At 53.9% G+C, this 70895-nt stretch overlaps 3 long non-coding RNA genes across 9 annotated transcripts; 2 read left to right on the top strand and 1 right to left on the bottom strand.

The window, feature by feature from the left end:
- Positions 1-14477: 14477 nt before the first annotated feature.
- LOC135362966 (uncharacterized) lies at positions 14478-16797 on the bottom strand. Its single transcript, XR_010408532.1, has 3 exons — positions 16676-16797; positions 15521-16268; positions 14478-15222 (listed from the first exon to the last, which is right to left on the bottom strand). It is a non-coding gene; the product is annotated as an uncharacterized LOC135362966 (long non-coding RNA).
- LOC135362965 (uncharacterized) lies at positions 16758-28547 on the top strand. 3 transcript variants are annotated; one of them, XR_010408531.1, is made up of 3 exons: positions 16758-16897; positions 19187-19393; positions 20927-28547. It is a non-coding gene; the product is annotated as an uncharacterized LOC135362965 (long non-coding RNA). The 3 variants fall into 3 exon arrangements; XR_010408530.1 differs by lacking the exon at positions 16758-16897 and adding an exon at positions 16929-18146 and having other exon boundaries at positions 19187-20391; XR_010408529.1 differs by lacking the exon at positions 16758-16897 and adding an exon at positions 17049-18146.
- Positions 28548-39602: 11055 nt separating this feature from the next.
- On the top strand, positions 39603-55854 carry LOC123854650 (uncharacterized). Of its 5 annotated transcripts, none has more exons than XR_010408522.1 (4): positions 39603-40179; positions 40329-50552; positions 52823-52928; positions 53395-55854. It is a non-coding gene; the product is annotated as an uncharacterized LOC123854650 (long non-coding RNA). The 5 variants fall into 5 exon arrangements; XR_010408520.1 differs by having other exon boundaries at positions 39605-40179; positions 40329-48773; positions 49548-50552; positions 52823-55853; XR_006793350.3 differs by having other exon boundaries at positions 39607-40179; positions 40329-40441; positions 42789-50552; positions 52823-55853.
- Positions 55855-70895: the final 15041 nt, after the last annotated feature.

Consider the following 70895-nt stretch of genomic DNA (forward strand, 5'->3'; position numbering starts at 1 on the left):
TGATCGTATCGCCTTGTTTTGACTTAAAAACACATAGTATGGATCATGACGGTCGTCCCTTTCCAGCCGGCCTTCTGTGTCATACTTTTTGCTGCAAACCTAACGATAGCGAAGCTTGGACACCTGCTTTCCTTTTGCCGCGTCTGCCGGGCCTCGCTCCCCACCCCGCTGCTCGTGGCCGCGGCCCCGGGTTCCAGGCGCCCGTCCACGCCGCCCACGGTTTGCCCTTTGCTTTTGGAACAGTTGGGGCGACTCTGCTTTGGAAGGAGCGCTTATCTCATCTACCGGTACCAACAAAAGCATCCTCCTGGCGCCTTTCTTACGTCCTGTTGTACTTTTGTGCTTCTTCTTCTTCTTGTTTCTCTGGTGTTAAAGTATCTGCTTACAGAGCCCGTTTTTTCTCCTTTTTCATTTTCTTCCAAATCTTATCTTCCTGATCATTTCAACGGTTTAGAAGTTGGACTTATTTCTCGGCATGGCTACCGCTTGAGCTGCCGTTCACGTGCTGCCCCAGGCCCGGGTCCTCGTCTGGCTCTTGTCCGGGCGTCCGGACGGCGACGGACCTCACGCAGGCACGGCCTGACGGCGCCGGTCTCCGAGGCCGACGAGGGGACGTGGGGACGCTTGCCCGCATCCACACGCGCGCAGCACGCCCTGCAGGGGTGGGCGCCTCCCCCGCGGCGCACCATGAACCGGGGAGAGGCAGGAGACGGTGGGTCAAGTCCTCGCACTTTCTCTCCCCAGTCGGACGGTCCTGGAGCGGCCGTGAGTGCCCGTGGGACGCCACACAGACCTCAGGCTGGGTTTCAACAGCTGATTCTCCCCCATTCCTGAGGCTGGAGGCCCACGATCAGGGCTCCTCCTGAGGCCTCAGCTTGCAGACGGCTGGCTTCTTGCTGTGCTTCCACGCGGCCGGCCCGTGGTCCGTCGGGTCCACGTTCCCTCTCCTCGTGGGGACTCAGTCCCGGATTCGGGCTCATCCACATGACTTCTTTCTCAGCTGATCACCTCTTGAAAGGCCCTGGCACCAAACACAGTTGGACTCTGGGGCGTGGGGACTGGGACGTCCAGCTCGATTCCAGGGCCATGGAGACAACGCGGCGTGGGACGCTCAGTTTGCGCAGCGTCTCCGAGTGCCGTCCCGGGACACAGACGTGCCACGTGTCCTTGGCGGCAGCCAGCTTGATCGTGCGTCCTACCGGCCTTCCTTCCTCCCCGCGTCGTGCTCTCTGTCCTCACTCCTGCTTCCTGAGACTGAAGCCAGGACAGCGTTTAGACCGGAAGTCTCCGCCATGAGCCGTGACCATGAGTCTGCACCGCGTCCCCATCCCCACGACCCAATCGCCACTGACGCCTTTAGCCACATCTTCGAGGGGGAGCCTACTGAAGTTACGGCCTCTGAGTTACTCCGTGTCTAAGAGAGTCCTCTCCTGCCCGTTCCTGGAGTGACAGCTTAGCAGCGGATAGAACTCCTCCTGGGGACAGCACGTCGGGGTGGCAGCGTTCCCTGCAAGAGGACCGTGCGCCCCACCGCAGGCGGCATGTACCTCCCCCTCCCGAGGCTCACGGGGTTCGCTCAGGCCGGTTGGGCTGGAGCAGAGGCACCACGGGTTGCTGTGTGTCCACCGTGGGTCCCTGGTTCCCGCGTCTCTCCCGCGCGATGGGAATGCAATGACCCAGCTCGGGCGGTCACGTCAGCCAGGACGCCGCGGGGAGGAGAATCCTCAGAAAGCAGAGGCGTGGAGGAGAGCCCTCAGCAAGCCCAGAGCTGCCACGGCCCAGACGGGCTTCGCAGGCTGTCATCGGATCCCCGTGAGCGCCGAGCAAGGGCTGCAAAGCCTGGAACAGCCGACCTTCTCCTGAGTGATTGGGTGTGTTTTTGGCCCGAATTCCCGTCCAGTATCTTTTCCTTATCTTTAAAGTTCAGAAACATTACTGTGATGCATCTTCATTTTAGTTGTTCACCTTTTATTTGCTCTGGGGAGGAGCGCGTCCTTCCCACTTGCCTATTCAAGCCTTTGTTTTGGGGAAGTTCTCTTCCATTTCATTAGCAAATGTCCCTGAGGAAGAAATAAAGAACAAACAGAACAGAAAAATAAGTTGAATCACAATAGACGGTAGATACCCTTGACTCTTCCATAACCCGTTTGCAAAGGTCTCTATTCAGTTTCTTTTCCATTCTGTGCATTTTTCTCCAAGCATCTTAAATATTTCTCGTTTGTTTTATTATATTTGAGTTTCTGCGTCAGAAAGCAAACCAGTTGGGGGTGGGAGGGTGGGCGTCAAACACGGAGCCAACCTGTAGGAGCCCTTAATGGCCAAAGCTGGAACAATGCAAGCCACACAGAAAGTAACATATTGGTTTAAAACCCAAAGTATAAAATCAAGGTACCCAGGTCCATATTGATATAAACAAATGATTTAACCCACAAAGCAGTAAAGGACAAATTTTGTTTATAGCAATTTCCAAATAAATAAATATTCCCCTCTCCACCACCCTCCCCCTGCCCCCATTGAATAAGGGCTGAATTTAGGAACTTGCTTCAAAAAATATGAGCTAGAAAAGGGGAACATAATAGCCTGATAGCAGAGAAATGCAGCAAATGCCACTGTAACCAAGTGACCAGCACTCATACTACCAGAGAAAAGCCATGTGGATGTTGTCACCCTAATAGGAGCAATAGGAAAGGCACCTGATCTCTGTGAGGTTCTTCCCAGCCCCACAACCTCAGTCTTGTGAAAAATACCAGATAAACACAAATTGAGGGACGTTCAACAAAATACTCGACCAGAGATCTTCAAAACTTCACCAAAAAAAAAAAAAAAGAAGAAGTAAGTCTAATAAAATGGCAGAGACGTGAGGAAACATGATGACAAAATGCAGTGTGAGACCCTGGATGGGGTCCTGGGACAGGAAAGGGCATCAGGGGACAGCAGGCCTGGGGGTGGGGGCGTCTGAGCTGAAGCTAGGGTCAGTCACAGCACCAACGTTACTTCCCTTGTTTTGGCAAATGTACTGTGGTCAGGAGAGGTGTGAATATTGAAGGAAATTGGCAAAGGGTATGTGGGAATCCTCTGTAGTATCTTTGGAACTTTTCAGTAAATCTAAAATTATTCCAAAATGAAACGTCGATTAGATGTCGCAATCACCCTCCTGGGTATTCACCCAGCTGATTTTAAAACATAAGCCCACACAAAATCCTGCTCATGAATGCGTACAGCAGGGTCATTCACAGCTGCCCCAAACTGTAAAATGCCAAGGTGCTCCTTAGCAGGTGAGTGACTAGATAAACAAAGTGTGGTCCATCCATGTGATGGGACACTGTTCGTCCCCAGGAAGGAATGTGCCATCAAGCCTCAAAAAAACATGGATGAAACTTAAGGGCAAATTTCTGAGTTGAAAAAGCCAGTCTGGAAAGGCTCCACACTGTGATTCTGATTACCTGACCTTCTGGAAAAGGGCAAACAAGAGACAGTAAACAGATCAGCAGTTGCCAGAGACTCGGGGGCGGAGGGGGAGGCATTGAATTAGCAAAACACAAGGGGACTTTTTAGGCAGTGAAATAATTCTGTAGACTTTAAGGATGAATATAGGACACCAGGTGTCAAACCCACAGAATGTTACAGCAGAAGGAGCAGAGCTTAATGTGCACAAATGCAAACAAAACAGAACATTGAGGGAGTCAGGGGATTCCAGGATGGAACGCAGAGGGTGGCAAAAGGATCCAATCATATTACAAATGTATGAAGCAACCTCAGTAAAAGAGAAGGAGCTGAATCACCCTGGAAATGAGCAGTGTCTGCAAGACCAAGAGCAAAAGGATGTGCCTGTACAGATTCTATTGACAAAGTCGTCTCTTGTGGGAAATTCAGGTGGGATCTCAGTTCTGTACCACGATGCAGGTTGGTTGGAACTGAACAATCACGTGAATGGATGGTGGATGGTGGGAGACAGGTTTTTCACGTCAAGTGAGAAGTCGCAGGTGAGCAAAGGGAGGAGCCTAGAATAATCCGTGTGGCAATGGGCTAGAGCCCTAGGCATCAATATGAGCTCATGTTTGGCTAAATATAGAGACGGAGGTTTATAAATAGACATATTTGTAGATTAGTGTATATACATGGGTCAGTACACATGAAAATAATTTTCCTACTCTGTCAGCCGAGAGGACCTCGAAGCAATTACATCCCAACAGCAACAAACACACCCGGCACGCAGACCTTGGCTTCTACCACCATTTTCCAAACACCGAAATCAGGACTTCTTGGAGAAAATGGTTGATTCCAGGACCAGGGCAGGAAATGTATAAAATGAGCCTGGAGCATCTTGTAGTGCTGGAAAGTAAAGAGGTGGTCAAAGCACACACAAGCAGGCACACGCACATGCACATGCATGTACACATAAGCGTGCACATGCACATGCATGCACACGCATGTGTGCGCATACAGACACATACAAGCACATGTGTGCACATGCACACATACGTGTGTGCACATGCGAACACATGCACACGCAAGCACATGTATGTACACAAGCACACCCGTGCATGCGTGCAAAGATGAGGATACAGCAAAAGGACACAGGAATCTCCTGAAGGAATTTCCGACGGCCAAAGCTGGAACAATTTGAGCCACAAAATCACAAAAAGCATTTGGTTTAACCCAAAGCAAAAAATAAATATCCACGCATCAACACTGATTGAACAAAGAGGTAAATGGTAGAGAAGAGACAAATCCTTCATGCAGAATAATTCCAAATACTTTATGTAGAGATTCTGCCCTCAGGCCCAAAGTCTGGACTTCTTCCAGAGAGTCTGATATTACCACAACGTGCCGGGCGGACGGCAGCAGGGGTCGGTCACACTGATGCCCGTGTCCTGGATGTGATGTGGTAGGAATGACAATTTCCCTCTGTGGCCTTCCTCCTCCAAACCCATAATTCTACTCTAATTAGGAGGGAAACATCAGACGAATCCAAATTGAGGGATAGTCTACAAAACACCTGATCAATACTCTTCAAAAGCGGTAAGGCCATCAAAAACCAGGGAAGTCCGAGAAACTGTAGCCGCCCACAGGAGACGTGACGACCGAATGTAAGGTGGTCACTCAAATGGGACCCTGGAACAGAAAAAGAACATTTGATAAGAAACAAGTACGGTCTGAATAAAGTACAGATTCGGTGAGTGATGATTGGTTCGTGCATCGTGACAAATGAACCATGATAATGTCAGGTGTTAGGCTTAGCAGAAACCGAGGGTGGGACATGCCAGATTCCTCTGTTCTGTCTGCACAATTGTTCTGTAAATCTGGAATGATCCTAAAACGAAAAACTTACTTTAAGAAGTGGAAAACCCCTCAAAAAAGTGTTAGGTGTTGGTGCCCCCGGGTCAGTTGATCTCACCGAACAACAGATGGCTAGAATACGGGGTTGTTTAGGAAAACAAACACAGAGACACTCATGCAAAACAGACAGAGTGAACTCTTGGCGTTTAGCAGTGCGTCCTTGGGGTGAAACGGTAAGGAAAACCGGGGAAGGAGTGACCACAACGTCAAGACAGTGATGAATTCTGATGGGGAGGGAACTGAGGGCAGCTTCTGGAGGCTGTGGGCGCCCGGGGCATTAATTATAGAGCCATGCTTTCCTGCTTGGTGACCTTCTCCGTTCGCGTTAGAGGTCACAACCAAGGTCAGGGGAAAAACAAACATGCACAACAGAGACAATGGGTAAGAATGTTCCATAATTGATGAAATACATCAGTCTTCAGATGGAAGAATCCTGAATCCAAGAAAAATTCTTTAAAAAAAACCACAGTAAATCCACACCTAGACGCATGACACCAAGGATGAGAGAAAAAGCCAATATAATAAAATGTTGACATTCTAGCCACTCTGGGAATTGGAGTCATGGGTATCGTGTTATTTTCTGTGCTTTTCTGATTTTGTTACCTTTTTTAATCTAAAAGCGCTGGTGGGATCATGTAGGAACACCTGCAAAATGCCCTGTTGAAGTTTAGTCACATCGGTGGTCACCTTGGAGGAGAGGTTTTGGAATTGGCCATCACTAACCGGGGCGTGGCACCTCGGGACCTTTGGGGGCGATCGGGTCCGTGGCGGTACATTGGGTCTGTGCAGGGCCCATACTTCGGTGGGCATGTGTTCAACTTCGACAGATGAGTTTAACGGAAGTCCAAAAGCCAACGCTCCGGCACAGAGTGGGGGTTCATATGGTCAACGCACACTCTGTAGGAATCCCACAGGATGTTTCCCTGCAGTAACCAAAGACCCACAGAGCGTGAGGGAAAGGAGCACCTCTCGGAGCCTGAGGGTGAGGGGCGCCTGCTCTCAGGAGCCAAAGGGGGAGACACGCTGCCTGCCCCACTGTCCCCTGTCGTTCCTCTGCACCCCGTCTCTCCACCGGCCCCCTTGCTTCTCCCCCCACACCACAGACGGCATGTGGGTCTCTATAACTCCAGCGATGCATTCTGCCTTTTATAAGGAATAGTCAGAACGAGGATGGAATGTCTTCCGAATTCCCGGGAAAGAGGCCCAAGTGGCCAGCCTCCGTGCCCGACCCCGAGCTGGCCATGTGGCCAGGGCAGGGGACACCGTGGGAAGGACCGAGCTGGTGCAGGTTGAATCCGGAGCTCATCAGCCGTTGCCACGGCAACAGGGTGGCGGTCACGCCAATGGTTGCCATGCACCAGGGGGATTAGAACGGAGCGCAGGCTGACCGCCCAACCCAGGGCCACGGCCCCTCGGTGATGGCGACGGCCCCCGCAATCCTTCCCAGACGTCGGTCCGCACGGCGTTTCTCCTGCAAGCCACCTTCACCCCCATGATCGCATCTCCTCCCTCGTGTATTCTTGGGATTCTGACATCAAGCCCGCTTCCTGGGGAGAAGACAGGCTCACAGGAGATGAGTGAGTGGCTCACGATCATAGTGAGTACGTGGCCAGGCCAGGCTGCGGCCCCAGGTGTGCCCGGCGGCTGGCGATCGGCGCGGGCATCCCAGCCCGCTCCTCGCTGCTTACAAGCCGGAGGTCGCAGCAGTCCTGGGTGGAGTCCCCGGCCCACAAGACGGGTGTGCGCACGCAGTTCCCTCTTCCTCTGGCCGCGGGCTCACAGGGCAGACTGCAAACCCTCGTAGCCACGAACGCAACGAGCTCGGGGCTCCGGGACCCCGGCCCCATCCATCCTGCAGGCCTGCAGCTGGCACGGGGCTGGACACTCGGTCCCGTGATGATGACACATGATGACACATGCCAAGCACGCTCGGAGTGGCCGGGCAGGCCGAGTGGGCGGAGAGTAAGTGCCTTCGTTGTCACCTGTCCCCCCGTCCCACGGAAAACCCCCTTTCTAGGATGACTTCTGAATAAACCACATCCCAATTCGCACACCCTGGCACCTGTTTGTCCACACAACCAACTTGGGGTGTGGGTAGGACACTGGGAACCCCAAGGACTTACCAGCAGAGGCAGGATTCCGGCCCAGTCTCCCAACCTCGAGCCCCACACTCTGCGAACAGCTCCCTGCTCACTGGGGACAGGAGGAGAGAACAGGGCAAACCCGTCCTCGAGGTGAGTGACCAGGATTCCACGTGCCATGGGAGGGCACGGGGACCGTCTCCAAGCCTTACAGAATCAAAGTGAGGCCTTCCAGAGAGCACAAATCACCCCTGTTACTCTCCTCTCCACTGCACCGCAACCCAGAAAGTGGGGCCAGTCCATCTTTCTCTCCTGCTCCTAAAAGAAGCTCCCCGCAAGAAAAAGAGAAGGGGCAGAGTCCAACCTTTTCAGGCTGGAAGTTATAAAATTTTTTTTATTAAAGCGGATTCTGCTTTTATCATTAGCATGTAATGAATTATTCTTAGCTTTCAATGACTTGGTAATTGTGTCTCTGAAGAACCTCATTAAACATCGCTGGACACTTTTGATCATTATTAATAAAAGTGATAACTTGGAATAATCTTGCATTCCTCAGCCGAGGCTGCAGACCTGAAGCATTACGATGGATAATTAATGACGAGTGGAAATCTCCAGGGAAAAACACCAGGGGTGTCTTGTCTTCCTTCTTCTCGGGAGGCCCCCAAGCTGGGGGGAGAGGCTTGCCACCTGGAGTCAGACCGTCCGTCTGACCGTCCGTCTGACCATCCGTCTGACCAGCCCTCGCACTCCCGCCCTGCCCCTCCTGGCAGTGACTCTGTGGACACATTCCCTTCCCGAGCGTCCACTTTCTCATCTGGGTTGTTTCAACAATTCATGAGGGAGTGAAATTCAAAGCTGAAACAGAAAACACTCATAAAACGTCAAGTTCTATTATTATTAGCCAAGAAATACGGACTCTGGCATTTCTATTCAAAACTCAAAATTGTCAAACTTTATTTGGAGGCTCCTACGCTCGCCAACATGAGCTCAGGACAGCCATTCAAATCAGGAGTCCTCTGTGTTATTATATATTATTATCTGTGATTAATACTTGCTATGCTCTTTCTAAAGGCCAGACGCTATGCTAAGACCTTTAATGTGAATGATCTCATCTGATGCTATGGCGATTCCAGGAAGTAGAAACTGTGTTTATTATCCCCGGTTTACGATTGGGGAAAATAAGATCAAAGAGGGTGCTTAATTTGTCCAAAGCCACTCAGCTGGTAAGCAGCAGAGCTGGGATTCAAACCCGTGTGCCTCCCACACCAGCGTGCTCTACCACCTTCTCATACTTATTTCAGTCTTTTGGGGCTCAAAGTGACCTTCACGAGAGCAGAGAACTGATGGTCTTGGAATCCACTCTATCCTAACCCCAAGGAAGATCCCAGTCCAGACACGGTCCTGTCCTCACCAGCCTGCATCTAAGTCTTAAGATCTAGGGCAGATTGTATTTTCTAAAAACAGCCCGTCGATCTATCCCATCCCACATGCTTTCCTGGCAGTCTGATTGTGACCCTCTCCCCGCTCCGCGGTGGGTCCACCTTCCCTCCCCTTGAACCTGGTGGAGTTTGCTATGTGAATTCCAAGAGTGGGTCATAAACATTTCCACGTGATTCTCCTGGGGTCTCGCTCGTGGACCCCGTCGCCATGCTCTGAGGAAGAGACCCCTCTCCTGGCTTACCTGAAATCCAGCTGACGGCAGTGCCCCGCCCCCGCCCCCTCCCCCACCAGCTGGGTGTGTGAATACCTTGCATTGAAACGGGTCCTCCAGCTTCACTTGAGCCAACCCGGCTGATGCTGCATGGAGCATAGACAAGCCCCCTCACAAACCCTGTCTGCACTGCAGATTCTTGAGCTAAATAAGCAGCATTTGGGGCTGCTGTGTTTTGGGGAGGCTTGTTATACAGCAATGGACAAACCGGAATGAGTTCCGACCTTGTTTTTGCTTTCCAGACCCAAATACTTAACTGCCTCCTGCATAAACACGCACGTCACTGTCCCCAAATCACTTCAGACTTAATGTGGGTGGGGGGAGTTCTGCTTCCACTTCGCACATAGAAATCCCCCCAGACATGTCCCTCCCATCGTCGTCACATGAAAAGGCCTGATAATCTATAAAATCATGACTTTTCTGGAGCCCTTCAGAGAGCTGAGCTCACAAGGCAGCCACATGGACTGAGTCCTGATTTGCAGCGAGCCCTTCGAGGGGCAGTGAGATGCTTCATCACCGGGAAGGTGTCACCTTTGGAAAGCATGGGGAGTAGGTGTGGCTGCCATATGTAGGCAAGAGTAAGGCAGGTAAACTTGTAATGAACTCTGGAAGGTTGGGCTGAGGCTGGCACACAAGAAAAGTGGGAAGCAGGGCAGGAAGCATGAGAAGGTTCAGACCAGCGGTGCAGGCAAGAAGATGGTGCTCAGCCGCAGCTGGGTCATAGGCACAAACCCCTCCTACCCCCACAGACCTTTCTTTCCCAAAGCAAAAGCCACAAGCTATTGGGAGAAGTGAAAGGAAAGCCTCCTGCTCCCCAGGCTTGAACAAAAATACTTCACTACTGGGGGAGAAGTGGAAGCCAAGCCACCTGATCACGGGGGAAGGGCAGATGCCAAAGCTTTCTGCCCTTGGGGCAGGGGCAGGGGCAGGAAACGCTCTCGGGCTCAGGATCTTGCTCTGAGACTAAGCACAGGTCTGCTACTCCTGGGGGAGGAAGGGGCCCATGCCAGCCATACACACAAGGCAGCCTTGGGTTGCCCAAGAGGGGAGAAGCAGGACTGTTGATGACTCCAAACCTCTGAGGCTGGGATGCAGAGGGTCCGCCTAAGGCTGGAGATGGACAGCAGGTGAGCAAAGCTCATGTGCCATCAGGAGCCTCACAGAGGAAAGCAGCACCAGGTGCTGGAGTCGGTGTGAGATCACGGGGGAGTCACCTTCCGCGGTGCAGGTGTGCAGGAATTGCTGAAAGCTGAGGGTGAAGCAGGAAGACTGAGAGCACCTCCCTGGCGCCCCGGGCCTGACACTGAGCACGAGGCAGCAGCAGGCCGCCTCTGGGGGGTCTGAAGCTTGTGGTGCTTTGCAAGGGAGATCTGGCTGCACAAACCCTAGCCTAGCTCAGTCCCGCCCGAGAGGGACTCAGCCCCCAACCCAAGATTCTGACAGAGGAGGAAGCGTGGCCACTTCCAGGAGTCAAATCACTGCTTTCAGCCTCCACTGAACCTCTACACACAACGTCTGACAGTCGATAAAAACTGTGAGACACACACACAAAATAAATGATCCATTATCAAGAGATAAAACAATCGATTGAACCAGACTCTGAGATGATGCTGACTTGGATATATCTGCCTGGGACTTCCAAATCACTGACTCGTACGGTAAAGCATCTGTGGGGAAAGGTGGAGAGCGTGCAAAACCTGATGGAGAATTTCAGCAGAGGAAACTCTTTTACAAATAGGAAATTAAAATGTTATAAATATAAAAAGAGGCTGTCGGAGATGAAGAATTCCTTTGATGGGCTTATAAGTAGAGTAAATGCAGCTGAGGGCAAGTTGGTGGACTTGAATGTGAGTCAACAGAAGCCACCAAAACTAAAACACAAGGTGGAAAACAGAGGAGAGCACCCAAGAGCTGTTAGACAATATCCGTAATTGGAGTCCAAGAAGGAGGAGAAAGAGGAAAAATGTGGAAGAAATACTTGAAGGGATAATGGCTAAGAACTTTACAAAACTAATAAAATACAGTAACCCATAGATCTGAGTAGTTCAAAGAACATCAAGCAGAATAAATTACAACACACACACAAACACACTCACACACACTTGCACACACACATCTAGATATAGAGAAGTCTGAAACCGAACCGCTGAAAACAAACATCAAAGATAAGAATAAAACAGTGAAGATAGAGAAAAAAAGAAACACTACAGAGAGAAAAAAATATAAGAATTCAACAGATTTCTCAGAAGAAAATGGAGTAACCCTTTTAAAGTATTAAAAAAAAAAACACTGTCAAGTTAAAATTCTGTATCAAGAGAAATGTCTTTGAGAAATGCAAGTGAAATAGAGATTTTTCAGAAAAACAAAAGCTGAAAGAATAAGTTGCTAGCAAACCTGCACCATAAGAAATGTTAAAGGAAATTCTTCAGGCAGAAGGACTGTAATACCAGATGGAAATTTGGATCTACACAAAGAAATGAAGTATAAACCAAAAAGTGTAAAAATGTGTATAAATATAAAAGACATTTTAAAACTGACTTTTAAATGACTTTAAAATATAATTGACTGTCTGAAACAAAACAAAAAAAATTTATAATGTATCTGGGGTCTATAGCACCAACAATGGGAATGAGGACATGGAGATAAACTGTTGTAAGGTTCATATACTACATATAAAGTAATATAATATAAGGGAAGGCTGTGGTAAGCTAAAGCTGTATATTGTAACCCCTACAGCAACTACTTAAAAGTAAAAAAGAGATATAACAAATAAACCAATAGTGAAGATAAAAATGAATTATGAACACTATCCAACAGATCCAAAAGAAGGCAGAAAAAGAGAACAGGGTGAACAGAAGACAGAAAACAGATACAACAAATAGCAAACAACCAGCCAGATTAATAAGAACACATTTTCCCGCAGGTGTATTTCCTCCTGAGCCTCATGCAGTATTTGGGGGAGAGTGTGGTCTCTTCAGTCAGCACCCAGCATTCTGTGGATTATTTCTGAAGGTGCCAAGGCCATGGGTGGGGGGGGGGGTGGTGGAGGAACATTGGATCCTCCTCTTTCATCCATTAGCTCATAGCAACAGAGAAGTACACACTCTACAGAGTCTTTATGAGAGGTTATTGATTTATCAAGGGTGGATCGGAGTCAAGCCCGTTTTATGAAGATAGGCCTGTTCAGAGCTGCTTAGCAAGTAGATGCCACCTGGGAAATGAAGACCTCCACATCCTCCTCCATCCTTCATGCATGGTTCCTGCCCATCATCCCGGAACTCCCACATGTTTGCTCTCAGGCTGAAATGGGATTTCAAATTTGGATGTTTTTAGGATAAAATCAAGTGTTTTAAGAAAGTTAAAAGAAGTAAAAAAAAATGAGAAATTCACATATTTAAATATGTATATTGAATCCAACTAGATCAATAATTGAATTAAATATAAATGGTCTCAGAAACTCAATTAAAAAAAGTATCAGATTTGAATAACTAACTCTATGCTATCTACAAAAAAAAAAAACCACACTTGAAATATAAAATTATAAATAGATTAAAAGGGAAAGAATGGGAAATATATATGAAAATGAATCAAAAGAAAGCTGGACCAGCTATATTAGTACCAAACCAGGTAGATTTTAGAACAAGGCATATTACTAATGATAAAGAGAGACATGACATAATTAAAAAATCTTTAATGTGTATGCATTTAACAACAGAACTTCAAAATAAATAAAACAAAAATTGATAGAACTATAAGAAGAAACAGATAAATCCTCACCACTCTCTCAGTAATCAATAGAACATGTACACAGAAAATCAGTGAGAATATAAATGACCTGAACATCAGAATCAGAGAACATGAGCCTACACTCTCTTCCAAAAGATAGAAGAGAAGGCTTTATGAGATGGCGGTTACCCCAGTACCTAAGTCAGTTAAAGATATTATAAGAAATGGAAACTATAGACCAATGCCCCTCATGCACATAGGCGCAAAAATCCTTAACAAAATGTTAACCAAATTGAATCCAAAAATCTATTAAAAGGATAACATGACATGATCAAATGAGGATTACCCCATGAATTCAAGATTGATTCAAAACCCAACCAATGTAATACATGGTAACAACAAGCTGAAAAATGGAACTTGTATAATCATCTCAATAAATGCTTGGAGGAAATTTGGCAATAAAATACTCTCCACAATCTGGGAATAGAAGAAACTCTCACAACTCAATAAGACATTTGTGAAAAAACTTCCAGCTAACACACGCTCAGTGAAGAAAGACTAAATGCTTTCCCTCCAAGACTGAGAATAAGCAAGGATGTCTTTTCTCGCCAACCCCTTTGTCAATATTGTTCTGGAAGTTCTATCAGTGCAAAAGGCAAGAAGCAGAAATAAAAGGCATATAGACTGGAAAGGAATAACTATAATCTATACTAGCAGATACATTATTGTCAATATAGAAAAATCTCAAAACTCTGCAAAATGTTTGTTTTTCAAAATGCTTATTAAATGAATTCAACAACATTGCTGGCAGAATACTCTGAAAGCAACAAAACATTTGCTGAGGAAAGGTAAAGAGAACCTAAATAAATGGAGAGATATACCATATCCATGAATGAAGGACTCTATGTCATTAAGACATTGATTTTCCTCAAATTCATCACAACCTTAATCAAAATATCAGAGACATTTTGGTGAAAGATTAGCAAGTTGATTAAAAAATTTATATGGAAAGAACTAAAATAGCCAAAGTAAATTTGAAAAAAAAAATAACAGTGATGGAGGATGCACACAATCTGATTTCAAAACTATAAAATCATAGTAATCAAGACAGTGGCTATCAGCACAAGGAGATCTGTGTAGATCATGGAACACAAGAATAAGAAATTTAGAAATAAGCATATACATGTATAGTTCATTGATTTCCAATGAAAGTGTCAAAGAAAATTCAATAGAGAAAGAATGCCCTTTTCCACAAATAATGCTGGAAATATTAGACATCCATATGTAAAAATAGATAGGTGATAGATAGATGATAGATAAATAGATAGATAGATAGATAGATAGATAGATAGATAGATAAATAGACAAACCTACCTCAACCCCTAACTCACACCATATGCAAAAATTAACTCAAAATGGATCAGAGAGCTAAAGTGAAAATCTAACCCTTTAAAACTTGTAAAAAAAAGTCATAGAAAAAAATCTTTGTGACTTTGAGTTAGGCAAAGATTACTTAGGACACAAAAAGCAAAACCCATAAAAGAAAAAAAATTGATAAATGGGATTTCATAAAAATGTAAAGCTTCTGGCCTTTGAAAGACATTGTAAAGATAATTAAGAGACAAGCTGCAGAGACTGGTGGAAAATATTTGCAAACATCTGTCTCATAAACGACTTGTGTCCAGAATATATAAAGAACTCCAACAATTCAATAAGAAGAAAACAAACGATATGACAAAAAATGGGCAAAATGTGCCATCACACGAAGAAGACATATTACAAGTGGCAGATAAGCGCACAAGAAGATGCCCAATGTCATTAACCACAGGGAAATGCAAGTTCAAACCAAACAGAAATATAAGACCTCCAACATTCTAATTCTTATTCTGAAAACTTGAGTCCTATCACTGACAACGAATACTGCCAATTATTTACTAGTTCACATTCCATAAGTATCTGCAAAACACTCAAGTTTGAATACTCACCACTCGACTCTCTGCTACCCTTCCAAGGAAAATTTGTGTTTCATGAGTAAAGGGGCTGGTTCAGTGTGCGACCCAAACAACTGCACAAGGATGACCCCTCCGGAAACCATTGTACTTTGGCGCATGACAGAAGTGCTGTCCGTGCTTCCCACTTCATCACGCAGGATCTTAAGAGGTATGCACTCAAGATCCAAAAGCTCATCAGATGAGTGTTGTTTGCCGCTTTATGAAGGACATCCGTAACTGCAATGGATGCTTTATTTCTGCACGTGTTCGGTGAAGAAACAGGGACGGCTAGCGCAGTTTGGTGCTATGGCTTTAATTCACGCCAACCAATTTTACCCACCGTCGCTTTGGCAACATCGCCGTATGTATCTGACTATGAAAAAGGCAAATCGAGTGTTACCTTTTTTATGGAATTTGTGTTGACCCTACGGATCCCCTGACATGGTCTCAGAGACTCCCAAGACCCCCGACCACATTTTGAAATGTGCTCCTCTGAATTTTAAAATCTGAAATTTGGCCCATTCTCATGGGCTGATCTGTCTTCCTGGAATACCCACCAGTCCTCCTCCGCCCCTAAAAACTCCAACCTTCTCTCAAGACCGTGCATGAACTCTCCCCCACCAGTTGCCCACACCTCGTCCACCCCTTCCATGGCCAGGGCTGGAGCTGACCTCCAAGGGGCAAAACAGTCGGGCTCAGTGGGCAGAGCTGAGCGGTAGGAAAGTTCCTAGGGGTGGTTAGCAGAAGCAGGGTGGACGAAATCGATTACTTCTTGGGAACATGGACAGATCTCTAAAGCCCTGCAGACAGACAAAATCAGAAGGTAGAAATTGTAGGATATCTACGTTCTTATGACCGAAACCACGAGGTGAGTCCAGAGCACAGAGGTCGACTGAGTAGGGTTAAGAGCTCACCGAGGGTGGCACTCATTTTGTACCACTCCCAGACTGCCTGGGCGTGTGGACCACTCCCTGGGGTGATCGCGCTCTAATGATGGGGTGGGAGGGGATTCACGGATGAAGTCAGGGGCAAATGTCATCTGGTTGGGTTCGCTGTTGGGGAGACCCAGGATTAGAGGTCCAAGATCAAGGTGTCCGCAGGGCTGGCTCCTTTGGAGAGTGTGTCCGAGGCCCTTCTCTCAGCTCCTGCTGCTGAGGACCATCCTTGGAGTGGAGACGTGTCACCTAATCCCGGCCACCATTGTCACGTGGCTTCTCCTCTCTTTGTCGGGGCACCGACCATGCCCCCTGATGACCTCTTCTTAATTTGGTTACATCTGCAAAGATCTTATTTCCAAATAAGGTCATACTCACAGATACTCAAGGTTATCTTTTTGGGGGGACATAATTCAACCCGTTAGAGGCTTCGGCCACAGAGCATGGTGAATACAGAAGTGGATAGGGCCCATCCATGAGGCAGCTGAGTGAGAGAGAGTGAGACTCAGACATCCAAACAGGTGTCAGCCCCCGGGGGTAGAGGTTCTGCTGAGCAAGGTGGGCAAGACCAAAGCAGGGAACCTCCCAGACTTTAATAAGCCAGAGTATGGGATGGATTATCAAGGTCGGACCTTTAGGAACAATGAGCGGGACTAGCAGCAGGGCCGTTTCTGAGCTGAGCCCCCCTCCTCCGGGCTCTAAAAGCCCCACCTGTCTGGTCTATCTGCCCTCGTCGGAGGCAGGCTGGAGGTCCCTGCCTTGAAGAGAGAAGAGCCGGAAGGGCAGGCGGGGGCAGGGATCCGGGCGAGGCTGAGAGTTCCCCCCACCCCAGTGAGGAACTCTTGGGAGGAAACTATCCCCTCGTAAGCCCCCTCTGGAGCCCAAGTTTACCCGTAGAATGGAGACGGGTTTCCGCGGCACACCCTCGTCATCCGGTGTTCTGCAATGACTCACCAGTCTGGACAGGCTTCTCCCCACATCGGGGATGGGAAACACAGACTGGACTGTGGTCTAGTGCTCCCCAAAGTCATCAGTGACCACGGTGGACGTCACTGGGTGTCGACAGTGAGTCGGGGGTGAAAATGATTCAAACTCTTAAAATGGGATAATAAGGTAACTTTCCTCCTCCTGGTATGAGATCATTTAATCGTAAAGATCTTAATAAATTCAGCCTGATTAACTCCAACCTTGTGGGGGAAGGTTATTCAGTGTTGTGGAATTAATTTTAAACAGAAGCCAGAAAAAGAAAAAGAAAATTCAGAGCAAGGCAGAAAACATCCAGCTCAGGATGGGGAAGGTGGGAGGTTCATGCGCAGGAAGCCAGAACCGGGGAGCGCCGGCTGGGGGTGGGCTGCTTCTGAGGTCACGCACGGTGGCCCTGATGAGTAATTCACTCTCGGGAATCAGAGGAGCCTCAGGAGCGATGGGACACAGGTTCCCCCTGGGACCTCTCCTCCGGTATTGGGCTCAGGCCCCCCAACCCCATGCCTGAGCCCCCTCACACCCCCTCTCCAGGTCAACTCAGCCCTGGACAAGCCCATGCGAGGCTGAAGCAGGAAGCCAGGGCAGAGCCCAAGCGGGCGCGTGGGCAGAATCCCAGAGCCTGGCAGCCTGCCCATCGTGGTGCTTCTGGGGCGAGACACCCTCTCCATCCCCGTCCTCCGGATCTGCAGGCACCACAGTCGTTGGGGTCATGCTCAAGGCTGGAGGCTGGAGGCTAGAGGCTGGAGGGCGGGTGAAGGCTGAGATGCAGGGGCTGGCCTGGACGAGCCCTGCGTCCACCGGGAGGTTCCTGCCCTCCTCTGTGCTCCTACGGGAGCCGTGTCCTTGCTATCCGCACCCCACGTTTGGTGTCACCCTGCCCACGGGCCCCCCGAGTCCAGCCTTGCGTCTGCACCCCCACCCTGACTACGGCGCCCCAAATCCACTCTCCACGTGGCAGTGGGGGCTCCCTCCCCAGACCTCCTCGCATATCACCCAAACCCTTCTGCATGCCGTGTAACCCCCACGACCGGCCCCACCTGACCCTCAGCCCCTCACCCACTCCCGCATCCCGGGGGCTCCAGCCAGTGTCTCTCTCTCTCTCTCTCCCTCCCTCCATCCTGGCATTTTCAAAGGGCTGTTTCTGCCTGGCTGGCGATGGTCCTCCTCCAAGTCAGCTCAAGTGTCCCCTCCCTGGAGGCCTTGCCCAGCAAGGGTCACAGGGAGCTGCAGAAACCTCAGGTCGGGGTTGTCGTTGTTTTAACCAAGGGTTAGGACCCACGGGCGACTGTGGAATCGATGATCAGGTTGCAACCAGCATTTTTATAAAAATACAAAGTTGCATAGGTGAGGAAAAGTCTGAGGGAATTCTACTCTGCAGGTAAGTTGGTGAAACTGTTGAAATCCTGCATGTGTGTGCATGTGTGTATGTGTGCACACGTGTGTGCATCTGTGAGTGCACACGTGTGTGCTGTGTGTGTGCACACGTGTGTGCATCTGTGAGTGCACACGTGTTGTGTGCATGCATGCACACGTGTGTGCTGTGTGTGTCTATGTGTGTATGTGTGTGAGCTGTGTGTGTGCACACGTGTGAGTGCACATGTGTCGTGTGCATGCATGCACACTTGTGTGCTGTGTGTATCTATGTGTGCATGTGTGCACACATGTGTGCATCTGTGAGTGCACACGTGTGTGCTGTGTGTGTGCATCTGTGAGTGCACACGTGTGGTGCGCATGCGTGCACACGTGTGTGCTGTGTGTGCGCATCTGTGAGTGCACACGTGTGGTGCGCATGCGTGCACACGTGTGTGCTGTGTGTGTGCATGTGTGTGCACGCGTGTGCATCTGTGAGTGCACACGTGTGTGCACGCATGTGTGCTGTGTGTGCGCACGTGTGTGCATGTGTGTATTGCGTGTGAACCCACCTCTGTATGTGTGTGTCTTTGCATGTGCATGTTTGCTGTGCATGTGTGTGCTTTGCGTGTGTGTACACACATGAGCTTCGTGTGTGTTTGTGTGTGTACGCACTGCATGCACACACGTGTGCCCCTGGGTGGTGGTGCACAATCTGCTTCCTAACTGTGGATGACGGTCCGAACTTTGAAAGCCGCGGTAGGCGGTCCCGCTGCCCAGCAGGGCTGACGGTCACCACTCGTTTCTCAGGCTCCTGGAGCCATGGGACTGGTGACTGGGATAAATGGTCAGAAGGCCAGGAAGGGAGGCACCTGCCGGCATGCTTCGGGGTCCCCGTGGAAGTTGCTGAAGTATTCCAGCTCTGCCCTTCCTCCCTGCACGCCCCTGCCTCGTGCCCCCCAGAACTGACATGTTGAAACGCTAACCCCAGACGGGCTGGTATCAGGAGACCGGTTGAGGTGAGGTCGGGAGGGTGGAGCCCCCATGATGGGATCCGTGTCCTTGTAGGAGGAGAAGGAGACACCAGCGTCCGCACTCTGCCTGGTGACGGCACCACGAGAAGTTTGCCGTGTGCGAGCCTGGATCTCAGACCCCCGGCCTCCGGCACCGCGAGGAAGCAAGCCGCCCGGTCCAGGGACTAAGGCAGCCCCCACGTTCCCAACCCGGCCCTCACGCAGCCGGCAAGAGTCGCGTCGTGGGTGTTGGTGGCCACAGGTGTGTCTGCAGGAACACTGCGGGGCACCCATCTAGAGACAGCAGGCTGAGGCTCGGAGGGTGGGGACGGAAGCTGCTGGATTTTACTGTAGCCCCACCGTAAGCTCCCGTTGGACCGGCCCATGGCAGGTGGCACGTGCCTGGCCTTGGTGTTCCCACCGCAGCCTGTGTCTCCCGGGGGCCGTGGCGAGCCAGCCCCACGCACGCCCTGCTCCAGATCTGACCTGCTGGCCCCTGAGATGAGCACTTAGCCGCCTCCCATAAACAAGGATGTTCGTCTGCATCGGCCCTAATGAACAGCATTTGTCAGACTGGACCCAGAGAGCAGTCGCATTGGAGGAGACCAAATGCTTCCTCCTCCACTCCCGACGTGGCAGCCCGGGCACAGCGGAGACCGTGGCATCTAGCTGTGCAGGGGGCAGGGGGCCACCGGTCCTGGGGGCGCGTGCCCTGCAGATGCCTGGGCGGGAACAGGGAGGCCCGCCCGGCGCAGCTCTGTCTGCAGCGGGATTCAGACGCAGCCGTCCTTTCCGGCCCAGCCAACTCGCTTCCTTTTGGGATTGTTCAGGGAGGACTCTGGGAAGCAAGCACAGCGCTGACGCAGAGCGGATGCACTGACTCAGGGGCTGTGGGGCCCAGGGCACGCTGCAAGCAAGTGGGGCGGCCGCGGGGCTGCATGCACGTGGTCATCCGGGGATGCAGAGGTGACCCGCGGCCTCTGCTTCCTGGCCCTGGTTCCCGTGCTTGCGGCTTTGTTCTCTCGCAGACAGGCTTCCCCATCAGCGGGAAATTTGGACATGACTGCTCTCAGATTTACCTCTAGGGGCTGCCACCCCTGGAAAGGGTTCAATGGAAGCTTTTTCTGGGCCCAAACAAAAAAACAACAACCCAAAAACTCCCAGGAAAGAGCTGTGATTGGCCAGCGCAGCTCGGGCAGCATGGTCATGGATGGTGGGAGGCGTGGGGTCCCCCAGGGAAGCTCCCAGAGCAGCGGACAGGTGAGGGCGGTCCTCGCTCCCCCAGATCGTACTGACTCGGCCCCTTGTCCTCTGCACCAGGAGGAGGTCCACATGACCCTCGGGGAGCGCGGCCAGGGAGTCAGGAGGTCAGGGGGGCAAGGGAGTAGGGGGCAGGGGGACGGGGGCAGGGGGGCAGGGTGAAGGGTGCAGGGGGGCAGGGGGCAGGGGACAGGGGGGCAGGGTGCAGGGGGCAGGGGCGGGGGCAAGGGACAGGGGGCAGGGGGACAGGTGGGGCAGGGAGCAGGGGGGTAGGGGGCAGGGTGCAGGGGTAGGGGGACAGGGGCAGGAGGCAGGGGGACAGGGGCAGGGGGGCAGGGGGGCAGGGGGCTGGGCAGGGGGCCGGGGAGGCAGCGGGGACATAAGAACTGTTTGTTAATATTTACTCATATTAATAAGATGTTGAGCAACCATCTCAACATAAAAGCCACAGTTAAAATTAGGAAGTAGTTCATCCTGGTCTAACAATATGGAATAATTAATTTCCACACTCATGTGCTTTTTTTTCCATAAACAGTAATTAAAGAGAAATATTACATCGCTGCACCTGTTTTTCACTTTGGCTCACCACCGTGAGTAAGCCCAATCTTTTATTGAGGAGAAGAGACGCAAGCTGGAAAATCATAGGAGGAACATCAAAACCCCTCCAGCCTTCCCTGGAGACGTGGAAGAAATCCCAAATTACGGAGCCATATGGAGGGCGCACGGCGAGCGGCGGTGCCCACGGCGGGGCCGGGCTCTCGGCTCCTCCAAAGGGTCAGGGCCTGCCCGGGGCAAGGATGCCGCGGCGGACGGGTTGTCCACTGCGTCCTGTTTCTGCTCCTTCTGCCCCGGCCCGAATTCGCGCTCCCGAGAGAGGGGGTGAGAGCGGCCAGGGAAGCCGAGCGGGTCCAGTCCAGCAGCTCTGGGCCTCAGGTGGGCCTCAGCCTTCCCGGCCAGTGCCCCCCACGCTGCTCAGGGGCTTCAGCCGCAGGGACCCACAAGGCCGGGGCAGACAGCACCAGAGAGCAGATGTTTGCCAGGCACTTCACAGTTTACTCTTGGCCCCTGAGCATGATTCTGTTCTCCCGAGAAGCCCCAGCAGGGATCCTGCTACAGCGGCCGCCCCGGGGGCTCGGGTTCCTGCGTGGGTCCCCGGTGCCGCCCACTCGGCCCACCCCGAAGTTCCAGCTCTCTTCCGAGGACCCGCTTCTGTTTATAAAACCCACCGGCGGCCCGGGTCAGCCCCTCCCTCCTGCAAAGGGGCCGTATGTCAAAATAAAGTCCCACTCGGAGAGGAACAGAGCGGTAATGGGAGGCAGCGGACCCTGACCGGGGACTTGGCGCACATTTTCTAGACACAGACGAGCCCATGGACTTAACTCCCTGATGCACCTTGGGTCCCCCGGGCCCCCGCCGAGCCTGGCTGCGCACCTATCACGCGGGCGCCTGATTACACGTGCTGACCTGTAACCCCCACCCCCAGGAGACCACCGTCCTCACCATTGGACACACGGCCCCGTGGCTCAGAGGAGGTGCCCTGGAGCGGTTTCTGCTGGAACATTCCGGGGCTGAGACCCCCCTTGTGATTTATGACTTCTACCACGTGACTGCTGCCGGAGGCCCCTGGAGACGCAGGGATGGGGGCCGAGCCACGTTCCCCGTCCCCAGTCACCGACTCCCAACTCCAGGGAGCGCCTCCCAAGCAGCGACGTTAAGGGTTCCAGAAGAGGTGAGAGGGCCAGCCTCCGCGTGGCTGAGTCCTCACAGAGACCTGTCCTGGTGCGGGGAGGACCCAGTCCTGGAAGCCAGGCAGTGTCAGTTACTCACATCGGTCCTCCGAGTGACACCGTCTCTGGGGCACCAGCCCCCCGCCCCCGCCCCCCAGGCTTTGTAAGGTCCCGCCGTCCGGTCCAGTTGACCACGGTTTTCACCTGCCTTCAGCCCTGAAGTCCTTGCCGTTCTTCCTGTCCCCCACCCAGAGACGGCCCTGTGATGCACAGAATCGCGGCCCCCCAGAGATGCCCACATCGTGCTCTCGGATGCACTGCAGAGGGGGGTCGCCGATGCCAATCAGCTCGCTGTGCGGCCCGAAGGCTACTCTGCACATCCCGCGTGGACCCGATGTGATCACGGGGTCCTGGAAGGCAGAGCGGGAACTGCAGGAGACAACCAGACACGTGGCTGTGTGGGAAGGACACGAGCCACCGTCCCGGCTTTGAAGACGGAGGTCGGGGTGCTGCAGTCCTCGAGCCAGGCATCAGGGGCCGTGCTGGCTGGGGCTACGGCTCAGAGCGCCCTGGGCTGGGCCCCTTGGACTCACGATGGCTTGCCACGTGTCCTTTGCACTCCCAGGAAGCAAGGCGGGCTGGGGTGGAGGGATCCTGGGGCATTCCTGGGCTGGGCAGGTAGGCACTTCGGGCAGCCGGAAGCCGGCAGAGCCATGAACCGTGTCCCAGAGATCACTGGGGCCGCATCCAAGGAAACGGGATGTCAGCAGGTCCCGAGGACTTCGGGGGGCTGGGGGGGACCACAGAGAGAGGCAGGAGAAGCTTGGACAGACTGGCCCCGTTAAGCCTCTGTTGGGAGGGAGTCCCCTCCCCTGTGGATATTCCGCAGGTGGCCGTCTGCAGCCCCAGCCCGTCGGCAGAGACACCCTCCCCCGCCCCGGGGACCCCCATCGTGGCAGCTGCGTGGAGCTGAGGTTCAGTCTGTGGCTCAGGCCTTGAATCTAACTGATTGTGACTGGCTCGCCCACCTCTGATCACAGAGCTGACCCACTTTGAAAGTTTGCCGTTTTCAGCACCAGTGCGTGGCCGGGGGGAACGGCTTGGCCAAATGTATTAATAACCTCAAATATATTCAAATCTTCTGACTCGGTAATTGTCCCTGTGGGAGTCCAGCCTCGGGGCGTCGCCGGGGATGTGGACAAAGACTTTGCTCTAAGAAGTTCCTCACAACACAATTTCGAGTAGAAAGTAACCGGCAAATGGCTTAGATGTTCAACAAAGGAAAAACGGCTTTTAGGGGAAAATCCCTGCAGTGAAATATTTTGCAGCTGCTGAAAGGGACGGCCGAGGCATTTTTCCGGGGACAAAAATACCCACGACATAAAATTGCATTAAGAAAAAAAAAAAGATTGCCTGAGTTGGGGAGTTTGGATGCTGGCTACTTTCTTTGTTGCATTTTTCTCAATTTCTATAATTTCCACCACGATCACATGCTTCTTGTAGAACCAGGAGGAGAGGGAGAACGGCCTCCTTGGGGCCCCGAGGACGCTGGTCTCCCAAAGCCCGTGTCCCTCGGCAGCTTGGCTGGGTTTTCCGGAGCCACGCACTCCCCGTCGGCCCTTACCTGGCACGCCCAGGGGGATGTTTGTGTTTGGCTCTAATTCCAAATCCCAGTAAAACCCACAGCTGCTTCTCAGTTCTCGTCCCCACAGCAGCAAACCCGCCCCCCACGCTGCTGATTCTCTTCTGCATTACCAGTCTCTCTCTGCACACAGATACTAAATATATTTTAATGGATCCAGGCTGTTACTGGTGCAGCCAGCCCAAGACTGGGACGGCTAGAGGCACGGCCAGCTGAGTTCTCAAACCCTCAATCCAGTACTCCCCAGCCTCTACAGAAGGGGGGACGTGAATCCAGTCCAGGCTTGAAAATTGTCCCAGTTGGGCTAGAAAAGCTAATCCAGCCTGGCATCAACAATAACGGAGTCTTATGGTCTCACTGAAACAAAACTTCCCGAGGAATCAGGCTTCAGGCACAGCTCGATCCAGACGTTCTTGGTGGCCTCGGGGTCCTGGCACCATTTCCTCTGCTGTCCCTTGGCTGTTTCAACCGTGGGGCTGCAGCCTCTGTCCACGGCATCCTGTTCAGATGAACAGAGGGTGCTGTTGTCCCCACCTCCCCTGCATGGCCACTGGCATTCGCTGTCCCTGGACCAGCTCAGCGCAGGTGCTCCCCCTGGACTGTGACCAGGGGACGGGATGCACTGACTATCTCAGGCCATCAGGTGCCCGAACGGGAGCTGCGGGGGGAGTCTGTTTCTCCAGAAACAGCGTCCTTCCCCTTCCTGCGGGTATTTAGACACCTGACATCTGGATCTTTTGCTAAAAAAATAACAATGTGCCTTTTTTACGAAACGCCCCATTCCAGCATCTAGAAGTTTCCTTCCTCCCCAGAGACCCAAGGAAATGTGTTTTGAGCAGAAATCCCCCCTCCAACTCTGTAGGGAGGTGTGGCCCGCGAGAGCCGCTCTGGCCTAGGTCTGGTGGCCAGGACCAGGGCACAGGAAGCCCCTTCCTCATTTAGAGCAGGGCTCGGCACGCCACTGCCCGTGGGTCCAATCCAGCACGCCACCTGCGTTCCTACTACCCACGAAAATAGTTTCCACGTTTTTATGTGTTGGCCAAAAAAAAAAAAAATCAAAAGAGTATTTCATGACATGTGAAAATGATACGAAATGAAAATTTCGGGCTCTGTCAAGGGTCCAGGGAAGCTTTATGGAAACACAGCCAGGCTCGTGCATTTGCCTATTACCCACGTCTGCTCCCAAGCTGCCCAGAGAAGCCACAGTAGATGTCCCTGACCTGCAGAGCCGGAAATATTTACTCTCTGGCCCTGCACAATGTTTGCTAACCCCAGCTTTAGATCTTTAAACTCGGCTGTGCTCGGAGAAGTCGGATGAATCGGTGACCTTTCTCTGTCTCTCGGGCTCCAGCGGAGACAGCCTCACGGGGCAGAACAAACAAGAGCCCCGTTCTCCGCCTGCTGATGAGGACAGCCTCCCGATGTGCAGCCCATGAGAGGTTTCTGCCAATCCTCAAGCCCAGCGCCAGGAGAAGAGACTCCCGCCTGGACAAGACGGCCCCGGAAAGGCGGGAGGTCCAGAATCCGGTGCGTCCGTCTGCATCAGGAGGCCCCGCACATCCCGGCCCGAAGCCGCCCACCCTCCTCCCCGCTCAGGAAGCAGGAGACGTCCGTGGGCCCCTGACGTGCCCCTTACAGCTCCTGGACACCCCACACACTCCAGCCACCAACGGAAGCCACCAGCTTTTGAGAACTCATTTGAAATTGGACAATATGGATGAAATCATCCCATTTCTGCCCGAATGCTTTTCTTTCTTACAGAATAAAGCGGAAAGTTGAAGTTGCTCCTTCGAACTTGAAAGCCCCTCTTGATGCAGAGTCCCGCCCAGGGCTTTGGGAGGTGTCCTCAGACTTGCCTGGGCTTTGGGGCCTCCCAGGTGGTCCGGAGTCACTCCGGAGAGGAGCCTGGGACGGCGTGGACATGGACGGACTCGAGTGTGACCCCCGCATCAGCCGTGCAGGCTCGAAGATGTAACTGCCCTCTCGGAGCCTGGGGTTCTTCCTCTGCAGAATGAGAACATGCAGAGCATGCCTCCAAGGAATTCGGGGGATGGAATAAATGATCGAAAGTTTATGAGCAGAAGGAGCAGGCATGACACGTCGTTAACCAATAAGGAAACAACTGTGCAGGAAACACCTTGTTTCCCTGTGGGACGCGAGCCCTCTGGAAATAGACATGTAAACTTCGTGTTTTCTTAGCACCTTTGTTTAAAACTCCCCAGGACCATCTGCTGTGCTTCCCCCAGCACACACCGGTGACAACAAACAATAACAGATCCGTTCACAGGCGCGGAGAGCCGACCAGGTGCCGGGACCGGGCCTCGGCAGCCCCTGGATTCTCACCATGACCCTGCAAGGCAGGTGTTAGGACCGTGTCCCTCCAGTTTCCAGCGAAGGTCTGCAGCATAGACGGGTGAACACTGCTAGCTAGCAGGTGTCAGAACTCAGACAATCCAGTCCAGGGCCCACAGCCGCATGGACAGACGAGGGAATGAACCCCTGAGCACGTGAGTGCCTCACGTCCAGCGTGCTCAGGCTGAGGGCAGGTGCGGAAGCTTAGGGAAGGACATGGCCAGGGCTGGCTCATGACCCGGCGGAGGTCGCCAGGGGAGGCTGTGTCCATCCAGAGCATCGGCGAGGCGTGAGCTTCCTCCTGGCAACGCGGGCAAGTCCCAGGAGTGAGCCTCCCTGGAGAACAAGGCAGGGGGCGCGCAGGTCGAGCCCTTCTGCCACACTCTGGTCCAGGCGTCATCAAGAGTTATTACCAGGGTGGTCCTGGCCTCATCAGGCGAGCCTCTTGAAAGAAGGTCACACGGTCGGAGTCGTCCCCCGCCCCCCACTGGCCTCGAAAGAGCAGGTGCCGTGAGCCTTGGGTGTAAGGAACACATGAGGTGTAAGGAAACGGATCCTGCCATCAGCTGTACGAGCCTGGAGAAGAACGGCTGCCTCCCGGGAGGCCCAGCCCCCTGCGGACACCCTGAGGGAAGCTTCGCAAAGTCCTGGGCAGGGGACCCAGGGAAGCCAGCCGACCCCCGGGAGCCATGTGATCCCAAATGCGTGTGTGGCTGTTTGTTGTGCAGACATAGGGACCATCTAGCCGCAAGCCCGCCCCGCTCCTGCCTGGCTTGAGCTGAGTGTCAACCCACGAGTGGGCCACACCCAGCAGCCCTCCCCAAGCTCGGCCGATGCCCCCACCCGGCCCTGACCCTCGGCCCTTTGTCCTTCATCCTCTATGAAGTTGTCCCTTATCCCCGACCAAAGGGACAGGCCCCTTGCTGACAAGTAACGGGGCGGCGGCACGTAAGAACCTGCCCCTCGCAGTGCTCCTCCAGGCTTCGGGCCACCTCGCCTGCGTACCCTTCTCCAGCCCGAGGAGAGGGCCTGCCTCCCACGGCCGCCCATCTCTGGGCCACCCCAGCACCCGCCCCTTTGCCTTCTGAGCCCCCCCACAGCCAGGCCTTCCCGAGTTGGTCTGAGTGAGTCTCCGCTCCTTGCGACCTGGTGGCCTTTGTCCATAGCAGAGGGGCTGTGACCTGTCCAGGGACTGTGACGGACGCAGCCGAGATCTGAATAAGTGTGTCCAGGCTTCTTGCTCCAAGACCAACACCCACTGCACTGCCCGGGAATCGTGCAGACCAAGAAGGAGTTTGTGGAATGGGCACACGGATACGCCAAGGGCCACGGCGCCCTGTAACATGCTCTGACCCCCATCCCTTGGGCCAGTGGGTTAACCCCTTGCTGCCTGCAGGATGTGAAAGGACCTATCTTGCAACCAAATACCCAGACTCGAGGCTCCTGTCCAGACCCCCCCCCCCCCCCACACACACACACCCTGGTCTGCAATTTCCTCTGAACAGAGATGCGTTAGCCTTTTACGGGAAGATTAGTCTTCCCAGCTGGTGACGGGCACCAAATGAGAGGCGAGGTGTTCTGGCTTCTCTCCACCATCTGTTAACACGACCCTGAGCCAACCTCAGGTTCTGCTTCCCGCTTGGCTTTTTCGGAACGGGGCTGCCAACGCCTTGACTGCTTTTCTCCCCGCCGTGTGCTCCCGTATGCCCGCTCACGCTCCCGCCTCCTGGGGGAGGCGATGGGGTGACGTGCACCTGCCAGCTGAGCACTGATCCAGAGACGTGGCCGGAACCAGCCTCGGGAGCGGTCTCCGGGTCCCTTCTTACTTTGTGGGCTTCTGTTCAGGTATCATCTCCTTTAGGGCCATTAGGGCTGAGTTGGAGTCAAAAAGATGGCCCCTTATTAGTGCACAAATACGACCTGACAAATTCAACAGACATCTCTGTGGAGACTCGGGAGGGACCCAGATCCAGTCACGGAGTGGGGTCTGACATCGAAGCCCAACGCTCAGGAGAGACCGGGGGGTGGGGGCCGCCACCCCGCCCAGCCCGCGGCACCTGCTCGGTCTCCTTCGCGCACTTCCTGAGAGACATGAAACAGACATCACCGTCTGGGGCAATTACTTGTTTTCAAGCCATTTTACACCACAGACCTGACAAGAGCCAAGAGAGAAAGGAAATCCAATCCCTCCTGATGTCTCTACGGAAGATTAACCGCCTCCAAGAAATTAGGGAAGTGTCTTCGTAACCGTGACTTAAAGATACTGCTATTCAGTATGTTAATGAAAAATCCATTGATGTCTGGCATTTATCAGGTGTCAAAAATTAAATTTAGCCGTCCTGTGATTTTAATTAGTGCGAACCCGGTTAAGCCGGCAGGTAGCTGTCTGACTCAGGCAGGCGCCTCCATCCGCACACCCCTCACGGGCTGACACGCAGGGAGGGGGCAGTGGCACGAGGGGACTTCGAAGCAGCTGGGGAACTCGGAAGGAGATGGGCTCGTTCCCGGAAGAGCGGGCGGCACATGCAGGGGGGTAGGAGTTAAAACAAGCAGGCCCATCCCCGGGGAAGAAAAGTCAGAGGGCGACCCACCTGGTGGGAACGGGGGCGGCTAGAAGCTCTGGGGCAGCACGTGACTTGGTAGGATTTGGGTTCTAGAAAGAGAATCGCGGGTGGTGGGCAAAAGGAAAGGCAGAAGGATGCAGGAAAACATGGCAGGGGGGCTCCTTGCAGGTTCCGCACGGAGATTCGAAACACCGTAAGGTCCAGGAGATGGGAGTGAGCTTTTGTGCCATTTCTCCAACAGGCGGGTCACTGGATGTTATGGTACCAGTGATGTCAAGGACGTCGGTGTGGCGGTTTTAAAATGCGGCCTCAGACTCTTCAAAGTAGCCTGAATCTCCTCCCCTGGAGTGCGGCCCGCACATGGTGACTTACTTCTAATGAACAGAATATGTCACTTTCGAGAATGCATCCTGGGAGATGTTGTTCCCTCCCCCAGCCGCCTGCTGCAGCGGAAGCCGTGGGCACTCAGACGGTCCGAACTCCTCTGCCGCGAATCTGGGGGGAGCCGAGGCCCCAGCCAACGGCCGCGCCAGGAGCCACCCTGGAAATGGACCCTCGGCCCCAGTCAAGCCTTTGGATGAGGCAGCCCCAGCCGACACCTCGACTGAAACCCCGTGACAGACCCCGAGCCACGACCAACCAAGCCACTCCCGGACTCCGGGGCCATAGCAACTGAGACAACGGGTGTTTTTTGTTTTCTGGGGCTAAGCTTTGGGCAACAGGTAAGTAATACATTCTGGGTCCAGGGTCAAGCTCCATCACACACAGCTGGGATGACTTTAGGCCTCAGTTTCCCAAATGTAAAATGAGAATAACGTGACATGCACCCCAAGGGTTGACACAAGGATTCTATGAGATGAAATATTGACGAAGTATCCCAGGTAGTGTGGATGGACAAAACACTGCCCAGTTATGAGCACACTAGGTCATCACCAAGTGCAGCTGACCACTGGCCCCCAGGTTGGCCTGGAAAACACAAATGCATCTTTGGAAGTGTGGTCGGACTGTTGAAAGGGCCACGGCCGGGGTCTGCATCCAGCCCCCAGCTGTGGATGGCTCCCTGGAGCCCCGGGGTGATGCAGGAGAAGCAGAGATCTGAGCGACCTTGTTGACTTCAGAGTGACCCCTGCAAGGACCTTCGGGTCCAACCAGCGTCACGAGACAGCCTGTGTCTTGTAAGTAGATGAGAGGAGCTCCATTTGGGATTTTAGCTAGTGGCTTCATCTTCTGGTGGCCACCTGGGAGCATGGACCCCTGGGTGCTGGGACCGGGAGGTGGGCACATCCAACGGCTTGATTGCACCCTCCCGGGTGACCATGACTTAAATCCCGAGAACACAATCTGACTTGTGAAGAGTTTGCAAGAGCCCACCCCTTGGTGAATCATTACAAAGCCACCTTGCCAACAAACTCATCCCAATTTTCTCTGCAAATGGCACATGCCAAGTTGAGCCACGTCGAGAGTTTTACCCAAATGATATGGAGGTAAACTGAGGCAGATCCCAGCCCCCCCCACCCAACCCGCCAGTGGAGACCCATCAGCCCCTGAGCCTCACCGAGGACAAGGGATCCTGCGGAGAGGCCAGTGGGCGGCTTGGCCACTGTAGGGGCATCCGGATAGGCTGTTGCCTGATGCGGGCAGGGCGGAACCTGCTATTTCCACCCCTAGGCATGGCACAGAACTATTTAGAGCTTAGGGATTTTCCATAGAGTCAGAGAGCCATTTCCAAAGATTAACATCAGGAAACTAAGTTGCTAGAGTCCATGGCTCGGCGTCTGGTCCTTCACTGTAGACCCAATGTCTGTGTCCCCCCAAAACTCAGATGTGGAAACCCAGTCCCCAACCTACTGGTGTTGGGAGGTGGAGCCTTTGGGAGGTGAGCAGGTCCTGAGAGTGATGCCCTCCAGAATGGGATTAGTGTCTTCACATGAGACGCCACGGGGCTCCTCACTGCCCCATCAGTCAGCGTCCCTCGGTGTCACCTCTCTTCTGCTGCTAACAAGGCAAGAAGCCACAAATTCCACTTCTGTCCTGCTTCTGACTCTGTCCAGTCGCAGCAGATTCTCTGACCCCCTCCTCCGGCTAAACCACGAGGGAATGTAAGCGGCACCTGCCTGGTCGAGCTGGGAATGGGGTGGGAACGGGGTGAGGCAGCCCGCTCCCGGGATGACACACATCTTTGCAGGAATTGCAGCCTGAGACTAGAGGGGAGAAACAAAGAAATGACTTTGGAGGCACATCCTGGAGGAAGACTTGCATCCGTGCACAAAGTTCAGCCTGAAGAGGTTTGTGGTCCTATCGTTTGCAAAAGCAAAACGCGGAAGCGGCTTCCACGGCCACCAGTAGGGAGGTCGTTCAGTAACTCCCAGACATTATAGGGCACATTATAGGGTGCCATGCAGCGTTTCTAAAGATGAGGTGGGTGGGGGCGCCCGGGGGGGCTCAGTCCATTGAGCATCCGACTCTTGATTTGGGCTCAGGCCGTGATCTCATGGGATCGAGTCCCACGGCGGAGCCCACTGGGGATTCTCCCTCTCCTTCCCTCTATCCCTCCCCCCACTCACGCTCACACTGGCTCTGTCGCTAAAAAAAGAATAAAAACGAGGTGGATATATATGTGCTGACAGATTCCTTAAGTAAAACAAATCGAAACTCTCCTTGTAGCGTGGTCCTGTCTACGACAAGACCGAAGGCTAGAGAACGTCTGCATTTTCAGGGTGCATATCTACATGGGTAAATGCAGAGACGGTGGTCTACACCGAGCCGATAAGGGCAGCGAGCGCTGGACAGAGAGCAACACTACATGCTCCAAGGGACTCCCACTCCGCTGTGGTGCCGCGAGGTTTACCGTGAGACTCGATGAGTGTATTACATGACCACCTTATTTGTGCCATCAAAGCAAATTGAAGATGATTTCATACCATTTTAAACAAACATGCCAGGGCCACAGGCTTACCCAGTTCTGCTCAAATGTACCAAAAAAACATAGTTTATCTCCTGCTTTACGACGGATGTAACCGTCCTCCCCGCCCAGCATCCCTCGGCGAAGGGAGGGTGGGAGCAAGAGGGATTGGACGGACATTAAACTTCCTAATCAATACTGTCTCGGTCCCTGATGGGTTGATGGTCGCTGTTCCATCTGATTTCTTCCTTCTGCCTCTGCTTCTCTCCAAGAGGGTGTCCGAGTGTTTGGGGCCTCGTGGCTGAGCGAGGGAGTCTTTGAGCCTAATGGGGTCCTCCAGCTCATCCTGGTCTGTCTTGGAGTGGCCAGCCACACCGCCTGGTCCTTGGGGACCTCCCTGGAATCCGGGGTCCCCCCGTATATGCACCCCCAGTGGGTCTGCATCCTTATCACGCACCAGCACGTCCTCTGGCTCTTTGCACAGAGCACGCAGACGGTGGGGACCGGGGACGCCGCCCGGACTCATGTGCGGGGCCCACCCTCAGCCAGGGCCCCCTTCCCGTTCCATGGAGACCTGTCTCCCCGCCAGGGGCCAGGCTGCTCCCTCAGAACAACAGCCCCGCTCTGGCTGTGCCCAGGGAAATACGAATATCTCCCCATGCCCCCAAAAGGAGGACATGAACCCACACGTTCCTATACGAGCAATGAGGGTTGGAGTAGTGATTTCTAAGTGAGTCCCAAACCCCAAAGCCTTTGCCAGCGCATGCCATGAGCACCCCGCGTACCTGTTCGCACCGACCTCCAGCCTGGCCCTGCCCTCCGAATGGCCAACAGAGCGCTCCCGTCCTTCCCTTTGCCTCAGTCAGTGGGTTTTTGTAACTAGAAAAGCACCTCCACTTCCCAGCCCCAACCATGCAAGGGACAGCCTCTCAGAAAGGAGAAGGAAGAGCCTGCCGTCCCCCCAGACGCCCTTGGACAATCCTTGAAACTCAGCCCCCCAAGATCACCCTCATTTCCAGCCCATTTGTGACACCAGTCGGAGGAGGGGTTGCGGCAGGGACCCCTTCCAGCCGTCCCCAAACCCTCCAAGTCCGGCGGCCAGCTGGGGGCTCTGCCCTAGTCCCTCTGGAAGAGCAATGGGGTCATAGTTGGGCTGAACAGCGGCTGGAAAGCAAGAGGTCATGTCGTACATCAGCCTCCTGGACTCAGGAGCCATGAAGAGTCGGAGTCAGGAGCAACACTGAGAACCGGGGCCCCATCACCACCCACCTGAGTCCAGGAAGCCTGTGGTGCGGGGTCTGCAGAGGGAGCTTTGTTTGCTCGGGGGACACAGCAGCCGGGGAAGCTAATCCAACAGCGGGGACCCTGCCTGTGGCTTAGGAGAATAATTTTCCTCCGGCAGCGGAGGCTCTTTCCATCAAAAATAATTAATCTCTCCTCGCAGTGACAGGTGTCTGGGAGTCTTTACTTCCAAGGTCCCGGAAGCCCCATGCACATAAGGAAGGAATTAGTCAAATGCAACAATGGGGACCTAATTCCATAGCAGCCAGACAGGAATTAGGAAAAGAGGCTCAGGCTTTTTGAAGAATCCCTTTTTATGGCTTCCAGAAAACCCATCTCAAGTCGAGCCCCTTGCTTTCACTTGCAAGTGACAGAAAGCCCAGAATAAACTCATTCAGATAAAATGAAAAGTCATCCCCATAGAACTGAAGAATCTGAGCATCAGGCATGGGCTGATCCAGGGTTCAAATGACATCGTCGGGAACCTCTCTCACTGTTTGGGTTTTGCTGTCTGTGTCTTGACCCTCTTTGTACTTGGTTTCTTCCTTCATGGCTGAAAAATGACCACCCAAATCTTCTAGGTTCAAATCCGGTGGGCAGCGGGGCTTTGAGCCTAATGGGGTCTTTGTCCTGCATTCATGATGGCTTCCCTAACTGGACTTGCTTCATCAGGAGTCTGTTGTGAGCCAAACTTTGATGTCTGGAGGAGGCAGTGGACCAGCTGGCTGAAGCCTGGGGTGCATGCCCTCGCCTGGCACATGGCTGAGACTGACGGGGAGACAGTCCCCAACACGCCTGGGAACCGGGGAGGCAGGTGTGTGAGCAAGAGGAAATAGCTCGTGAGCGGCGAAGGCGGGGATTTGAACCCAGGACTCCAAGCCTGTGTCTCTAACAGCCACAGCCTCTGCACAGGTCCCCGAGCCCCACCATGAAGACTCGTAGACGCCCGAGCGGGGACCCCACTCCGGTCACGTGGCCGTGCATGCGTGATTTTCGGGTACAGAGTTCGGTCTGGGTTTTCTGTCACCTGAAATGGAAAGAATCCTAGCGGATGCAGCAATCACGATTAGCACGGCTGGTCTGCTTTTCAGAAGAGCTTGCGCCAAGTGGCCAAGAACTGAGCCCCTGCAAAGAGCAAGCCGTCCATCTTCCCTGGTATTTCCACACCACCAGCTCTGGATACAGCAGCAGGTTCAAGTGCATCTTAAGAAATAATCATTTATTTTCCAGGTCAGTCACCTCCACCCCCAACCCGGCTCCTTCCCACCGGCTGCAGCACAGACCTCCCCCCCGACCCCATGCCTTCCTTCCGGGCTGAGTCAGGAAGCTTCTTATCTTATCTGATGCAGCCCCTCTAGGAGCCAAGGGGCTCAAGTCTGCAAGACCCCCCCTAGATCTGGGGCCCCTGCGCATTCATCTTCACGAGGCACACTCAGAGGTCGCCGCGGGGACCCGGGGAAATCAACTCGGGAGCAGAGATAAGCTTCCACGTGAGTGATGGGGACCAATGACAGGGGGCACGGCTGTCTCGGATGTCCGAAATGTAGGCTGCCAAAGCCAAGCAGGGACCTGGAATCCAGCAGTCCCAGCTGAGGCTGAAGGCAAGTGAGCCCCCCACCCCTACCCGCAGATGTCCAAGCTTCTGGGTGCTCCTCTCTGACCAGCACCCAGCATGGCGTCCGAGCATAATTACAGGGGACGGAAGCTGTCTGCGTATCTCTTCTGTGTTCAGTATAGTCTCTCCTTCGAGCCCATTGTCTGCCTACCCCGCACCCCCACCTCTGATATATTCTCCTGGGGCATTAATAGCTTGAGGCAGGTTACAGACATCAGCATTTGGTTCCTCCCTGTCTCACCTGATCTGTCCCTAAGCCCCGTGGTTCTTAACCTTAACTGCAGGTCAGATTCACCTGTTTAAGTTTTGCTTTGATTTTAATACAGATGTCTGAGCCTCCATTCATCTCCAGCAACATAGTTTTAACTCCTTCCAACTGGGACCCATCAGAAGACAGACACTGTCTCAGCCCAGAACGACCACACCTAAATGCGGGAAACAACACACACCCTGCTTGTGAAATTGTCTCCGATTTTTTCTATACTATTGTTTTGTTTTGTGTTAATGCTGGTGATGCTCTGCTTTGAGCTCATGCAGATGGGCAAACATTTGTTTGGAAATTAATTTGTCTTTCTCAGTTTCTTCCTCCTCCGATTGCAAGTCCATAACCCGGTTCTTTGCTGTTCCTTGCCTTGGGGATTTTTTGAAGGGCAGAATGCAGACACCGCCTGAAGTCAAAGGATTTTCCGGATTTTTGTAAAAACCTAAACTCTTTGATGAGGTTAGGCTTGATGTCCCCAGGAGGAAAGGAAGAACAGCCTCAGAGCATGACATTTCCATTGGGCTGGAAATAGGAAGAATGTTGTAGGTCTGGGAGTAGAGGGGAAGGAGCGGTGCCCCATTTGCTGGCCGTGTCCCAGGACCGGGGCAAGACCCCAAGGGTGGGGGGCCTTTCCATGAGGATGAACCCTAGGGGTCCCCAGCTGTGGCAAAATTGTTCATGCCCCAGAACAGCTAGGATCAATGAAACAAGAAATAGCAAGTGTTGGCGAGGATGTGGAGAAAAAGGAGCCCTCATGCACAGTTGGTGAGGCTGCAGACTGGTGCAGCCACTGTGGAGAACAGTATGGAGGGTCCTCAAAAAGTTAAAAACAGAACTACCTTAGGATCCAGCAATTGCATTACTAGGTATTTACCCAAAGAATACGAAAATACCAATTTGAAAAAATACATGTACCCCTCAGCTTATTGCAACATTATTTACAATAAACAAATTGTGGAAGCAACCCAAATGCCCATCAACCGATGAATGGATAAAGAAGATGTGGTGTATAGATACAATGGAATATTATTCAGCCGTGAAAAAGAATGAAATCTTGCCATTTTCAACAACATGGATGGAACGAGAGTGTATTATGCTGAGTGAAATAAGTCAGACACAGAAAGACAATTATCGTAGGATTTCATTCATATGTGGAATAAAAAACAAAACCTACGAAAAGCAGAAACAAACCCATAAATGAGAACAGATGGTTGCTAGAGGGGAGGGGGCGGCGGGGGGGACGGGCAGAATGAGTGGAGGGGAGGGGGAGGTCCAGGCTTCCGGTGATGGCACGAACACGTCATGGGGACGAAAGGGTCAGATGGAGAATACAGTCAATGATACCCCAATAGTGCTGTGTGGGGACCGACAGCAGCCATGCTTGCCGTGAGCGCAGAACACCGTGTGGATTTGTCGAATCACAATGCTATGCACCTGACACTAAGGAGGAAACATTGTGTGTCAACTACACTCAAATAAAAAATACGTAAGTGAAAGATCAGCCTCCCCGCACAGGATCAAAGCTCACCCCCGATTCTCAGATTTCATGAGGTGTTTAAGACTGTCACCCATTTTAAAACCTTGTGCCAATTGAAATTTTCGAGGAAACCTATTCCTTAACGCAGGTCCTTCTACCCTTTGAAAACTGTCTTTCTGAAAATCCTCCAGGATTTTCCATCTTCCCAAAAGGACACTCTGTCCCCATTCCACACTGACTCCCAGCCCCCAGAGCCCCCCAGCCCCCCGGCACCTCCATCCACTCTGTCTCTATGCATCCGGCTGCTCCAGGTTCCTCATCTGAGTGGGACCACACAGCACTTGCCCTCTGGGACTGGCCTGTGTCCCTCAGCGTGTCCCACAGGCTCATCCACGCTGCGGTGGGTGTCAGAACGCCCTTCCTCTTCTGACGGAATGAGACGCGTGTTTAGCCGCTCATCTGTCCACGGACACTTGGGTCACCACCACCTCCCGGCTACTGTGAACAATACTGTTGTCAACATGCGCATGCAAGTCTCTCTTTGAGACCCTGCCTTCAGTTCTTTTGTGTATATACCCAGAAGTGGGACCATTCGGTGAAGCAGCTGCCTTCGGCTCAGGTCATGATCCCGGGGTCTTGGGATCGAGTCCCGTGTTGGGGGGGGGTCCCTGCTCAGCGGGGAGCCTGCTCCTCCCTCTCCCTCTGTTCCTCCCCCCACTATGCGCACGCACTCTCTCTCTCAAATAAATAAATAAAATCTTTAAAAACTTAAAATAATCAGGGAATGAAACTGACTTTCACCTGTTATTCAGATTCAGAAAGGGTTTATTGCTTGTGTTTCTAGAAGGTGAATAGAAACTGCAACAAACATTAATGCAGAGGGAGGACCTGGGCTCGGGCTGCACGGGGGTGTCCAAAGCCGCCCTTCCCTCCCACTTCAGCAGGCTGCCTGGACCACGGGGCCACCGCCACACCTCTCGGCCCCTCAAGGCCCTTGGGCAGCACTGCTTGGTCATCACTGCCCTGAGCGTAAGGTGGAGGAGAGGGTTACCACCCCAGGTGCCAAGGTTAGTGGCTTCCCCGGGGCCGCGTACGGTTGTGGAGGGGCAGTTTCCCCCCAAATCCTGGTGCGTTGTTGACAGAAGGGAGGAGGACACTGGGCAGGCTGTAACCAGACATTTACGGCACCCCCTGCTGGCCTGGCTGACGGTGGTGTGCACATGCTTGTGTGTGCATGCACACACGTGCATGCACACCACACATACACACACACATTCATACACACACGCAAACACACCACACATATGCACGCACACCACACATACACACGCACATACATACACACACGTGCACACATGCACATACATGTATGCACATACATACCACACACGCACATACATATACACGTGCACACATGCACATACATACACGCCGCACACCAAACACACCACACACATGCACGCACACCACACAGACACACGCACATACATATACACACGTGCACACACACATACATACACACGTGCACACATGCACATACATACATGCCACACACGCACATACAAACACACCACACATATGCACGCACCCCACACATACACACGCACATACATATGCACACACACGTGCACACACGTGCACACACCCACACATGCACAGAATACACAGCACACACATGCACACATACACACACGCAAACACACCACACACATGCACGCACACATACACAAGCATGCCCACACATATACACACGCACATACATATACACACATGCACACACACATACATACACATGCACACACGCACATACATACGCACATGACACACACATGCACACGCACATACACCGCACACATGCATGCACACCACACATACATATACACATGCGCACACACATACACACATGACACACACATGCACACATGCACACACATACACGCCACACACGTGCACGCACACATACCTACACACACGCAAACACACCACACACATACACGCACACATACCACACAGATGTGCGCACACATGCACACACACACGGACATGCATGCCCCACACGTGTACAAGGCACACGATGGTACAATTTTTCATAATGCCAGGATCTTGGAGAAGCTTCACGTGAAAGATCCACCACGAAAACACTACCCTTCCGTCTTCCCCAAAAGTGTCAACCCAGAACCACGTGCAGATGCTAAATGCACTTATTTAAAGTCTGGAATCTCTGGAGAATATCCCTTCTTCCTCGGGTCTATCACGGTCCTTCTGCCTTGCCCTCTGCCACCTGTGAGCCCTGCAATGAATTTGGCTGCCATCCCTACATCCTGTACATAGTAATAAGAAGAGAAAATTGTCCTCAAGAAAACAAAGAAATTCAAGTGAAGGCCTTCGCTTCTACCTTGATCACAGGGCACAGCCCACAGCTTATGGGGCTTCTCCCCCAGCCGCTGAAACCTCTAAGCCGACGTCAGGAAAGTGATTACAAAGGAGGGTCCTTGGTGGGCGCCCCTTCCTCCCACACTGGACGTTGGTGCAGAGCATCTCCCACATCCTGCCAGACGGGATCCCCAAGCTTAAAAGCTCTTCTCTCCAGCTAGGACTGCTACTCTGGCTGATTCTTCCATTGACCACTGGAATGCTTCTAACGGCACTTACTTGTTGAGATCGGGGTACAACATGAAGCCAGCGATGCTCATGGGCATCTGCTCATGTTGCAATTGCTCGTTGCAATTGCTCATTTTGCAATAATAAGACTTAATGGAAAGTGGGGCTGTGTGAGATACCACATGCTATAAAAGCCACTCCGTAAATCCACTTTGGCCAGCGCATGACAGGTAGCAAAGAACCAAGCTCCAGCTGCAAACAGGTGTCCCTCCTGGGGAGGCCATACAGGGGAAACAGCCTAGGATGTGATCAGGCTGCCACTAAGTGGCTGTCTGTTCCTGCCAGAATATGGTAGAGTGCACAGCTCGGGCCCCGGCTCCTACATCTGCCCTTTGTGGGTGCATTCTCCGATCCTTCATTTTTCCCCATCTGTAAAATGCAGAAAATCATAAACCCTCCTGAGGATTAGATGAGTCAATGCAGGTGAGCAGAGTAGCCACAGTCTCAGTCCTCCCGACGCCAGCGCCCTGCGCTTAGCCGCCGGGGAGCAAACACCACATAGCCCTGTGTGGTCCCCGCCAGGCTCGGGGTGGAGGGGTACTCTCCCGAGCACACAGGACAAAGCTAACAGCGTGATCCCGGAGCTTCTGGAGGCCTCAACCCACTCAGGTCTTCACCTGGGCAAACCCAGGGGCTGCGCATCACTGTGAAAATAGCTGGGGGCCGGCCTGCCCCTTTCGGTAGTCTTTGAGTGACGCTGACTCAACATGGAAGTAACCGTCTTAAAGCACACGCTTCCGCGTGAACGGGCCGTGTCTGAGGCTCGTCCAAGCTGCAGCGTGGGACACACGCGTGTGCGCCCCATTCACAGGTGGGGTCAGCCCGAGGGTCCGTCCGCGTGTCCGCGGCAGGTAAACAGGTGGCCATGTGCACGAGCGATGGGCTATTACTCTCCCGGGACAGGGATGACGTTTCAAAGAGGCAGAAAGTAGGTGGTGGTTTCCAGGGTTGGGGGTGGGAGGGGGGTTCATGTTTAGTGGGGACGGAAAGCTCTGGAGACAGCTGGGGGTGGACGTCCCCGATGTCGCGGGCCCGGGCGTTTACAAACAGTGGCGACGGTGAATTTAGTGACGCGTGATCTCCCGAAACAAGCAAGAGGGGGTGGTGAGCGGGTACGTGCTTCATGGGCGAGTCCTGCAAACAGGATGCCCGCTTCCCCGCCTCCCCCCGCCCCTGCAACCCGCTTTTGTTTCATGTGTTGTTATGATAAAGAGTAAGCTTTTAACACAACGTCCTTCAGAACAACTTCAGGAAATACCCGTGGGAGAATCTGATTTATTAACTTCATAGCTGCATGTGGCCAAGGTCGGTACCTGAGTTCTTCAGATTCCGATTTAAGTAACGCCTACGGAGCTCCTGCTCTGAGTGGGTTCCAGACGCGCTCTCTGCATGGGCCGCCCCCCTGGCCCTCGAGCGTGTGTGTGACGAGCAACATCCTCACCCCCACTTAACAGGTGGGGCACCTGGATCCGTAGAGCTTCTGGAGTTCCAGTTCTGCGGGATGGCCGGGGTCCTGGGACGGACGGTGGCCGCGCGACACGGGGAGCGTGCTCAATGCCACCCAATGGTAAGTTCCATGTGCGTTTTACTACAACTCTAAAGAGCAGGGGATTTCACGAAGCTCCCTCCACGGCTGCCAAGGGGCAGGGACGGACACTGGGTCTCCGGGCCCGGGAATGGTCCCGATGGCCAGAACGAGGCCAGGGTGCGGGGAGCACCCGGGCAGGAGTCCAGGCGCCAGGCTCCGGACAAGTCCTTTTCAACTCACCGGTTCTTTCCAGCTCTAAACGCACAGCTTCTACTTCTCCGATGCTGAGTGTGTATCCGAGGTCTCGGATACCAAGAGCAGCCTCGCAGAGGAAGAGCGCTCCTGGCCGTGCGTCGGATCTGGGGCAGATGTGCCTGGTGCCAGGAGGTGCCCGGGGTGCTCCCCGCCCGCAGAGACAGTAATGGTTTGTGACTCTGAGCTCACCGGAAGGTCAGCTGGGTCAAAGAGGGAGCTCGAGCGTTTGTTTAAACCTCGGTCCAAGATTCTCCCCACTTGCGGCTGGAAGGTGATGAGTTCTGAGCCGCACCAGAGTCGGACGCCCTGAGTCTGACACCACCTGCTCTTTGAAGAGAAACCCATGCGTGTTAATCACTAGGAAGGAAAAAGAAATGCCAAGCACCACGGTTCACTTGGCAAATGTTTGCCAGGCACGGCGGCCTGCCAGGCAGCGTCCTGGCCGCTGGGGGTAAAACAGAGGTAAACAGAAGGGTCGGGTCCCTGGCCTCAAGGGGTTTGCCCGCTGGTGGGCGTTCTGCCCATGAACCTGAGCCAAAAAGCCAGGGAAGGAAAGACGTGAAGAGCGTTGGGAGTGCTGCTTTGGGAAGGGCAATCAGGAGGGTCTCCTGGAGGCGGTGATGTGCGAGCCAAAGCCTGAACTGCTAGCAAATGGAAGTAGCTGCTGAAAGAGCCCCGTGTGGGGAGCACGGGCATCAGCACCTTCGGGGGAGGTCCTGGGGGCAGAGGTTAGAGACAGAGCTCCGCGAGGCTGGGCAACCAGCCCAGAGTCTTCACGGGAGCCCAGAGCTCGCTCTCATCGGCTCTGCTCTATCCACTCGGCCCTGCTAAGTTTAGGTTGGATTTAGGAATGAGCATCGGCCCCTGCCTCATGCCCGCTTCTCTCCAGCCACCCGCCTACCCCTTCAGTGCGCCCACTCGGTCCTCTGGGCGAGCCTTGCCCCCACCTAGGGGCCCTCCCTCCAGCTCCCTGTGTCCCTCTGTCTCGGGGCCTCAGCTCCAGGGTCTCCTCCTCAGGAAGGCCTCCCTGACTACCCACCCAGACATCCCTCTTGAGGCCAGGACTCTGCTGGGGTCTCCCCAGAGCAATTCGGCCTCCCCATGAGCATCCTCTGCCCCCAGGAGAATGTGGGCCATTTGGGAGAGAGGGCTGGTCCAGGACACCACCTCTGTCCACATGTGCAAACCCCAGAACAGAACCTGGCACACCACCACGCAGCCGGGACCGATTTGCTGGGCGGGAGGCTCAGGTTGGGGGACGGAGTCAGGGAGGGCTGGTTTTGAAGGATGAATAGGAGTTCTCCAGGGAGACCAACAGAGATGGCATTTCTAGAGAGGGGCTACTACATCTGGACAAGCCAGGGGTGGTGAACCACCACTGATCACCGGCAAGTGCATCCGATGATGGGTTATTGGTGTGGAGCAGGTAGCTGGGGAGGTCGGACGGAGAGATCACTTGCCAGGAGCCTCTGGGCGAGGCCGGAAAGCCCGGGGCTCGGGGCTGATGCTGCAGGGGACCTGGGGGCAGCGGAAGGGTCTTACACAGACAAGAGACAGGGGGTCGGGTGTGGGTGGAAAAGGCTGCATGGGGGGCAGTGTGAAGGACCGACTAGCAGGAGACCCTGGTCCCATGAGGGCTATTTATTCTCGGTCAGGGCAAGAAATGGTGTGGTTGCTGGTGATGGTGGACCAAGGAAGGGGATCCCAGAGATGTTTGGGGGCAAAAGGACGGCATGTGGAGCTCAAACATGCAGGTGTTTCTGGCTTAGGGGCCAGCAGCCACGTCTGAGCTGGGAGCCTGGGGCGGCCAAGCTTGAGCAAAGGTGACGCACATCAGTCTGAGGGTTGGGGTTCATCTTGGGGACGGGCATCCGGGAGATAAGAGGACACTTGGGGGCGCACCCCTCGGGCTCCTGCATGGTGTGGCCGGACTGGAAGACGGATCTGAAAGCCAGTGGGGCAATGAGGTGCTGGCCAAGGGAGCCCCCTCTGCTGTGCCCCCATTTCTCATCCGAGTTTATCCTGACGGGCTTAGTGGGAGCAAGTCCTGTTCCCCGCTCTGGAGAGACTCCTGCGTGGAGCACCGATCCCCTGTTGTGGGATTCAACCCACTTCCTCCTTCCCTTTGCAGAGGGATGCAGAGCTCGGGGGTCCTGGAGACGGTCGTGGGGCCCCCTCTCCGTCCCTGTTCCTCCTCCTGTAACAGGAAGAGAGGCCCGGGTGCTGATGAGGGACGCGTCTCTCCGTCCAGGCGGACACAGGCGGCGGGCCGCGTCCCCAGGGGAGTGCTGAGCTTCCTCCCACCCCTGCCAGCGTTCACAGCCCCGTGAGACGGACGCATGAGCTGCCGGAACAGCAGGTTCTCTCCCCCTCTCCACTCTGGGGATCCACACTCCATCCCGCAGCCTGCGTTCACTGTGACCGCTGCTCACCCCCAGCCCGCATCTGCTTCCCTCCCTGCACTCTCCAGACTCCTCTCCAGTACCACCGCCTCCGGGAAGCTTTCCGTGATGCTCCAGGGTTTGCGACTCTGATCATGCTCTGACCTTATGGGCGATTATGTCCTCTCCCCACCGCAGAGCCCTGGGGCTGTGGCCGGCCCACTGGCAAGGGGGTGGGGACCACCACAGCCTGCCGCAGGCCCCCACCATGGGTAGAACATCCTTTGACTGAGGGAAGCTGCGGGCTGACCAACCCACGGAGAGCAGGACCCGTGAGCCCAGCCAGCCCCTTCATCTATTTAACAGGCCATATAAATCATGTAACATTTTATAAATCATATAAATCATGTTTTTATGAAGCATGAAAATCACCTGTAAAGATACCACCTGTGGATGGAGGCAGCCCGCAGGGAAACCTCGAGCATTCCAGGACGGATGCACGGTCCCCGCCCCGCGCCCTGGCCCTGGCCCTGCCCGCGTGCCCGCACAACCTTCCCCAAAGGGAGAAAAGCAAGAGGCGTTCCCGGAGTGAGGGCGTGGGCTTGGGGGGGGACAGCACAGCGAGGATCCCGGATCCGCCCCTGCTGCCTGAGATTTCGGAGCAAGACGCTCGTCATCTGAGACTCCAGAAGCCCGAGGTGAGGACTCTCAGCCTTCGCTGTCTCTGGGGGCTCCCCGGGAACTCGGGGTGTTCCCCAGCAGCGTTTCTGAAAAGCTGGGAGACTCTGAGCAGAGGCCTTCCCTGGAGAGATGAGGGAAAGGCCCTGGATTTGGGGGCAGAGTGTCCCCTGGCCCCCTCTGCTCTTTCCAAGACTGCGTCCTCCTCCATTCACGGCTCTGGAAGCCTTCAGTGTGGCTTGGGCAATGGGCAGTGTGCACAGAGTCCATCACTGGACACGCCCCCTTCTCCCCAATAAGGCCTCCGCTTCTACAGGTAATCTGGAAAGAGTGAACGTGCTAGTGGGTCGTGGGGGGGGCTTCTCAGCGGTGCCGTGGCCATGGGAGCCCAGGGAGGCCGTGGGAAGTGCTGTGTGTCTGCATGTCGAGCGCCGTGGGCTGGATGTGTGCATCCCCCCAAATTCACGTGTTGGTGGTGGGGCCCTTGGGGGAAAGATGGGTCAGGAGGGGGAGCCCCTACGATGGGATTAGGGCCATGGGAAAGACCCCGGTGACGCCCTTCCTCCACGAGAGGACACAGGAACAGGGAAAGGATCCCCACCTGACACCGAGCCTGCAGGACCCGGATCTTGACGTCTGGCCCCCAGAACCGGGAGAGATGAGTGTTTGCTGTTTACAAGCCCCAGTGGCCGGCAGGGACCGGGCGGGCATTGTCACGGCCACGCTGACCCAACGTTCTTGACGTGCCGGCAGGTGGAGGGTGGTTCAGGCAAGGACAGGGGGCTGGCAGAGAAACTGCCTTGGCCGGGTGCGCCAGGCCCACGTGCCCCCCGAGGGGGTCCCATTTCTGCAGCCCATCTGCAGACAGTGAAATCTTAATCTCACCACGAGGAAGCCCCAGACAGACCCAAACGGAGGACAGTCTACGAATCCCCGGCCAGCGCCCTTCCGAAGTGCCCGAGTGGTGGCAGGTGGATTGAGGGCCGTCCCAGATCAGAGCAGCAGGTGTGGGTGGGTCTTCAGCGGGCGGCGGAAACGTCCGAGCGCACCTGTGGATCAGTCCCTAGAGCATCCCTGTCACAGCTCCTTCCCCGGCTCGGATCCCGATGCCCCGGGCACACGACCTGTGTCGTGTGAGACTGCAGGTGGAAGGGAATTCTGCCTCTTCTGCAGCTTCTTTGTAGATCCAAAATTACTCCAAAATTGTAAACTATTCTAACGCTAAGGAGAGAGAAGACAGAGATTCCAGCAAGGAGAAGCAGGAGGCCACGCGCCAGGATGGCCCCTTTCCTAGCCCCGTGGGGCCCGGGGCTTAGAGGGAAGGGAGGTCCCCGCTTTCCTGCTTTCCTCCCAAATCAGAGCCTAAACTCTCCCAAGCCGCAGTCTCCGCGAGCCTTACGTGAGCCTCCCCAGGTGATGCAGCCCAGGCAGAAAGCTGCAAATCTGCTCCAGGCCCCACCAGCCCCACCAGAAGCGTCCTCCAGTCCCCAGGGCCAACCCAAGGCGCTGGCCTGCCCGATGGGACGGATGACCCACCCTCTCCCTCCATGCATCGTCTGCCCACGCACCCCTGGGGCTCAGTCCCCAACACTCAACATCTCGCTGTTTGGGGGCCCTTTGCTACCAACAACAAAAATCTTGGGGAGCCTGGGAGGCTCAGCTGTTTAAGCATCCGACTCTTGGTTTTGGCTCAGGTCGTGCTCTTAGGGTCGTGAGCTGGAGCCCCACGGCGGGCTCAGTGGGGAGTCCGCTGGAGACTCTCCCTCTCCCTCTGCCCTCCCCCGCTCTGCATACTTGCTCTCTCTAAATAAATAAATTAAATTAAATCTTTTGAAAAATCTCTTGGATTCCCGCAGAATTACAGTCAATCCTTTGGTACCCGTCCTCTGAGGAAATACATACTCGCAAAAATAAAAGCAAATGCATTGACCTTTTAAGAATAAAACTCTATTTTGCCCATCGCCACAGACTAGGTACGTGTTTGGGGGAACGTGTCGTGTGTCGCTCTGCAGGAAGCTTGGGCTCCCAGGACTCACCGGGGAACGCATCCCTCGTTTGCGGGAGGACAGCCCCACCCGACCAGCACCCCCAGCCTGAGAGCCCCCCAGACCTCAGGACCCCCAGCCCAGGCACAGCCTGGTCACACTGCAGTCTGGGGCGGGGGGAGAGTGTGCACCCCACACACTTATCAAAATATCCCCCCACATTTCAAACCCGGGGGACTGTACATAAAGCTCTACTTTGTTTCCATCTGCCTCTAAACCCTGAGGCGGGCTGGTCAGAATCAGATCTTCTGGCTGCACAGAAACGCGGGGGGTCGCAAGACAAACAGCCCGTTTTTACTTAAAATATTGACATTTTGTTCATTATGGATTTTTTGCATTAAAATTGCATTGAAATATTATTTTCATTATTGGTGGGTTTTTGGGGGGTGACCTCTTGAAATTTCGTTCTGGGCATGAGTGCCCCCCTTGGCCAGCGCTGGCCAGCCCTCCACGTCCCTCCCGGGCAGGGGTGACGAGCAGAGCTGTGCTGGACACCTGCACAATGTCCCATTGACGCTGTCTGCTTGATCTGAAGAGGCTCGCCATGGGGGAGGGCGGGGGGCCCACACCTCCCTGTCCCTCTTTGGTTTAGGCCGGGGCTCAACAGACTTTTCCTGCAAAGAGGCAGAAGATAAGTATTTGAGGCCTTGAGGACCATTCGGTCTTTGTCACAACCACCAGACTCGTAGCCCAAACGCAGCCGTACCCAATACGTAAATGAACAGGTGCGGCTGAGCCCCAATCCCACTTTATCTACAAAACAGGGGCCACAGGCCGAGTCTGTCAAGCCCTGGCCTGGGTCATGAGCACCTGCGCCTCCAAGAGGATCTCCTTCTCTAACATAGAAGTCCCTTTTTTTAAAAGATTTTTATTTAGTTATTTGAGAGGGAGGAAGAGAGCACAAGCAGGGGGAGCGGCAGAGGGAGAAGCAGGCTCCCCGCTGAGCAGGGAGCCCGACGGGGGACTCGATCCCAGGACCCCGAGATCATGACCTGGGCCAAGGGCAGACGCTTAACCTACTGAGCCACCCAGGCGCCCCCATAGAAGTCCTTTTTATGCAAAGCAAGAATTCACTTTCCTATAATATTCATCTTAAATACATTAGCACCTTAATCACCTTTAACGGGTACAGAACATCCCATTCACTGTGTGTGTGTGATGGTTAAACATACATCTATGCACATTTAATGTATGTGATGGCGAAATCAGTAACATCTACCATGGTTAATTGTACGAAGGTGTGTATTACTCAACCATTATTTATTCTTTTATTTGTCACTATTAGCCGTCCCTGTAGCAGGCACCCTGCTGGGGCCTGGAGATGCCACGAGTAACAGTGAATGAGGTGAGTGACACAGGGAGGGCACGGTCCCACGACCGCCCTTCCTGGTCCAGCCACGGTCAGCCCGTGTCCCCCAGTCTCTGGGACAGTTGTTCCCACCTGCGCCCGAGTGGAATGTACCAGACGCGAGTCCCAGGTTTGGGTTCTGAAACCGGGGTCGTGTGATGGTAAATGACAGGATGACGGGTCCACTGACAGTCGACAAACTCCCCTCTCATTCCCGGTAATGTCCCTCGGACAGACCCCGGGGGTGGGGTCGCTGCTCCAGAGGGGGTGAGCCTTCTGATGACTCTTGATCCGTGTCGTCAAATTGTTCTCCAGAGGGCTTACGCCCGACTGACGCGCCCCCGCCCGCAATGTGTGGGCACCACGGTTGTAACATAACTGTGCCCCTTCTGGGTGTGATCATTCTACTTCCGAACGTGGGCTAATTTAATAGGTGTAAGATTGAATCTCATTTTAATTTGCGTTTCTTTTTTTTTATTCTTATGTTAATCGCCATACATTACATCATTAGTTCTAGATGTAGTGTTCCATGATTCATTGTTTGTGCATAACACCCAGTGCTCCATGCAGAACGTGCCCTCCTCAGTACCCACCACCAGGCTAACCCATCCTCCCACCCCCCTCCCCTCTAGAACCCTGTTTGTTTCTCAGAGTCCATCGTCTCTCATGGTTGGTCTCCCCCTCTGATTTCCCCTGCTTCATTCTTCCCTTCCTGCTACCTTCTTCTTCTTTTTTTTTCCTTAACATATATTGCATTATTTGTTTCAGAGGTACAGATCTGAGATTCAACAGTCTTGCACAATTCACAGCGCTTACCAGAGCACATACCCTCCCCAGTGTCTATCACCCGGTCACCCCATCCCTCCCACCCCACCCCCCACTCCAGCAACCCTCAGTTTGTTTCCTGCAATTAAGAATTCCTCATATCAGTGAGATCATATGATACATGTCTTTCTCTGTTTGACTTATTTCACTCAACATAATACCCTCCAGTTCCATCCACGTCGTCGCAAATGGCAAGATCTCATTCCTTTTGATGGCTGCATAATATTCCACTGTGTAAATATACCACATCTTCTTTATCTATTCATCTGTCGATGGACATCTTGGCTCTTTCCACAGTTTGGCTATTGTGGACATTGCTGCTATAAACATCGGGGTGCACGTACCCCTTCGGATCCCTACTTTTGTATCTTTGGGGTAAATACCCAGTAGTTAATTTGCGTTTCTTTAATCGTTACAAAGGTTGAACGCTTTCTCCAATAAACACGCACTTGGGTTTGCTCCCTTCATTGCTCCGTTCATGTAAAGCACGACACGTTAACCCCGTACCACCTGCCAGACGCCGAACGCAGGGCTGAAGACCCAGGGACACACAGACGCCATCCTTGCCTTCAAGGATCTCGCGTCCAGTGAGGAAAGCAGAGTGAACGGACAGTCCCAATGCAGCAGAACGGATCATGCGCTGGAGAGAGGCCCAGAGCGCTCTCTCCAGGGGGGACAGGAGGGACCCAGGGAGGTGACCCAGAGGACAGCATCCAACCCAGCCCGGGGGCTGAAGACGGTGCTTGGCCGCTGTGGATCAGCCTTGCACAGCCCGGTGGGCAAACCAGAAGAGACGTCTCCTGCCTACGTACGTCTGCTCCTGCCTTTCCCTGCACCGTGTAAGTCTCCCTGCGTGTCTCACTGTGTGTACATGCGTGCGCGCGTGCATCTGCCCGGGGGGCTCGTGCTGTGCCTTTGGGTGTGGAGCTGGGCACCTGCATGTCCTAGTGGTTCCAGGGGCCACGTGGGTGCAAACCTCCATGCGCTGGGCGCCGGGCTGCTGGTTCTGTAGCTCGGAGTTTGGCAGATGGACCGGGTGCCTGCAGGTGGAGGAACGGGGTGATTTGCACGGACTGCTGCCAGGTGATAGGGCCACCAGAGAGGCGTCCAGCCCTTTGCCCAGCTACCGTTGGCTGCAATCCGCCCCCACCCACTGCAGGGCAGGGGGTGTCCCAGCCTCTCTGGTAGCCCTGTCATCTGCATCAGACATAGCGTCTCCTCTGAAATATCAGTCTGTCTCCTGAATGCCTGCTGAGCCAACCTTCCGTGCTTCTCAGAGGCCTCCCTGGGATGGGGAACCCCAGGAGCAAGTAAGCTCAATACAGCTCATCCTCTGCCCCGAGACACTGGAGTCTATGAGGTCGACCCCCTCAGGAAGGGCACCGGGGAGCACGGCCCATGTGGGAAGGTCGTCACCCCTGTGTGTGCACTGCCCTCCCGGGCCTCCGATCGCCCATGGGGGGACAGCCCCAGAAGCACAAAGCCGATGCTGCCCGCCTTGCCGGAGGGCTGGGCGTCCAGCCTCCCCCCGCCTGAAACGCCCCCATTGAATGCCTGTATGTTCTGCGGCTTGAAGTGCGTCAACAGGCAAATGCTTCCCTCCCCACTCCCAGGCCAGCACCCAACCCCAGACGTCGACGCTCTTAGCACGTTGAGGTTGATCGGGATAAAATCCACACGCCGTACGGCACGCCTACATTAGAGCACAGGTCAGCGTTTCCTGGCACGTTCACAGACTCTGTGACCGGAGTCAGAACGCCGTCGTCGCGCCTTGCTGTCTGCAACTTACTCTCTTCCACGCTACGTACTGGAAATCTTTCCATATTAGCACACACACCTATATTACTCTGCAGTGGGTAGGAATTTTCCTTCGAATTGTCACCATCATGGCGCTTTCATGCGAACATCCCTGGATATGTACCTCTGAGTACGTGCGGGGCAGATTTCCTGGAAGTGCAACTGCACGTTCAGAACTTCAGAGCACCGGAAACTGTGGTGAGACCTCCCAGAGCGACGTGCAGCGGGCCGGTAACAATCTGCGGCACCGCTCAGACTTGCTGGGCCTTGACCCTGCTCCAGGAGCGGCCAGGTGGTGCTTCCCCGGGGCCCCAGGGTCACTCACCTACAGCAGCATGCTGCATCTGTTACGGCTCCCGATTCAGAGGGCAGGCGGGCTCCGCTGGGCACGTCTGCCCCACGCGGTGTAGCCGGGGCCCCGCGTGTGCCTGCGTCCGGAGGAGTGGTCAAGTGGAGCCAGAATGTCCAAGATGACGTCCCGACCAGCGTCGGTGTGGAAGAGAGGAGACCAGAGCATGCACACCGGAGGCAGGGGGCCCGGGGGGCTGCCAGGGCCATGTCTGTCCACCACAGCCCCTCCTGGGAGATGCCCCACCCTGACCCTATCACACACTGGCCACTGACCACAAACAGTCTAGGTCCCCATCTCAGGACGGTCGTGTCCATGGGCTGCACCCGGGACCAATTCTGCCCAGCCCCTCAGGAGTAGGTGAGGGTGAACAATGAGAATTTACGGAGAGAGAAGTCGAGGTTCAACCTGATCAAGGATTTTGCTGGAGGTGGCCAGAGAGGACGCAGGAGTGATGTTCTTGTCATGGGAGGTATGTAGGGAGAGTCAGAATGGCCACTTAGCAGAGTTCTGTGAGTGTGGGGGGTCGGGAGGAGAACGTGGGGGGCTTCTAAGCCCTACAAAGACCCCAACAGGGCAGAGGAAACCACGGCCCTACAATTCCTTTCTCAATCCTGAGCTGTGGGCCAGAAAACAGTGGGCAGGAAGCCAGGGGCCAGGGGCCCAGCAGCTGGGCCCAGGGAAGAGCACTGGACCAGCGCTCATCCAGACTCTGCCCGTGAGCCACGGTGACTCACTGGTCTTCCAATCAATTCCCTACAGAGTAAAAAACAGTAATCAATTCCCCACGCCAGAGTAATAAGTTTAAAAATGCAAGTCACTTGCTTGAAGTCTTTCAATGGGTCCCCATCTTCCCTGCAGCAAATCCCAAACCTCCTTCCCCATCACCGCCCCTTGCTTCCTGGCCTCCAACCCCAGGGACAGAATTAACGTTCCCCAAACCTCAAGGCCTCCCCTGGGTTACCCACACCTAACACTGGGTTCTACCACCTGGGATGGTCTTCTTCTCTTTCTAGGCAGGGTAGGGTGGGCAGGAAGATGGAAGGAACCATGGGGGTGATGGTCAGAACCCCTGGAGAAGCCAAGGACAGCACTACGGGATGGCTCAGGATTATGGTTAAGTCCTAATTTTCTAGACGCTTCCAGGGCACGAGACGTTGTTCTCAGAACCTGAGAGAGACAAAGGCACTCATCACAGTCAGACCCAGAGCACACACATCACATCCCTCTTCTCTTCTGCCTCTTTTGTTCACATGCCATGTGACTGTGATGGATGACTCCATATTTTCTCCCTTCTCACACCTACTGTACCCCTTTCGTCATCCTCCCACTAGCAGAGTCTCTACAATTTTCTCCCCTCCACTGGGAAAATATTCATTCTTTTTCCATTCATTCAAAAATATTTACTGAGTACCTCTTATGTTTCCTTGTGTGCAGGATCACTCCTGACTCATCACTGACTTGAAGCATCAAGTGTAGACCTTATACTGTGTGAGAGCCTGGTAGAAGTGTGTTAGGTAGATGGAGAGATAGATAGATGCATGGTGGGTGGTGGAATAAAGAGTTGCATGGATGGAAGGATGGATGCATGCATGCATAGATAAACAGATGGAAAAAGAGACAGAGGAAGATGGATGGAAAGAGGATGGAGGGATGGATGGAGGGATGGATGGAGGGATGGGTGGATGATGGCAGATGGATGGTGGATAGATGGGGAAGGATGGAGGACGATGGATGAGTGGATGGATGGATGGAAGGGTGGATGGATGGGTGGATGGATGAATACATGGATAGACAAATGCATGGGTAGATGGAGGATGGATAATTGGATAGATGGAGAAGGATGGAGGAGGATGGTTGGATGGGTGGATGGAGGGATGGGTGGGTGGATGGATGAATGGGTAGATAGACGGATGGGTGGATGGATGGATGGACAGATGAATGAATACATGGAAAGACAAATGCATGGATGGATGGAAGATGGATGGAGGGATGGATGGAGGGATGGGTGGATGATGGCAGATGGATGGTGGATAGATGGGGAAGGATGGAGGACGATGGATGAGTGGATGGATGGATGGAAGGATGGATGGATGGGTGGATGGATGGGTGGAGAAGGATGGATGAATAGGTGGATGGATGAATGCATGGATAGACAAATGCATGGATAGATGGAGGATGGATAATTGGATAGATGGAGAAGGATGGAGGAGGATGGTTGGATGGGTGGATGGAGGGATGGGTGGGTGGATGGATGAATGGGTGGATAGACGGATGGGTGGATGGATGGATGGATGGGTGGGTGGATAGATGGATGGACAGATGGATGAATACATGGAAAGACAAATGCAGGGATGGATGGAAGATGGATGGATGGGGCAGTATAAATAGGTAGATGACGGTGGGGGTGGGATGGATAGGTGGGTGTCTCTGTGAAATCCCAGTTTGGTCACACTGATTGGGAAACCAGTCTTTAATGCCCAGGATCCCCCCAGTTAGGCCCTTTCCAGCCCCTAGCAGCCTTTTCCTCTGTTTCAAGAATAAATGGGATCTTCCCTCCCCGTCGCCAAGTTCCCACGGCAGCCATTTGTTCTAAGTGTCTAGGGCAGCCCCGTGGTGGTGCAATTAGTCCTCGCCAGCAGCCACTGTAACCGGCCTGTAATTTCCAGGCTGTTGGACGGTGATTGCACACGAGCAATTAGTCCTCGCCAGCAGCCACTGTAACCGGCCTGTAATTTCCAGGCTGTTGGACGGTGATTGCACACGAACAGCTCGGCCAGGCTCCACACCTGCAACAACACGCGGAGCCTCTTCTCCTCTCCACGCCGCTCCGAATGCCAACAAGCAGGTGAGCTCCTGATGCCGTATTAGTATGGGGTGATTTTCATTACTAAACGACTCCAGGGCTGTCCAAGTGAGGAGAGCAATTAGGCCCATCAGGGGAAGACAAAGCGTCCCTTGAGGAGCATAACATGACACAGGCGGAATCGCTGTGGCCCGAGGAGGCCGTGAAATCACCGCCCAGGGCTGCTCCGTGGTGGACACCAGCCATGTGCAGTCCTCGGGCCCCACCGCCCGCCCTGGACGCCCGCCACGGCCCCCACAGCCTCAGCCCCAAAGGGCGGACACACCAGCCCTTCCGTGAAATTAGAAGAAATTGCGTATCCAGTACTCCTTACCAAGATGAGCAGTTACGGGGTGACTTTTCCAGGAAAAATGTCAGTCCCTGAAGAGGAGTTTAACTGAGAAAGTCCATGCCCCTTCCGCACAGTGACGGGAATCCTCCCTGATCTCTCTTCTGCCTCACACTCCAGCCGTCGGATCCCACACGTTTGCCAAGACACTGTCATGTGCGCATCGGGGTGTTTGCAAACGCTGTTCCACCCACCTGGAACGCCCTTCCCTTCAGCCGCCAAAACCCACTCAGGTGTCTCTGCTGACACTTGGCCTCTCGGTCGAAGTCAGCCTCTGCTCTCATTTGGGCTCTGCAGACACGCCTCCTCCACGGGCTGAGACTGTCCCCAGCAAAGTGCCGCAAACTGCCGTGCATGGGCGGAGTCCAGCCCGCCCCCCTGTCTTTGTAAATAAAGTTTTATCGGGACACAGCTTACATGTTGTCTGCCACTGCCTTCTCAGCATGGAGCCAGGGTGCTTGCAATGGGGACCCTGTATGAAAAGCGTCTGCATTCGGGTCCTTCGCAGAAAAGGTTTGTCAACGCCTGGCCCAGGGTGAGAGAGGCCGGACCCCCCACCATACGGGGGGGACATGGTCTTCAGCTGAGGTGAGAAAAAGTCACAGCAGCGGGACTGAGGCAGAACGGGGACCAAGTCCCCGGCCTCCTGTCCTCTTGGCAACACATGGCCTCCCGGGGCCTGGGGTTGATTGGCACTCCTTGCCTCCGGGGGACACCCCCCTGATGTGGGGAGGAGAAATGTGGGAAATCCAGAGACCAGCCCAGAGAGCACCCCACGAAAGAAAGGAAGGTGGCCAGGCCCTGACCCTCGCCTGCCCAGGGAAGCCGGCCCCTGAACGGTCCGCGGTGAGCAGTGAGCACGCACACGGGACTGGAACCAGACAGTCGGGACTTGGGGGACAAGAGACTTAACCTCTCCAAGCCTCGACTTCCCCATCGGTGCAATGAGGAGGAAAAGCCGTTACCTTACAAAATGACTCGCACGTGCTGGGGACAGGGCTGGGGCAAAGTGGGTTCTCGGGGGGAGCGTCCTCGTGGCGCTGAATGGAAGGGAGGGCTCACGTCAGCTGGCTGTGCCGCCCGCCCTGAGCCCTGTGACCCGGTCCGCCGCCGGACAAGCCGGCCCCCAGCAGGTGGGACTGCCGACGCATAGCCAGCGCCCTTCCTGGATCTGAGGCTGACCGCCCCTCCCAGGCCCGGGGCGCGTCCCCGTGGGCGGAGATTCCCCAGTTCATGCACCTTGCTCTTGCAAGCCTGCAAGAACCAGGGGAGGCTTGCTTCTCGAGACCTTCCTCAGATGCCCAGCAGTTTGCAGATGGGATGGCCTTTTCTCTACTAGAGTCCGAATACACCTCAGTTTGAGTCCTGGGCCACCTGGCGCTCCCTGGGTGAACTTGAGCGAGCTATTGACCTTCTCTGAGCCCCCAAGGCGCTCGTCTACGAAGCAGGGAGATGCAACCAGGCGGGCTGGACGTTCTGAGGGGCAAGGGAACTCACGGATGCCGCAGCCAGCCCTGAGGAGCCTCTGCCTTATGGGCCCGGTTCAGCCCCCGCCCGCCTCTTCCCTCCACTTCTTCTTCATCCCGTCTCCCCACCCCCCAGCCCACCTGTTCTTTGTCCCTTGGTTGCAAATTCACTGCCTTTTTTTGAAGCTGATCCAATATTTCTTAATGTCCAGTTTTATATTCCCTACTGGATTTTTAGCGATACCTCCCTTTATTGTGTGTTTTGGTAGTACGCTGGGGCCGACACGAGGCCCCCTCTGTCAATCCTGGACGGCTCGGCACCTGCTCACGGTCCCTCCCCTGTGACCCCCGTTGCTTCTGAGAAGTCGATGGCCGGTCTCGTCCCTGTTACCCCGTGTGCGTGTGTGGACCGTGCGGGGTTCCCTCCCCCTCTGGCTGCTTTTCAAGATTCCCTTTGTGTTCAGTGTTAAGCCGCTTGACAACAATGTGGGGACATGTGAATTTCTCCTTCTCCGGACGGTCTCACCTTCTTGGAACCTTTTCAAACATCAAATCTGGGGGTGGGGGGGGGAATCATTAGCTATTTGTTTCTCCAAATATGATTTCCGACTTATTTCCTGGATAGTCTCCCACGGAACCGTAGGCGTGTTAGACTGTTTGATGTCGTCCCATGAGCTTCTGAGGGTCTGCTCCCTTTTCCTCAATCCTTTCCCTGCCTGCTGTCCCCAGATTGGGTCATTGCTGGTGGTTTATGTTCAAATTCACTTATTTGTTCTCCTGACACCTCTAATGTGCTATGAAGTCCATCCTGTGAATTCTCTACTTCAACCGTGATACTTTTTGGTTCTAGAATTTGCATTTGGTTCCTTTTTGTTCCTGTCCCTCTGCAGACATTCTCTGTCTGTTGACTCAGCGTGACTTTGGTCTTTCGAGCATATTTATATAACTGCTTTGAAGGTTTTACTTTTAGGGGCGACTGGGTGGCTCAGTCGTTAAGCGTCTGCCTTCAGCTCAGGTCATGATCCCAGGGTCCTGGGATCGAGCCCCGCATCGGGCTCCCTGCTCAGCGGGAGGCCTGCTTCTCCCTCTCCCACTCCCCCTGCTTGTGTTCCCTCTCTCGCTGTCTCTCTCTGTGTCAAATAAATAAATTAAATATATTTTTTTAAAGATTTTGCTTTTAAAGAGCTCATAGCTGGGCCATCTTGGGTGAGTCCCTATTAGTTGGATGCTTTCCTCGATTGCAGGTCACACCTTCCTGGTACCTTCACAGGGAACTCCTGGCCCAGGGGCGTTTCCCGTCTCTTAGCTCCTAGCTGCCACCCCTGCACCAAGAGTCTCCACTTCATGTCCAGCCTTCAGGAACTGTTCTGTTTTTTTTAAGTATAACTGGCCCCAGGAAAAGCATGACAGAATTCTGTTTACAGCTGTGTGGCCTTTACTATATGTCTCTGAGCAGAGCCGCGGGACGGCCCCCTCGTGTCTCGCCCCAGCACCACGCCCAGCAAGCAGAAGCATTTCCTGATACTTGCAGGGCCTGACTGAGGCCACACGGGCTCGGGCGGTTCGCGAGGGGCTCTCCTGCAGGTGCTCAAGGGGGGAGTCCTGGCCCATCCGGCAGGACAGGGCAGAGCGGGCGGGAGCAGAGGGACCCTAAGGAATTGTTCAAACATGTAACTTTCTCAAACGTGCAGGCACGCAGCACGGCGCTGGCCCTTGAGAGATGCTTGCAAAGTGCGTAGTAACAGACCCCATTATTACTGCAGTTCGTCCTCTCGGTGCTGTTTACCTACCCGCGGCCAAGAGCTTCCGTCCCAGCGCCCAGGCCCGAAAATTGCTCCCACCATTTCAGAACAGAAAAGAAAATGTTTCTCTCTCCCCTGAAAACAACACTTGCTGGTTATGAAAATGATTCAGAGCATTTTCTTTTTCCTTTTTTTTATATTTATGTACTGATCCCCAGCCTTCTTGTTTTATTGTACAATCATCGGTCCCGGGACGGGGAATATACTACCGCACAAACGTGGAAGAATCTCTTGCCGGGGAATTGCTTACATGCCGAGGGCAGTGCCTCATCTAAAGGAAAGGCAGTAGGTGACCAGAAAGCACCCAAGGCCCCTCTCTCTGTAGCAGGTGCACGGGAGCTCAGGAAGCCCAGATGGACCTCACATGGGGTCAGGGGTCCCGTGGAACACCGGCGGGGAGGGGTGCTGGCCGTGCCCTGGGGAGGGACAGCTGGGCCCCCAGTCTGGCTGCACTCTGCGAGTCGCGCTCACCGCCACCTAATGGGGCTCACAGGGCCCCTCGGGCAGGTACCGCGAAGGGCTCCTAATTGTCTCCTTGGTGAAACCCCATACTCCCCCTCCCAGCACAACTAAATGACTGAGTAATGACCCCATAAGCGGCTACCTGATTAGCCTGATCCCCGGAGGAGGGAGACCCGGACGCGTGGTGCGTGCGGGGCGCAGGCTCAGGGATCCCCATCCATCTCTGTCCCCCGAGGAGCCCACACTCATTTGTCAGCCCTGACAGGAGCGGCTCGTCGTCGGAAAGACAGTAACAGAGAACCTCTTTGTTCTGCACACATGCAGAAGACCCTCTGCCCTCCTTTCTCCCGAAAGCCAGGAAGTGGGTTCAGCAACGCCGACTGGGTCCCTCACCGAAGGAAAGGGCCCGAGACCCGGGAGGAGGCCGTGCGGAGGGAGGAGACCAAAGTGAGAAGTGCCGAGACCCGTGTGCATGGGTCTGATCCACGCTGCAAAATCACGTCCTCTCAGCCGCAGGCCAGCAGCCCACGTCCCCTCCCCCAGCCACTGGAGCATGATGGGGGCAGGGAAGCTAGGAGGACGGAAGACCAGGCAGACCCTACCCCTTGTCCATTCTGCGGAGACAGGGACAGCAGACCCCAGGGCTTGCACCCTAGCCGTCCACCCCACGAACACCCGAGAGCACAGGGCGGCCGCCGGCCACAGGAGGGCGCTGGGCGCCACTGTCCCTTGGTGGGGCCACTTGGATGAAGGGTCGCCCCCGCCCCCTGCCCACCTCCCCGGCCTGCCGGACCCTGCTCAGCCGAGACCAACGCGGTATTCACCTCAGTGAAGAATGGAATTTGAAAAGCCCGTGAGGAATACTCAGATCAGGACGCAGGAAAGAACCGCGTCTCTGTTTGCCTTGCCCATAAAATGGGGACAATAATACAAGCCCACGCTCCCGTTCTCCCAGTCAGTGGACACGGCGCTGGCCTCACGGGACGAGCAGGGCCTCGCGGGCCCGGGAAAGACCCAGAAGCACGTTTGTTTCCGGCTGGAGGCGTTCCCGCCGGCCCGGCATCTGCAGGCAGAAGCCGCGTGCTGTCACGTTCGCCCAGAGACCCAGCAAGAGATGCCGGAGCCCAGCTAAACCTCCGAGCCGCACACGGGACAGAGTCCCCTGGAAGCAGTCCAGTCACACCCTGACCCCGAGGGAGCCCCCACCTTGGCCCCTCATAGACGGAGCTCGGCCCCTGTTCCCAGTCCTGACCTTGGACTGACATCTGACCTTGGACACAGGAGCCCGGATTCTGGTTGTGAACAGAATTCTGTGTCTTCCTATCAAAACCGACCCCCAAACCTGCTCCGGGCCCAACGGGCCTGGGAGAGCATTCGGACAATTCTGTGAAGCCCATTTCTCGTGGTGGGGGCGGTCGGGGCAGACACAGACACTTTAAAAACTGGGAAGTCCATGTCCCACGTCCCACGTGCCGGAAGTCCACAGTACCCACAGCAAACCCCTCTCTCTCCCCTCTTCTCTTCTAGCCCCTTTCCCAGAAACACAAATTTCATAACTGCTTATTTATATTCCTAATTAAAGTGGGGACGCATCGGCCCTTCTGAGAGAGGGTCTCCACCTGTGTCCCCAAGATCAGGACGCACAGCTTTGGTGTGGACCTCCTGGTGTGGCCGGAGGCTCCCCGGCCTCGGAGGACCCTGCAGGCCACTTGATGGCGTTTGTCCATCGATCCCCTTCAAGCTCATACCCTCTCTGCCGTGCAGGCCGCCACAACCCAACGGTCTTCTATGGGGCGAACTCACGGGCCCAGAGTAAATTTACACTCGAATGCTTTGTGCTTTTCTCTATTTTCCACATTATTTCCCGACGGGCTATGTTTAGCCTCAAATAGAACCGTGGGTCTGGAATATTTCTGTTGGAATTTGCCACGTGGCTGAACCTCACTGAGGTTACCACATCCCAGCTGGCACACTCGGAACCAGTCCCGTCGCGGGCGAATAAGGACACGCGGCCTCCTCCTCTTTGGTGTTCTCGGCTCTCGTCCCATCTCATTGACGTGCTCCATGAGAACACTGTTCCCCACACCCCAGGTCACCCATGAGGCCACAGGGGCGGTGGACGTACACCAGGGAGACTGGGAGGGTGAGGGCAGGGCTCCCCAAGCCAGCGTGGTTGTTGGCGCGGGCCGGAAAAACGCCTTTTGTGGGGGGCATAGATTGTGAGGTGTTTAGGAGCATCCCCGACCTCCCCCCACCCCCGCGAGATGCCAACAAAACCTCCTCCCGACTGCAGCAACCACGGATGTCTCCAAACATTGCCTAACATCCCCCCGTGGGGACATTCACCCCGAGTTGAGAACCACCTGTCTCAGGGAAGGTGCTTAGCTTTTACTTCCCCAATCTCCTCTCTTCCGAGTCGCCAGGCCTCGTGACCCCACGCTCCTGGAAATCCGAGATCTGCCCAGGCCATCCTGTACAGCTGTTTTCTGCTCCCTGAGTTTAACGAGAAAGCCTCCAGTTTTCTCCATTAGTTTGATGTGAGCTCAACCTTTTATTTTATTTTTTTAAAGGTTTTATTTATTTGACAGAGAGAAAGACAGCCAGAGAGGGAACACAAGCAAGGGGAGTGGGAGAGGGAGAAGCAGGCTTCCTGTGGAGCAGGGAGCCTGATGCGGGGCTCGATCCCAGGACCCTGGGATCATGACCTGAGCCGAAGGCAGACGTTTAACGACTGAGCCACCCAGGCACCCCGAGCTCAACCTTTTAAATTATGCTTAAGAAAATATTGGGCTGGATCAAAGTGGTTTCAGTGGCAAGTCATGGAACACCCACTCGAGTTGCCTTAAACCATAAGGAGAATTTTTCAGCTGGTGTGGAAATACCCCAGTGAGAGTACGAGCTTCAGGCATGGTTCGATCAGGGCTCTAGTTCCGTTTCCCTGCAATGCTGAGCCCTGCACACCGGCTTGTGGTCTTACCAGCCTTCCTCTTAGGAAAGTCAACGTCTCCCCACTTGTATACCTGGCATTTGCACACCATGTAGCCCAGAAGAAAAAGTGTTTCTTTCTCCAAACTTTGAGGAGATGAAAAGCCTCCCTTTGCGGTGTTTACTCTGATCAGCGCATCCTAGGACTCTCCTCATGGTTGAAGCAATCATAATGGCCGAGAACATCACTTGTTGAGTTATCGCCCGTCCCTAACTGTTCCCTGTGGAGCTCCACTGAAGGATGTGGGGTGAGGGGGCTCCCTCAGAGCAGGTGGGGATCCATGCCACTCCGGCCCTGGGCTGCCCACGATGCGGGGGGCACCATCCATCCCCCTGCATAAGGTTAGTCTGTCAGCTTTGAGTGAGGACTGCATACTGAATTTGGTTAAAATTCCTTCTTCGTGGCTACCGCATCAGTCCTGTGACGTTTCTTCCTTGGATACGTTAATATATCACATTGACAGATTTCATAATTTTGAAAGGCCTTTGAATTGGAGGGAGAATCCCATTTGAAGGCAGTATTTTATTTTATTCTTTTCAAAGGCCGTGCAAGTTTCTGCCATTATTTTATGTAAGATTTTTTTTCATGGTTGTCCTGAGTGGAGATTGGTTTAAAGTTTTTCCAATTTTGTGCCAATTTTGTCAAATTTTGGTATCCATGTTACACGAGTCTTATAAAAGGAATTTGGAAACCATGCTTCTTTCTCTAAGATCTGGAAGGGTTTAAATAGTATCAGGTTCATCTGTTACTTGAACACTTGAAGGAATTTACCTTTAAGACCATCTGGGTTTGGTGCTTTCGTGGAGAGGTTGCTTTTTTTTTTTTTATATAACTTTTCTCAATTTCTTCCATTGTTTTGAGACTTGAGATTTCCCGTCTCTTTTGGAGTTAGTTTTGATCCTGTGTAGTTCCTGGAACGTGTCTTATTTCGCGGATCTTTTCCAATGTATGTGCACTGAATTTTGTGCAAAATCTTTTTTTATTATGCTTTCCTTTGGATCTGTGGTATTTTCTCTCGTTCATTTCTAAAGCAGTGCATTTGAGCTTTCTCCGATGACTTACCAATTTCATCGTGTGCTTCCCCAACGCCAACTGCATCTTGACTTTATTTAGAACTCCACCAACTTAGTTGGTCTTTCTGAACTTGTTGAATTGGATGCTTAATTCATTTGTGTTCATCCTTTCTTATGTAACACGCTCCTAAATTGCAGGGCTCGGTGGAGGAGACAAGATATTTCACTCTTCAGGCTAGGCAGCCAGGAGCTGGTTGGGTGGACGGCCCTGGTCGGGCTGCAACAGGTGCGCAGACTCGGTGCAGAACGCACGCGGGGAGAGCATTTACTGGAGCAGAGCTGTGCTTGAGGCAGACCCAACTCCAAGGGGGCCGCGTGGACCGTGCAATCTCCAGGCCAAGCTGGTGAACGAGCAGAGGGGGGTCTGAGGGTCTCTGCAGCTGTGGCTTGGAGACCTGGTGGCTGACCCTCCCTGAGCACAGCCGGCTGCACCCGTCGGATGAGCCCCGGGAGGCAGGGAGGCCGGGAGGCTGGACCGAGAAGGAGGCCCCTCCCAAGTAACAAGAATCGTAGCTCCAGAAATGTTCTTGGGCAGAGTTCACTTAACCGTACTCTGCGAACGAAGCATGTGAGCCCATCTGTGGACAGGACCAGTCGAGGGGTTTCCCTGTCCCCCTCCTCCTCCTGCCCCTCAGCCTCAAACCAAGAAGGGCTGGGCGGGCGGGAAGGGGGACGTCGGGAACATTCTTAGTTTCTCCAGACGGTGCTGTGCCCTGAAGTCACTGCATTCGGTTTTAACTCCCTGAGAGTCATCAGAGAGGTGATGGCTACTCGCTGGGCGTCAGAGGAACTGTCCACAATCCACACGCTCTCTACAAAGTGAGCCCTGCTGGTCCAGTACTTTCATTCTCATCTATTCTTATGCTCCCCATAGTCTTCCATTTCAGACCTAGCAGATTCTTTGAGCCAAGAGTTATTTGAGAGAGGGGCTTTCTTCCATCTCTGGGTGGTTCATTTGCGAAGATCGCTTTTGTCCCGATCTTCCTCTGGAGTTTTAGCGTGTGGACATGGGACCACACAAGTGAGGATGCAGACGTAATTTATGGAGGGCTGGGCTTCTAAGGAGAGTCTTCCCACATCTGGGCTCCGCCTGTCTCCCCCGAGTGGCCGGAACCCTTGGAAATGTCACAGTAGCTTGTGTTCATGTGGGTCTTCTGACATTTATTACGTGGGTCCTGGAGATGCTCGTGTCCCTCCTTCATAAGCTTCTCCCCTCGACTTTCTTTGCAATTTCCTGAACTCAGACTAGATACCGGACCTCCAGCTCGCCCTTCTGTCCCGCTCCCCTCCCGTTTCCTTCATGTTCCCCCGTCCTGCAGATTCCTTCCACTTACGACTCCGAGCCTTCTACTGATTCGAAATGCAGAAACCAGTGAAGAAAGACAAGATGGTCAGTGAAAGCAGTCCAACACAAAGACCACGGGTCATAAGGAATTTTGTATTACATGAATCTCACCTCGATTAAAAAAATAAATCTTTCAAAAAAGCAAGTGAAGAAAAACAACAATGGAGAAATCAGCAACTGTGCTTTAATTCCCAAGATCTCTGTCTGGTTCTCTGGGTCCTGGCATCCATGGCATCCACTTGGTTGTTTGTTGAGTGAACGGTGCCCGCCCCAAGGTCCCAAGGCACCTGCTACACCCTCGGGTTCCCCTTCTCCTGCCTGCACTATGTCAGCCTTCCCTCAAACTCCCTTTGTCTGCGCCAATGGCCCCTCTCTCAAATAACTCTTGGCTCAAAGAACCTGTCTTTTGTTCGAGGTGGTGGTCGTTTTTAAAGATGTTCACACAATTTTTGGAAGTCCTTCCCTTGAGGACACAATGCGTAATCCCCCCCACTCCACATCCTCACCCGTGAGTGTGAGCTGGACTCAGAGACAGCTTCTAATGAGGCAAGAAAACGGAAGTGAAGGGTTGAGGTATCCAAGACCCAGTTATAAAAGGCGACCACTTCGTGCTCTTGGATCAGTCTCAGGGAAGCCAGTTGCCATGTCATGAGGACACTCAAGCAGCTTTGTTGAGATCCACAGGGCAAGGAACTGAAGCCTGCTGCCACCAACCAGCAAGGAACCAAGGCCTCTTGTCTACAGCCACATAAGCAGGCCACCTTGGAAGGAGCCACATGAGTGGGCCACCTTAGAAGGAGCCATGTGAGCAAGCCACCTTGGAAGGAGTGGAGGCCTCTTGTCTACAGCCACATGAGCAGGCCACCTTGGAAGGAGCCACATGAGCAAGCCACCTTGGAAGGAGCCACATGAGCGAGCCACCTTGGAAGGAGCCACGTGAGCAAGGCACCTTGGAAGGAGTGGAGGCCTCTTGTCTACAGCCACGTGAGCAGGCCACCTTGGAAGTAGGTCTTCCTGCCTTCACACCTGAACCTCGCCAGAGATCCTGAGCCAGACCATCCAACCGAGACACTCCCAAGTACCTGACCCACAAGAACTATGGCACATAAGTAATTGTTGTTCTAAGCTGCTCGGTTTGGGGGGTAATTTGTTACTCAGCAGCCAATAGCTAATACAAAGGCTTTCCTGATGTGTTTGGTTATGATTTGTTGGACTGTGTTTTCCAGAATGAGGACATTCAAAGTAGTGAGAAGCTCTGACTCTGGGCAGGGCTTCCCACTTACAGGTGTTGCTTTAGGATGCTTAGGGAGGGAGGTAGCCTCTTCCCTGGGGTCTTTCAATGTGTTTAAAAGAGAACAGTGATTTGCTCCCAGAGGAGGGGATGTTGCTGCCCGTGAGATGCAGAGGGGACAGGAGAAGGGGGTGACTGTGCAGACGGTGGGCTCATCCCCACCTTGCCGAGACCCCAAGTCCACCTGGGCTCCAGGGGGCAGGTGAGGGTCCTCACCTGTGCCCCCTGCCCCAGCTCAGCACAGGTAGCAAGAGCACGGTGTAGACATTCGTACATGAGCAAGCATGGCTGCCTTGCTCATCTATGAATCCAGCAGGATTTTATCTACAGACACAGGTGGTAAAGAAAGAATAGGTGGCGAGTCGGATCTGGCCCATGGGTCTTCATTTGTCTGCTTCTGCTCCAAAAGATGAGAAAATTATCACACCCTTCTTCCCGTCTTTTGCTTTCCCTTTGTCTGTGCCAATGGCCTTATTTTTAATTATTTTGGTGTTCACTTAATAACAACAAAAAATATGAGGGAACTGCAAAAGACAACATCAGGAGAATGAGAAGACATGCCACAGAGCGGGAGAAAATACTTGCAAACCTGATAAAGGACTGTTATCCCAAATATACCAAGACCTCTTAAGACTCGACAATAAGAGGGGCACCTGGGTGGCTCAGTTGGCTAAGCGTCTGCCTTCAGCTCAGGTCATGATCCCGGGGTCCTGGGATTGAGTCCTGCATCAGGCTCCCTGCTAAGCAGGGAGCCTGCTTCTCCCTCTGCTTCTGCCTGCCTCTCTCCACGCTCATGCACTCTCTCTCTGTCTCTCTCAAATAAATAAATAAAATCTTAAAAAAAAAAAAAGACTTAACAGTAAGAAAACAAACAACCAGATTTAAAAGTGAACCAAAGACCTGAACAGACAGCTCAGCAAAGAGGATGCACAGATGTCCACTAAGCACAAGGAAAAATGCTCCGCGTTGTTGGTCATCGGGGAAGCACACGTGGAAACAGCCGTGGTGGACCACCACGCACCTTTGAGAACACCCAAATTCAGAACACACACAGCACCAAATCCTGGCGAGGACTCGGCACCCCAGGAACCGCCGTTCGCAGCTGCTGGGAATGAGAAATACAGCCACTCTGGAAGACACCATGAGGTTTCTTACAAAACTAAACATTCTCTTGCCACGGGATCCAGTGATCAGACTCTTGGTATTTACCCAAAAGAGCCGAACACTTATGTCCATACGAAAACCCGCACACAGATGTTTACAGCAGCTTCATTCATAATTACTAAGACTTGGACGCCCCCAAGATGTCCTTCAGCAGGTGCATGGATAAATAAACTGTGGACCATCCGGGGAATGGCATATTCCTCAGCATGAGAAAGAAATGAGCTATTCAAGCCAGGAAAAACATGGCAGGGTCTTAAATGCAGATCCCCAAGTGAAAGAAGCCAGTCTGAAAAGGCTCCATTCCCACCATATGACGTGCTGGAAAGAGCACAACCATGGAGACAATAAAAGACAAGTGTTTGCCAGGACCGGAGGGAGGGAGGGAGGGATGAACAGGTGGAGGGCAGAGGAGTTTTAAGGCAGGGAAATGGCTCTGCATGATACTGTGCATTTGTCCAAACACAGAGCGCACACCACCGAGCGTGAGCCCCGGCGTAAGCCACAGACTCCAGGTGATGCTGACCCGTCAGCGCGGGTTCTCCAGCGGTTCAAAGACACCGCTCGGGGGGAGCTTGGTAGTGGGGGAGGCTGCATGTGCGGGGGGAGCACGAAGCATCTGGAAATCTTGGGACCAACCTCTCCCTCTCCTGTCAACCTAGATCTGCCCTGAAAAATTAAGTCTTTTTTTTAAGTCTTTTTTATTTGTTTATTTAAGAGAGGGAGCATTGAGAGGGGCAGCAGGAGAGGGAGAAGCAGACTTCCCGCCGAGCAGGCAGCCCGATGCGGGGCTCAATCCCAGGACCCCGGGATTATGACCTGAGCTGAAGGCAGACACTTAACGACTGGGCCACCCAGGCGCTCCCCCAAAATTAAGTCCTTTAAAAATAAATAAAATGAGAACCTTTTAAAATACATGCATCTATGGAACCTTCCTTCTCGGGGCGCACCCTCCGCCTCGGCACTTTGCAGGCACGGCTCTGCTGACTCCGTAGCTGAGCGCCCTCGGCATGCTCCCCAAAGTATTTAACAGTCCTCCATGGGGGAGGACCTTCCATATAACGTTTGCCAGCTTCTGTGGTTATAAACACTCCCACCGAGGCCGATGTCAAGCGACCGACAGGATGTCAGTTGGCTGGCGAAATTTCTGAAAATTTCCTAACTGGCTCTCGCGAGCCTCTCTGGGCCGGCTCCAGCGCGTCCCCGCTGCGGTGGGCAAGGATGAGCCCACCTCGCTCCCCTCTCCCGCTGTAAGGGCCCTGATTTTGCTCCCGGGATGCCCGGAGATCCTTCTCTTTGGAATTCGGTGGTATATCCCGGGGGGTTTGTTCACGCCCTACTTACATGAGCTCCCGTCACTGCACCTGCTGGATGGGGCGCAGGCAGGTCCTCCAAGCCCTCCCGGTGGTCTTGTCCCATCCCCTTGCTGTCCTGGCCTCGCAGCCACCACGTGGAGTCCCAGTGGACTTGCTCTCGTCCGGGCAACTGACACGAGCCGTGTTTACCCGGGTTCGGCTGGATCTCCGAGGCAGCTAGCCCTTGACATCTTGAGTATGGGCAACCCGAGCCAAGGAGAAGAGCCATACAAAGATGGTGTGAGATTCCTGCTGCAGATGCACAGAATGGGGGGCTTTACCAAGGAGGGCCCCTGGGGCTCGCCCCGTTCCTACACCTTCAAAAGCTCCTGCTCCACTTACCTCCTTTAGGTCCTCTGCTTGGCCAAAGCCCTCTGAACCGCCGCAGAGAGCTAGTCACGGGCCCATAGGCGTCTTCTCTCTTTCCTCTCCCAGTTTCCTCCCCGCGGGGAGCAGCCAAGGTGGGCAGGGGTCTAGGGCTTGGAAATGGGCAGCTCAGGGGGCTTGCGGGGAGTGTCCAGCTATATGTCTTCCATGCGACCATGAGCACTGAGCCACACTCCTGAACCCACACGTGTGCTCTCATCCTGGACGAATGTCATACAAGATGACAATACCAGGGACAGAGGGGTGAAGGGTGCACGGGACCCACCAGGACACGTCTGGGCAACTTCCTGTGGGTCTAGAATTATTCTGAAACCAAACATTTCTGAAAGTGCAAGAAATTGAAACAGAGCAGGGACTTTGACAGGAGAACGCATGAACAGTGTGAGGAGAAGGATGTGGTGGCCGAGTGAGTGGGAGGCCACGGTGGGTCTGGAGTCCACCTGGAAGAGATTTCAGTCCCAGGCTTTGCAGCAGGAACCCCCGCCCTGCACCTCTGTCGGGAGGGCTTTGTGGTGGACAGGTCGGGGACCCCGGCCCTCATGTGCACACGGCTCCCTTTAATGTCACCTTGACAAAGCCCAAGGGTCCGGGGCCCTCCGGAATGTGCCCGGCTCCCAGCGTCCATGACGGGCCTTCCCTCGATGAATCCACAAACACTCTGGACCACAGGCTGGGATGGTAATGCAGGCGTGGGCCAGACGGGGAGGTCCCTGCCCATGTCTGCTGGGCTTGGCGCCTTCTTTCTGGCAGCTTGGGGTGCAGAACGAGGGTTCTCTGGGGTGGGGAGGGGGCAGGAGGAGCAGGGTCGGGGGCATCAGGGGCTTGGTCTCAGGTGCTGCAAACCTCTGCCCAAGGGGACTCGAGAGGACACCTGCTGTTCAGGGGAGACGTCGGGGCCTGAGCTGGCAGCAGGCAGAGAGTGCTCGGTCACGGACTGGGTGGAGACCTCGGCCAGAAAGACACGCCCCCACCAGCAGGACCCCACAGCGGGGAGACTAGAGAAAAGAGAAGAGGGTCAGACACAGTGAGACTCGGCCCCTGTGGAGGACGCACCAGGCTGACAACAGCCCCAAAGGTGAGGCCCTAATCCCTGGAACCCGCAGGTGGGGCTGTACTTGGGAAAGGGCAGCTGTGATTCAGGGAAGGGTCTTGAGTCGGGGAGATCATCCTGCGTTATCCGGGGGACCCTAAATGCAATGATAGGTGTCCTTAATGCGGACAAGAGGGGGAGACTTAATGGACAGAAGTGACCACTGCCGGCGAGGGGCTACCAGGCCTGCGCTCTCCTGCCGTGGGCCCCGCCAGCACCCCGGAAAGTGACCACACGCAGGAAAACAACTACATCTGAATCTTCAGACGCCGTGATGTGTCGCGCCAGCATTTTTGTCCAAGAAATGTCCCAGCGTGCCCAAAAATGTCCATCCCAGCACTGCTTCTAAGAGCACAAAAATGGAAGCAATCTGCATCGCCAACAGCTCGCGTGGGGGGTCAATAAATTTTAATAACATCAACAGATGGAAGAACGCACATCCTTCCAAAAGGACGGTTACAAAGACTCCGAGGCACGTGAAAAGCGGCTCTGATGTGATGTGCGGAACAGAAAGTGGTAAAAAGGATTCAGATTTAGAAATTGGACAGAGAGAAAGGCGGAAAAGAATATACTAAAATACGAACTGTAACGGGGTTAGAAGTGAGAACTTTGATGACTTTTTTCTCCTTCCTTGGACACCCCTTCTCTGTAGTGATATTACAGTACCTTTGTGGTACATTTTTATATACGGAAGAAGGGATGTTTTAGCTATGTAACTTATTTATAAGAACCAAGCCAGAATGATAAAGACTCTCATAACTACATCCCATAAATGATTCAGGAGCTAAAGATACTTATTTGGGAGCTGGACGGACAGAGGGGGTCCCCGTCACCATCCTTCAGCCCGTGAATGCTGTGTCGAGGGAGAAAAATGGGCCTTCCTCTGTGGGACAGCAGAGAGCAGAACAGAAAGAGAAGGGGAAGTGTCTCTTTGTTCTGCCTAAGAAAAGACTCTCCAAGAGCAAAATTTCCCAGGAATAGAGGGGGCTGCCCGTCAGGTAGGGAGCACGCCGTCACTGGAGGTATTCAAGCCGAAGTCAGAGCTGTGGTCATGTGATACCAACAAAGAGGTTGAAAGAAGAAGGAAGAAAATCAAGACGTGGCAGGCCATCCTCCCAGCCCCCGCCCGGGGCCCCGCACCACCTGGTCTTCCTGTTCTACCCCCAGACACTCAGCACTCCAAAATAAAAAATTTATTTAGATAATTGTAGATTCACAGGCGACTGGAGGCAACAATGCAGGGAACCGGGTGTGTGTGATTCAGTTTTCCCAGTGACAACACTTGACAAAACCATGACATCGCGGCCAGGACGTCGTCATCAACACAACCCGCCGACCTTGTTCGGACTCCTGTTTCACTTGGACTCATTCTTCGTGAGCTCGTTACTCTACACAATGTCCGAGGTCCGCGTAGACAACCCCACAGTCGAGCCTGGGCCGGGATCCTCCCTCTTGGCACCTGTTGAAAAACACGCTCACCTCCATCCACCCCCCACCATGCCTCAGCCCCGGCCACCACCACTCTGTTCTCCGTTTCAGCAATCTCGTCGTTCCGTAAATGTCATTCAAGGAGATGGTGCAGCGTGCAACCTCGGGGGCCTGGGGGTCTTCAGCGAGGGTCTGAAGACGTGATGGTCCCTTCCTTCTCACAGCTGAGAAGTGTCCCCTCGCGTGGATGCGCCGGTTTGCTCACCCATCCACCTGCCGGAGGACGTTGGGCTGATTCCAGCTCGGGACCATTACAGATAAAGTGGCCATGAAAACCACGTTCAGATTTCCATGGGAACGTAAGAGTTTGTTTCTCCGGGAGAAACACCCAGGAGCGCAGCTTGCTGGGCTGAAGGGTCATTGCACACCTTGTTTTTTTAAAAAAACTGACACACTGTTTTCCATAGAGGCCATACTATTCTGTGTTCCCACCGGCCATGGGTTGACGGTTGGCTTCAGGGCATCCTCGCCCACGCTGGTGTGACCGCCATCCCGACAGGTGCCCACCGATGTCTCATTGTTCCAGTCGGCATCTCCCTGATGGCTGATGGTGTCCGACATCTTCTCTTGCTTCCTGCAGTCCTGACCCCACCAGGCAAACTTTGGGACTGGCCGTGCTGGGGCTCCCGTGCTTAAGGAGTCCTGGTCCCACAAGGAGAAAATCGCAGGAGACCTGGGAGGCAGCCCCGATCATCTGAGGCTGCAGGACCAAGGCTCATGAAGACTCGCTCCGTCTCGAGTCAAGCCGCTGTCTTCTCTAGCCAGTTGGGTTTTCCGTCACTTGCATCCGAAAACTCTGAGGGTATACAGACGGGCTCCAGACACCCCGACAGTTCGGAGTCATCCATGGATCTCCGGTTTGGGGCACGAGAACCTGCCTCTGAAACCGTCCCTCGGCGTGCTTGGGAGTGTGAGCACTGTGGTCCTTTCCCCTCATATTCTACTTCTTTCTAATGCTTGAGGCTTTTTGACATAGAACTGAAACGGGAGAAAATGCACCTGTTCACGGTACCCACTTTGATGCGTTCGGACCCACGAATACGCCCGTGACACCATCACCACAATCAAGGTACTAAACACACCCATCGCCTCCAACAATGTCCTGTGCTCTCTCGTGTGGCTCTTGTTCGGTTTTGTGTGTGTGTTTGGTTCCGGTTTGGGGTTTGGGGGTGGTAAGCACGCCAGATCGATCTGGACGTGTATAAAGGGCACAACTCCGCACCGTTAGCTTGCAGGCTGCGTGGATGCGGGACGCCCTGCCTGCCCCTCCGAGCACCAGCTGTCCTCGTGTGTGGACGGGGAGGCAGGGCCCCTGTCCTTCCCCAACAAGGAGCCGTGCCTGGGACGGTCTCGGGAGGGGAAGGAGACCAGGGTCTGTGTATGTAGTCAGATGCTCCAGGAGAACCGACCCCGCGACCACGCTCTCTGTGACCTGTGCCCCACGCCCCTCGGACCCATGGACGCCTCTCACATGCAGCCATGTAGGACGAGCATGCGGACAAGTGTGCTTTGAGCCGGCATCCTCCAAGGGGGCTCCGACGGGGCTTCCGCCATCCCTCGGCCACAACTCGCACCTGTGACTCCGTTCCGCTCTCCGACCTGACGGTGGCCCCTGGAAGCCGGGCATCTCTCTACCTGCCACTGAACAGCAGAGCCTGAAGCCACCAAGGGCCCGACACCTGGGTGTGGAGCTAACCAACCTCAACTTACCAGTC

Source organism: Mirounga angustirostris, unplaced genomic scaffold (assembly GCF_029215605.1).
Source record: "Mirounga angustirostris isolate CCGP_5_RB_7025 unplaced genomic scaffold, mMirAng1.0.hap1 SCAF_17, whole genome shotgun sequence".
Taxonomy (NCBI): Eukaryota; Metazoa; Chordata; class Mammalia; order Carnivora; family Phocidae; genus Mirounga; species Mirounga angustirostris.